At 36.4% G+C, this 58080-nt stretch overlaps 3 protein-coding genes across 4 annotated transcripts; 2 read left to right on the top strand and 1 right to left on the bottom strand.

The window, feature by feature from the left end:
• The first annotated feature begins 15556 nt into the window (after positions 1 to 15556).
• Positions 15557 to 36500, top strand: LOC144446552 (THO complex subunit 3-like). 2 transcript variants are annotated; one of them, XM_078136340.1, is made up of 6 exons: positions 15557 to 15687; positions 20349 to 20505; positions 25837 to 26041; positions 33457 to 33618; positions 34739 to 34839; positions 35414 to 36500. In XM_078136340.1, the coding sequence occupies exons 1-6, from the start codon at positions 15616 to 15618 to the stop codon at positions 35569 to 35571; spliced, it is 855 nt and encodes a 284-aa protein (XP_077992466.1). In that variant the 5' UTR covers positions 15557 to 15615; the 3' UTR covers positions 35572 to 36500. The 2 variants fall into 2 exon arrangements, with proteins under 2 accessions (XP_077992466.1, XP_077992465.1); XM_078136339.1 differs by lacking the exon at positions 15557 to 15687 and adding an exon at positions 19121 to 19297.
• Positions 36501 to 40233: 3733 nt separating this feature from the next.
• On the bottom strand, positions 40234 to 49314 carry LOC144446550 (wolframin-like). The gene is made up of 4 exons (XM_078136337.1): positions 49080 to 49314; positions 47004 to 47294; positions 45666 to 45817; positions 40234 to 42499 (listed from the first exon to the last, which is right to left on the bottom strand). The coding sequence occupies exons 1-4, from the start codon at positions 49252 to 49254 to the stop codon at positions 40682 to 40684; spliced, it is 2436 nt and encodes an 811-aa protein (XP_077992463.1). The 5' UTR covers positions 49255 to 49314; the 3' UTR covers positions 40234 to 40681.
• Positions 49315 to 50277: 963 nt separating this feature from the next.
• Positions 50278 to 57324, top strand: LOC144446746 (transmembrane protein 180-like). The gene is made up of 8 exons (XM_078136572.1): positions 50278 to 50542; positions 52368 to 52447; positions 52719 to 52943; positions 53553 to 53771; positions 54427 to 54550; positions 55141 to 55409; positions 56029 to 56222; positions 56937 to 57324. The coding sequence occupies exons 1-8, from the start codon at positions 50396 to 50398 to the stop codon at positions 57164 to 57166; spliced, it is 1488 nt and encodes a 495-aa protein (XP_077992698.1). The 5' UTR covers positions 50278 to 50395; the 3' UTR covers positions 57167 to 57324.
• The last annotated feature ends 756 nt before the right edge of the window (positions 57325 to 58080 follow it).

Raw genomic sequence — 58080 nt, 5'->3', positions numbered from 1 at the left:
TACTGAAATGTGGTAGCGGTAGGTAACGGCGGGTAGCGGAATATTTTTTCTAGCAAAAGTACTGAAATGTGGTAGCGAAGGTAGCGGTAGGTAATATAACGGAGGGTAGCGGAATATTTTTTCCAGCAAAAGTACTGAAATGTGGTAGCGGAGGGTAGCGAAATATTTTTTCCCAGCAAAAGTAATGAAATGTGGTAGCGGAGGGTAGCCGAATATTTTTTCCAGCAAAAGTACTGAAATGTGGTAGCGAAGGTAGCTGAGGGTAGCGGGAATATTTTTTCCAGCAAAGCACTGAGATGTGGTTGCGAAGGTAGCGGTAGGTAACGGAGGGGAGCGGAATATTTTTTCCAGCAAAAGCACTGAGATGTGGTAGCGAAGGTTGCGGTAGGTAACGGAGGGTAGCGATTTTTTTTTCCAGCAAAAGTACTGAAATGTGGTAGCGGAGGGTAGCGGAATAATTTTTCCAGCAAAAGCCCAGAGATGTGGTAGCGAAGGTAACGGAGGGTAGCGAATTTTTTTTCCAGCAAAAATAATGAAATGTGGTAGCGAAGGTAGCGGTAGGTAACGAAGGGTAGCGAATTTTCTTCCAGCAAAAGCACTCAAATGTGGTAGCGATAGGTAACGGAGGGTAGCGATTTTTTTCCCAGCAAAAGTAATGAAATGTGGTAGCGAAGGTAGCGGAATATTTTTTTTCCAGCAAAAGCACTGAGATGTGGTAGCGAAGGTAGCGATAGGTAACGGAGGGTAGCGAATTTTTTTTCCAGCAAAAGTAATGAAATGTGGTAGCGAAGGTAGCGTAACGGAGGGTAGCAAATTATTTTTTTACCCACCGAAAGTACACCAACACAGAATCAAAAAGCCTCCACCAAGATATGTGGTAAAGATATTAAAACTCGTCCTACAAAAATACATTTGAATTCAATGGAGAATTCTAGAAGTACATATCTATGGTTGTAGTATGGGTTCAGCGGTATCATGGTATAGCTGGCATTACATTCGATGAATTTAAGCAAAGAATACTCGAACTACACAATAAGAATATTATATTCTTGGACCTTTTCAGAGATGATATTGTTATGCTATTGGACGAAACAAAAGATAACCTTAAAGTTTGGGTCAAAATTAATAACGATTTACACCGAACTTTTAAATTTTCGTTTTAAAGCTCGTAAGGGGTGGACCATTTGATATCCTGGGGAGGGCATAAATGAATAAAAGAAAGAAAGAATGAAAACATAAATACTGACGAACATCAACAATAGAGTAATCACCAAACAGTATCAAGTGAGTGTATGTTTTCCCTACTTTGCATATACTAGAGGAAAACATATACTAATTCTTGATACTGTGAAACATTCCTTATTGTTGATACTGATTTGCGATTACTGTATTGTTGGATGTTTGTCAGTATTTATCTATTTATCTATTTATTTATTCATTCATGTGTTTTTGTTTGTTTTCGTAAACAAAATTAACAGCATGTGCACTGTGTTCCCTCCTGGTGCATGGTGCAACCCCTTCCTCTAAAATATGGCAGTCCCGTCCCTCGGGAGAAGCCCGCCCGCTACAGCCAAAACCACAGGATAAGGTCCGATCAGACCACTATAACTATAGCACCTCTGTATAGCACGTCTTGTATCTTTACTGAGACTCTCCTGGTCCTGATCATGACTACGACCACTTTCGAGTAATTGGGTGTGAAAGTTGAGACCCATAGCCGTATAGCTACATCTGGACGAAGATATTATCTGGATTGTACATAAACATGCTAACAGCAATTACTTGGGTAAGACTACTTTCGTTATTAAGGAAAAACACAAAACTGGCGCTGCAAGTGCTAGTGAAGTTCCGCGTCCGAGCCGACGTGATTTTTTTCCACGTGGTCATTTGGACACTCGGACTACTCTCGTAATCGAGACTGTGACGGGCGAAAATTCAGTTAACTTGTGAGTTTTTTTTATCCTTGACAAAGTTTTTGCGTCCGTCAAAGATGATTTAGGTAGTTTTGTTTAGTTTTACGTGCACTGTTTGGATTTGTGGTTAATAGTGTAACACTCCCACTGCACTGGTTGTGAAGTATTCCACTGAAAAATTCTGTAATTTTGATTTTGGTATCGTGGTTGCTAGACGACCGAATTCTACCGGAATTTCGTGCAAATTACAATTAGTGTTGGCCCAAAGAATTTCTAATTAACTCCCCGCTTGTTTCGATCCAAAAGTCCCCGTCCAAACTAGTAGGTTTTGAAGAAAAAAAATTACACGGACTTCCCTGAGCAGGTCATTGCAGGTGCCTTGCCCTTCGCCCATCTTTAAATTTCCCGCCCGTGTGGCGTGCACAAAAAGCTACTTCACAGGTTGAGTACAGAAGTTGTCGATCTTTGCTACCTACTCCAACTCGCCCAATGCACCCTGTTGAAACTTTATTTATTGATATTTTCTGCAGTTGCAGCAAAATTCAAGTAATTTTGACTGCAAATTCAGAAGGTTTGCTTTGTTCAGGGCAAAACATTCTTTGAATAAATTAGCACAACGCTGAATAAATTAAATACGCGGTCCCCTGTTGTAACTTTCAATATCATTTTTTCTTATTCGCTTGCCCCAAATTCTTTATTATCCCAAGTTTACCTATTAAAATAATTTTTATATATAAGAAGTTGTCATTGATTACTTAATGTTCCATTTTTAATGTTAATCTTTAATTTTTTTGTCCTTTCAGGTAAAAGGGTACCAATGAATGAACGAAAATCAATCAAGAAATTTCAAACATCTTTCACAACATTGACAGCAACCTGAAAGCAAATGAAGATTTAAGACAACCAAGATAAGTTTTGCTAATTGTTACATTTAGAATTCTCAAACATTAAAGCTTTGGTCTAGTCAGATTGCACATACACAAAATAGATTTAAGCTCACTAGATGTTAGAATTATCTGTTTGATATTTGCACATACACAAAATAGATTTAAGCTCACTAGATGTTAGAATTATCTGATTGATATGTACATGTAATGTTTATCAACTGGAGTTATGTCTTTACCATGACCTTCTGTTCAGGTCAAATACTAGTAACTTTTAGCTTTAAATATGGCAGTTGAAAGCTCTTACATTGTAAAGTATTTTTAGAATTCTCTTACATTAATTTGCTAAAAAGCACACGCAATGCCAATGGAACACAAGCCTATATTTCCAGCCTGTCAAATCTATAAAAAACAAAAAAGACAATAGACAATGTTTAAATTTCATATTTGGAAATTGTTGATATGCATATGTAATTATTATTCAGGTCAGTTTGCATTGTGTTGCACCTGGATGGGTGCATGCAATAAAGAATGAAAGAAATTTCAGCAAATGGCAGATTTACCTATCCTCTCTCCATTGCATTTTGACCGATACCTTTTACCTCACCCTGCAAAATCGAATTCCATTAAGAACAAATGAGCATGCAATTGGCCAGAAAGACAGTGAAAAAATGCAAATTTCACCAGTCATGTAGCATATTATTTTGAGTGTGTCAGATGAAAGTGAAAGGCATGAACATAGAGACAGATATACATTGGATGTAGGGCATTATTGGGACAATACTTTGATAATTGCCTTTGAAGACATATCGGAATAAGAAGACATATATGACAAACTCTTTCACACTGAATCATGCATATCACTTCAAAAATTCTTCCACAAATTCACCTGCATGGTCAAACCCTCAGTTTTTATGGCACAGCCTGAATGACAACATATATTATTTAATGCATCAGATATTGATCACATTGGGTAAACATTTTTGATGTAAGTGACTGAAGTGTACAGAAGAACCAAACATCACAAAGTCCAGTAAGAAAATGTAATGTGTTAATTCTGTTTTATCAATAAGTTCTGACAGACCCACAGGTTATATATAAACACATCACCCTCTGGTTTGTATTGTTGGTTGGTTGATGAGTTGGTTACTTTGTTAGTCAGATTTGTCATCATTTGGTTGGTTGTTGGTCGGGTGGTCAGTTGTTCGGTTGGTCGTTCGTTCGTTCGGTCGGTCGGTCGGTTGGTTAGTTGGTTGGTTAGTTAGTTGTCTGCATTAGTTGGTTTGTCTGTTGGTTTAAGTTATAGTTGTTTGGGAAGTTGGTTGATCCTTTGAGTTTGTTGGTTAGTTTGTCAAGTTCATTATTTGTAGGTTGGTTTGCTTGTCAAGTTTAATTATTTGTTGGCTGGTTTTGCGGGTCACAAATATTGTTGTACATCAATGATGCATTGAATTGGATTAGAGGGTGCTGTGACTATGTACATGTACACCATGGAATTTGTCAAAAATCATTGATAACACAGAATGTACAGTTGCATTTTCCTTTTTGGCCTCTGTGATGTGTGGTTCTTCTGTTCATTTCTACCAACTTCAATGAAAAAAAATATTTATTCAAACCCATCAAAATCTGATGCCTCAAAATATCCAGATATATTGTCAGTCAGGCCAGGCCATACAAATTGAGGGGGTAACCATACTGGTGAAGTTATAGAAGTGTTAAATGAATTGATGTGCCTGATTCAGTGTGAAAGAGTTTGTCACATTGCCATCTCTTTCTGATATGTCATCAATGCCAACTGTCAATGTATTGAAACAATAATGTCATATTTCCTATATACATCTGTCTCAATGGTCATGGCATGAACTTTCATCTGACACTCCCAAGATAACATGCTCCATGATCGGTGAAATTCATATTTATTTAACTATCTTTTTTTGTCAATTTCATGTTTATTTTTTGTCAATGCAATTAGATTTTACATCGAAAGGTGAAAAGTACTGGTCACAATGCAAAGGATGGAGTATGGATATATCAGCAACATTTGCAGCCATTTCTTTGTTCATTTAGCAATGCAGCCTTCCATGTGTTGCACCATGTGAACTGAAAGGAGTATTTCATTAACTGCTTCCTGTTGTCCAGCCACAGTTAATGATCAATCTCAAAGTATTGATCATAACATGCGCACTGCTCTTCAGACTTGTTTTTTATTTACAAACCACTGTGGAGTTTTTTGTTCCCAATTTGCAAAATGCTGTCTGCAAGGTGAGTAGTTTTCACTCTCTGTCCAGCGTTGCAAAGTGTTCATCTTGTGTCAATTGCCAGCTGGGCAGCATGATATTTAGAAGATATTGGATGATTAATCGGTGATTATACACAAGATTTATTATGTTCATCAGTTATAAATTAATGCCCAAGACAGAATGGTAATCTGCAGATAATCAATGTATTGATTAGAATCAATTTGTTTTTGCATGTACATTATGTATTTTTACCTAACGTTCTCTCTTTCTACTCAGACAACACAACAAAATCAAAATGTGCAATAGATGCCTGTGAGGATTCAAATGTGTTACAAACTATATGAAAAGGTATTTAGAGCTGATTGTTGTTTTACTTATTTTCTGATAGATCTCTTTCTTACTTTTAAAACCTGTGCTTGTCTTTGTCTAGTTTTATGTGATTAACACATGTTTCTATTAGAAACACCTGTTGTGCAATCTATCACAGTTGGTTTTTATTTGATTGTCAGATAGTATTCTTTACAGATTAAAAAACAATTAAAATGAGCTGTCAAATGACCAACCAGTCCTCAAATTAAAAATGCCTTCAGAGCACAAGGTCGCCATTACTTTTTTGTCATGTATCCTCAATCATGGCACACAGCTGCCAAAATTGGTGTCCACTGCCCTTCTTCTCCGAACATATCCCTCCTCAAGTTAATGAACACATTAATTTAGAATGCACATGGCTTGTTACATGCATGTCTTAATTTTTGCATTCATTGATATATAAGTGGTTATTTTTGAATCATAGGCTTCAACATCCATCTGACCAGAGCACCTCAAGTATGAACTACAAGTATGCCCAATATTAGCTACAGTTGCTGCAGAAATACAATCATAGACTTGGGTCCATCACCAAGAACAAGTCGCAGGGAAGAAGTCAAGCCTACAATGTACCATTATATCACCAAGAGTACTTGTCGCAATCCATCACAAGGTGTAAATATTGTGCAGGAAGAGGAAGAAATCAAGACTACCAGTTACATCACCAAGAACACTCTTCACAATCCGCCACAGTGTTAATGTTGTACAGGAAGAGGAAGAAGTCTACCAGTTACTTTCAGGGTTGGTCAGCTTGGCTTGGTAAGCTTGGCTTGGTAAGAATTAAGTTTTTAATGTCTCCAAGTCATTTGGAAGACTATGTAGCCTTTGCACCAACAATGACATGTATTAAATGAGTGACATAGAACATAGGGGTAGTCTTTGTAAGAACCAACAGCTGTAAAATGAATAACTTATATTTCATAATTATTGTTCATATTGTCAACTTTCATGTGAAGCATAGTATAGCTGCCCCATCCCTTCTCAAATAACATGTATTTGACAAACAAAAAAAAAGTGAAGATAATTACAGCTACTGAGGTTTCAATATTTAAGATTTAAAAGCCATACTGGTTTGGAGATTTTGTGGGTTATCTGGTATATGACACAGTAGGTGTTAAGGAATCATCGATTGTAAATTCTGAGAAATTTTATAATTTCACTGTTACTTAATTAGTGCCATCGTGTTATAGTCTAAAACTACTTTTAAAAACAAATGCCTTCTCACTCATTTGATTATGGAAAATATCTGCTGAGCATTTGCATATAAAATGTGAATTGCTAGTCCTAATTGAGAATTTGAATATTATCATTTCATTACAATTGAAGAATACCTAACCCATACAAATTTTCATTGTATTTATTTGGTAGACTCTGTTGCCCAGTCCCTTTGTGTATGCTTCAGTCACCTCTAGTTCTAGGCACCTCACCCTATACTAACTATTAACCATTAACCAAACTAATAAATTTAACTATAACCCTAACCATATCTGTAAAGACTAACAACAAACTTTTTGGGTGGTTGTTAAGCTTACGCAAAGAAAAAAAAGCAACTTGGTCTACCATTTTAAATATAATGATGATTTTTGGGATTAATTATTGTTGATATACATTTTGTATCATCATGTTATTTTAATTGTACTCCAAGATTTGATATAGATTAGAATCCTTATGGGTACCAGAATAATTATACCACCTTTATTGGGGGGGGAGGGGGGTAGCTATACCTATTTTATTTGGGGTAGTTATACAATGATTAAGCATAAAAAATAATTGTATGATTCTGATTACATTCAATTTTAGAATAGTTGGGTAGGTAGACTTTTTATTTTATTTTTTTAAATTATTTTTTTCCATATGTGAGTGGGTCTAGTTCAGGTAGTTATGTTTTCCGTTGTTTTCCATATGGTCTCTGTTGTTGGTTACTTTTCATTAGATGTACAGCCATTACAGATTGGAAGAACAGTTTTATCCTGTCTTTTTAAGTTGATGTCCGTTTCCTCATCCACTATTTGTTGCGAGATTTCATGATTTTATTTTCTCGAATACCGAAAAAATTGTTTTAGGGTCAGCATAAAAAACTAGGGGGGGTTGGGTAACCGGAACCAAACAAATTTTTTATTCGGCCTTAGAGGGAACAGCTATACTTGACTTTTCTGAGGAAACACCTGTACTACTTTCAGAACTATACTTTTATGAGAGACAACTACACTTTACTTTCATGGAGGAACAACTATACTAATTTTATGAGGGGGGGGGGATCAGTTATACTTTACTTTTGGGGGATTACTTTACTTTTAGACGGTTATCACTACTTTATGGGGAAACAGCTGTACTTTACTGTAATAAGGGAATAGCAATAGTTTACTATTATGATTGAACAGCTATACTATATTTACAGGGGGTAAGTTATACTTTACTTTGATTGAACAGATATTGTTATTGGGGAAACAGCTATGCTTTAATTTTATTGGGAGAACAGCTATACTTTAATTCTATAAGGGAACAGATTTACTACTGTTATGGGGGCAGTTATACTTAGGTTTATGAGGGGGACAACGTCACTTTCTTTTATAGAGAACAACTGTTATGGCAGGTGTAGTTATACTTTATTTTTACAGGTGGAACAGCTATACTTAGTGATACTTTAGTCTTATAGGGAACAGTTACACTACTTTCACTGGGAACAGACACATTTCACTTTGATTGGCGAACAGTTACACTTTTAAACTTTACTTTGTTTTGGGAACAGTTACACTTTACATTGATTGGGGAACAGTTATACTTTACTTTGATTGGGGAACAGTCACACTACTTTCATTGGGAACAGTTACACTTTGATGGGGGGGGGGGGGTTGAACTTTATTTTCATTGGAGAACAGGTACATTTTACTTTGTTTTGGGAACAGTTACACTTTTAAACTTTACTTTGTTTTAGGAACAGTTGCTTTGAGTGATTGTTTAGTCTTGTGGGGAACAGTTACTCTACTTTCATTGGGAACAGTTACACTTTACTTTGATTGGGGAACAGTTACACTTTACATCAATTAACATCTACACGTTATATACTTTGAGTCAGAAAAAGTTATACCTTACCTTACTTGAAGAACAGTGAAAGAGTTAAGCTTTGGGAAACATTTACACTTTACTTTCTTTGGAGATCTGTTAGACATTGGTTTGATTTCGGAAAAGTTGCACTTTACATTGATTGGGGAACAGTTACACTTTTTTTTGACGGGAGAACAGCTACAATTTACTTTGTCTTGGGAACAGTTACTTTGATGTTTAGTCTTGTGGGGAACAGTTACACTTTACTTTGATTGGGGAACAGTTACACTTTAGTTTGATTGGGGAACAGTTGCACCTTACTTTGATTGGGGAACAGTTGCACTTTACTTTGATTGGGGAACAGTTATCCTTCATTTTGATTGGGTAACAGTTACAGTTTAGTTTGATTGGGGAACAGTTACACTTTAGTTTGATTGGGGAACAGTTACACTTTAGTTTGATTGGGGAACAGTTACACTTTGGGAAACATTTACACTTTACTTTGGAGATCTGTCACACATTGCTTTGATTTCGGAAAAGTTCCACTTTACATTGATTGGGGAACATTTTACTTTGAGTGGGAAACAGTTACACTTTACTTTGATTGAGGAACAGTTACACTTCTAGATTGATTGGGGAAGAGTTACACTTTACTTTGATTGGGAAACAGTTACACTTTAGTTTGATTGGGGAACAGTTGCACCTTACTTTGATTGGGGAACAGTTGCACTTTACTTTGATTGGGGAACAGTTATCCTTCATTTTGATTGGGTAACAGTTACAGTTTAGTTTGATTGGGGAACAGTTACACTTTAGTTTGATTGGGGAACAGTTACACTTTAGTTTGATTGGGGAACTGTTACACTTTGGGAAACATTTACACTTTACTTTGGAGATCTGTCACACATTGCTTTGATTTCGGAAAAGTTGCACTTTACATTGATTGCGGAACATTTTACTTTGAGTGGGAAACAGTTGCACTTTATTTTGAATGGAGAACAGCTACAATTCACTTTGTCTTAGGAATTGTTACTTTGACTGATGTTTAGTCTTGTGGGGAACAGTTATACTACTTTCATTGGGAACAGTTACACTTTACTTTGATTGAGGAACAGTTACACTTTAGATTGATTGGGGAGCAGTTACACTTTAGTTTGATTGGGGAACAGTTACACTTTACTTTGATTGGGGAACAGTTACACTTTACTTTGATTGAGGAACAGTTACACTTTAGATTGATTGGGGAGCAGTTACACTTTAGTTTGATTGGGGAACAGTTACACTTTACTTTGATTGGGGAACAGTTACACTTTACTTTGATTGGGGAACAGTTACACTTTACTTTGATTGAGGAACAGTTACACTTTAGATTGATTGGGGAGCAGTTACACTTTACTTTGATTGGGGAACAGTTACACTTTACTTTGATTGAGGAACAGTTACACTTTAGATTGATTGGGGAGCAGTTACACTTTACTTTGATTGGGGAACAGTTACACTTTACTTTGATTGAGGAACAGTTACACTTTAGATTGATTGGGGAGCAGTTACACTTTAGTTTGATTGGGGAACAGTTACACTTTACTTTGATTGGGGAACGGTTACACTTTACTTTGATTGGGGAACAGTTACACTTTACTTTGATTGGGAAACAGTTACACTTTAGTTTGATTGGGGAACAGTTACGCTTTAGTTTGATTGGGGAACAGTTACACTTTACTTTGATTGGGGAACAGTTACACTTTAGTTTGATTGGGTAACAGTTACAGTTTAGTTTGATTGGGGAACAGTTACACTTTACTTTGATTGGGGAACAGTTATCCTTCATTTTGATTGGGTAACAGTTACACTTTAGTTTGATTGGGGAACAGTTACACTTTAGTTTGATTGGGGAACAGTTACACTTTACTTTGCTTGGGGAACAGGTACAATTTAGTTTGATTGGGGAACAGTTACACTTTACTTTGATTGGGGAACGGTTACACTTTACTTTGATTGGGGAACAGTTACACTTTACTTTGATTGGGAAACAGTTACACTTTAGTTTGATTGGGGAACAGTTACGCTTTAGTTTGATTGGGGAACAGTTACACTTTACTTTGATTGGGGAACAGTTACACTTTAGTTTGATTGGGTAACAGTTACAGTTTAGTTTGATTGGGGAACAGTTACACTTTACTTTGATTGGGGAACAGTTATCCTTCATTTTGATTGGGTAACAGTTACACTTTAGTTTGATTGGGGAACAGTTACACTTTAGTTTGATTGGGGAACAGTTACACTTTACTTTGCTTGGGGAACAGGTACAATTTAGTTTGATTGAGGAACAGTTACACTTTAGTTTGATTGGGGAACAGTTACACTTTACTTTGATTGGGTAACAGTTACACTTTACTTTGATTGGGGAACAGTTACACTCTAGTTTGATTGGGGAACAGTTACACTTTTAGTTTGATTGGGGAACAGTTACGCTTTAGTTTGATTGGGGAACAGTTACACATTTAGTTTGATTGGGGAACAGTTACGCTTTACTTTGCTCGGGGAACAGTTACACTTTAGTTTGATTGGGGAACAGTTACACTTTAGTTTGAATGGGGAACAGTTACACTTTACTTTGATAGGGGAACAGTTGCACTTTACTTTGAGGAATAGTTAACCTTCAGTTTGATTGGGTAATAGCTACAGTTTAGTTTGATTGGGGAGCAGTCACACTTTACTTTGCTTGGGGAACAGTTACACTTTAGTTTGATTGGGGAACAGTTACAGTTTAGTTTGATTGGGGAACAGTTACACTTTACTTTGCTTGGGGAACAGTTACACTTTACTTTGATTGGGGAACAGTTACGCTTTACTTTGATCGGGGAACAGTTACGCTTTACTTTGCTTGGGGAACAGTTACGCTTTACTTTGATTGGGGAACAGTTACACTTTACTTTGATTGGGGAACAGTTACACTTTTCTTTGATTGGGGAACAGTCACACTTGGCTTTGATTGGGGAACAGTCATACTTGGCTTTGATTGGGGAACAGTTGCACTTTAATTTGATTGGGGAACAGTTACACTTTCCTTTGCTTGGGGAAAAGTTACACTTTAATAGTTTGATTGGGGAACAGTTACACTTTAGTTTGATTGGGGAACAGTTATGCTTCATTTTGATTGGATAACAGTTACACTTTATTTTAATAAGGGAAATATGGCATTTTTTATATTTTTCTCCATTACATTGTTCATAATTGTTCCTGATGATGTACTTTGAATGAGCACTATATATTACCTTTGAATAAATGTTAATTTTGTGTCAAACAAACCAAAATGGTTTTAGCAGTGTATTACTACACTATACTGGCTACCATGGTAACTGAGCAACATTTGAGTAGGTCGTACCTCATGATTTTTTGTACAAATAACAACTGTTTGTGAAATAAAACAACTGTTTGTGATTTTCCCACTTATTTTCTGTTGTAAATATTTTAGTCTTGTTTCCATGGCAACCCATTTTTTTGTTATGCTTTTTCTGAATGTTGTTAGAGGATACCCAACTATATGTAACAGTTTGTATATATTGCCATTTTGTAATTATTTTCACTATTGATTTTTACCTTCCGTAAGGAAGATTCTATATTGGGGATTAAAAGTCTGTGTCTGTCTGTCTGTGTGTGAGTGTGTCTGTCTGGCTGTGTCACCATTCCTCAAAAAGATTGGCCCAATTCAAATGAAATTTGGTGTGCATATTCTTTAGGATAATGGCTAGAACCCATTTGGTAAACATGCCATGAATATTAATAATCTATTTACATAATTAAATGTGTTTTGGTGATTAGGCTATGCATGTATCTTAAGAGTGCAAGCTTCAAATTCAATATAATTTGGGACATGCATTGATAATAACAAAGTACATGTGTCATATAAAGTTTGATAACATCATATAGCTTTTAGTTTTAATGAGTAATTTGTATAATTAATGATGTTCAGTAAATAGGCTATACATGAAGAATTCAAGCTTCAAGTTCCATGTAATTTGGTATGTACATGTACATTCATGATAGCAGTGTGCAGATGTATGTGTGTGTGTGTGTATATATATATATATACACACACACACACACACTCACTAGTATACATGTATATGTTAATTATTAATATGAAAATGTTTCAACTTTATTTTATTTTTGAGAGGTAATACATTTTATGTAAATTTCAATAAAGCATTATTATACTCATTGTTATGACAGTTTCCATCCTTATTTGTTCCCACTTGGCAGAGCCAGGAGAGGGCTATGGGAATGACTAATATCTGTTATCAGTCCTATTCCTGATATGCATAAATCAAATTTAATTGGACCTGGCATACATTTTGTGTACTGTAGGCGCTGAATAACATTTAAAAGAAGCCCCCAATGGCAAAGGCCAAAGCCAAGAGGGAAGGGGCCCTACTCCATATGGTCCTGTCCGTCTCTGTCCACCTCCATCTCAAATACGCACAAGCCAATTTCAACCAAACTTTCAATAAACATCAAGTACTATGGTTGAATGGAATGCACGCTGTCATTGATCCAGCTATTAGGCGAAATTTTTTAATATCGTTATCAGTTTTCAGAATGTAATCAAGAGAAGTGGATATTAAGAGGGCAAACTATCTTGACTGCACATGTACAGTAAACGGGAGTACCTGACCAATCTATGAATAAATTGATATTATCACTAAACCACAAGCCTTTAAGGGAGGGAGCCTTCAGAAATTACTGAGGGGGGGGGGGGGGGGGCGATGATTTACAGCATCTCTGAGCTGTAAAATGTGACCCCTCCCCTCAATCTCTAAATGACAAATTCACTGATAGATGAATGGATGGAAATCATGTGGACAGATTAAAGGGACAGTAGCTGTAACTTTTGATGATTTTTAGTATGTTTTGTTTTGTATATCAAGTACAGTTTTTAGTTTCTTGTTCTACTCCATAACGCACATTGAAACACTCCTGTATTTGGCAAACGCTTGGAAACATGGCCTGTATATGTATAGGTATATGGGGCGTATACTTGGTAAATTTATTCAGAACTGAGGAAATTCAACAAGAAACCAGATGTCACGAACACTGTACTGTACACATGTACGGATCGACTGTCACTTCTGGGCACTGTACTCCTTACAGGTCTCTAGAGTATGCATTATTTTATGTGTGCGATGACGGAGTCAGGTGACATTATTCCACTGAATATTCACTGGATTGTCTATACGATTTTTCCCATCCACCGACCCATAAACCTTTGAATTTATCCAAATTTAATTTCATACCCGAAGCTGCATCAAAACACGAGCAAATCTTTAAAAAAAGTTACAAATAGACTTGCTTTCCGTAACAATAGCCGTGCTGTCATCAGCTACTGAAGCAGTTTATACTCAGTCGGGACATGCCCTGGTATATTTACGCCTTTGATAGAATCATCTGCCCTCACAGAGGCCGCAAAAGTCTTGATAAATAGAACATAAAGTAAAGGTGATAAGGGACAGCCTTGTCTAACCCCCGTGGAGGTCAAAAGGTTCTGACAGGTGTCCATTACAAATGACAGAATGTTTAATATCCGTGTACAAAATCTTTATCCATTGTCGAAAAACTGGTCAGAAATTCATTCTCTCCAAAACTCGGTGAAGAAAACCCCAATCTACCCGATCAAATGCTTTTGTTGATCGAACGAAATAATAGCTCCCGGAGTATTTCAAGCATTAGCAATACAGGAGAAATCACAAATGATTACCCGCCATTACCTACCGCTACAACATTTCAGTACTTTTGCTGGAAAAAATAATTCGCTACCTTTACCTTACGCTACCTCCACCATGCTATTTGACAAGATTTTGAGAGAAAATATTGCTTTAAATGTAACAGGTCACTTCATTAATAATGAAAACGTCACTTACTAACTGCTCAAGGTGCCATATGAATAACAATTATTCAAGTACACAAAACATGATATTTAAAGGATACCCCATGTAATTCATGTGTGCAAAAGTAGTTCTTACGACATCTATGGAGCATTAATATCCCAGGCCATGTTTTGGTAATTTGACAATCATTTACTTTGCGAAAAATAAAAACAATTCAACCCCAGATTGAGCACTATACCCGGAGCCTTTCTTGGAGAGGCCTAGGCCTGGACTGATTATTTTCAAACTTGGTACGGGGCAACATACTATGGCATACATATGCACGTCAATTTGTTTCATTATACGATCCAATATGGCCGCCTAACAGCCATTTTGTTTGCGAATCTTCCCTGTCCAAAGCCATAACTCAGACATGCTTGAACAGATTTCATTCAAAGTTGGTATTAGGACAATGTTCTATGACATACATGTGCATATTCATTGTTGTCATGATACGATCCAATATGGCTGCCTGGCAGCCATTTTGTTTGCGAATTTTCCATGTCCAAAGCCATAACTCATGCTTGAACAGGTCCGAGGCCTGCACCCGACCCATCCTTTATTGTTGAATGGTTTATTTCCATACCAATCCTCACCCTAAAAACAACCATATGAAGCCAAACAACATTAACCAGGTTGGAAGATGACGACATAAACTGCCAGTTCGAATCCTTAAAACCCAATCATAGCGGGGACTATGTCATTCTCAATAACTTGTCATTTCATAGAGTTGCATCATTCATGTACAATAGATATGAAACTATCAAAGATCAAACTACTATGAGGAAGTTGTACACATGACTGACGTTGAACAATGAAATCAGTGAATGTAAATTAGTATCCTTCATTAAATATCAACAACATAAGTTTGTTAAAAACCATTGACACACCTCTCAATAGTTTCGATCCTTATATTCACATATGAAGTGATATATTCAGGAACTTCCAATCACAGACAAGGAAGGATTAATTCTATCACTTCTGCCTATTTACAGTATATTCAGGAACACTTCTGAAACAAGACATTGTACGTACCTCTCGGTTACTCAAGACTCAGGAGCATTTCCTAAATCAAGACCTCACTTCCTCAATCTGTGTTTTTGACCAGCTTACAGGAGAAAGTCTTACTGCATAGCTATCCTGTGTGTGACTGACAACACTTGACTGGGGGCATTACTACAACTTCTTTGATCAACTTTTTTTGCTGTAAAGCTAAGCTGGTGAATCACGTTTCCTGGCGACAATGGCAGTTAGATTTTGGAAGATTATTTTACTCCTGATTTGTCAACTTCCAGTGACTGACACCAGACTATCGGTATGTAAAGTTTATAACTACACACACGTGGACTGCAAGTCTAGAGGACTGGCATCAATTCCAGACACTTTGCCAACATTTGCAACACATTTATCCTTGTATCAGAACTCTATCTCATTGTTACCATCAAGTGGCTTTGTTGGCCTTGGGAAATTACAGGTACTGAGTGTTGAAGACAATATCATCACAGAACTGAGTACTACCTGTCTGAAAGGACTTCATGAACTCAAGAAATTGAATATCTGCCACAACAGAGTTGTAACAGTTGATAGACACATTTTCAAGTATGTGCCTCGACTTGAAATATTGGATATTTCTAGCAACAAACTCACAACAATTTCAGGTCAAATGTTTTCTGCTCTCCGAAATTTACAGACACTGGACATCAGTTGGAATGAAATTATTTCTTTATCATCATCATCAGCATTTCAAGGACTAACCAATCTACAGACATTACTACTACGATTTAATCAAATCACTCACTTACCAGACAATATATTCCAAGACCTGAAACAACTGAAAATTCTAGATTTGACCTCAAATGAACCGTTTTGTTTTCCAAACAAACAAATTCAACAACTTACAAATATTGAGACTATCATCTTTGATGGACCCAAACTCAATTCAACATGTAGTGAAGTAAACCTGAAAAACTTGACAACACTCAAAAAAGTTGCACTCTTACGATACAATATTCAAGACCCTATGATAGAAAACATCAAATTGCCAGATTCTGGATTAGAAGAGTTGGATTTATCAGGAAACAGTTCATGTCCAAATCTGAGTGCAATGATGAAAAACATTTCAAAGCTACGCCTGGAATTTATCTATAAAGACCTGCAGTGCTTACAGGAAGTATTTGAAGATCTTCAATATTTTGCTGTCAAAGACCTCGGCCTTCAGTACATGCACAATCTATCCATGGTCAACATGACAGGTCTGCAAAATGCACAAGTAGAAAAGCTAGATTTGAGTGGAAATGGTCTTATAATATTTACAGACAATCTTTTTGAGTGGCTGCCATCTTTGAAAATATTGGATTTAAGTCTTAATGATTTTAAACAGCTGCCTTATAAAAATTTTGCTCATCTTAAATTTTTGAAAGAGTTGTATTTTTCACAAAACAAGATAACATCACTTGATACTATACATTTTATTTCCTTAACAAAACTTGAAGTTTTAGATTTATCCTATAATTTAATAACAAAACTTCCACATGCAGTCTTTGCTCCTCTCATAGCATTAAAGTCACTTCGCTTAGACAGTAATGCAATAAAAGCTAACAAATTTCATCATCCTTTCCAAAATTTACCCAATTTGAGGACATTATCTATATCTTGTAATAACATTAGACGTTTGCATTTAGCCGATGTTCCAAGTCTGCATCATTTGTCTATAGTTGGTTTAAAAGATGGCCTTCGTTTCACAACCACCCTATTTGATTCATCCATGAAAAATCTTTCACAACTAGAGGTCCTAGAGATTGAGCAAAGTCCAATTTGGTTTGTTAAAGATCTTCTTGAAAATCCATTTTCATCTGTAACTGTGTTATCATTAACTAATGTTTGGTTTTCTTTAAGTTTAACACCCTCACAATTTTTGGAATTATTTCCAAACGTCAGGACAATGTTGTTAAGTAGTATGAGCTCAATACAAAATATGGAAGACATTCCCGAATCTTTGATACACCTTGAAAGTTTGCGTCTTTATGACACAAAAATCTCACAAATTGACACAAAGCGCCATCTTCATGTTTATCCAAATCTCACTTCCCTTCATATTCTGAAGCACAGTCCATTTGATTGTTCAAAGTGTGGTGCAATGGCAGAATTAATCGAGTGGATGAGAATAGACAAAAAACTTCAACTATCAATCTCACCAAATCTTTGTTCATTACCGACTGAGATGAAAGGAGTTTCAATATTCACGTTGGAATACGGATTAGATTGTAATTTAGCTTTCATGGTTTCAGTTCCTCTAACTTCAATTTTTGTCTTTCTTGCTATCGGATTCTGTATAGGATTATGTTTTCATTTCCGTTGGTGTGTACGCTATGGTTGTTTTCTCATCAAACTAAAACGTGGTGGTTATCAACTCCAAGTCAATGCTGAGGAGCTGCCATTGAATATCAGATACGATGCATTTGTTTGTTACAATGAAAATGACAGAGATTGGGTCATGCAGCAATTACTTCCTCATTTGGAAAATATTGATCCACCAAATTTCAAACTCTGTTTACATGAACGTGATTTTATGCCAGGTATTGATATTTTTGACAACATTCTTGAAAGTATAGAGACTAGTCACAAAACTATGCTGATACTGTCACCTGGCTTTGCACAAAGTGAGTGGTGTTATTTTGAGATGAGAATGGCTCAAGATCATTTATTTCAACAAAAAAGAAATCTTCTCCTTCTTGTTAAGTTGCATGAGATTCCTGATAACATTATGCCTAGAATTTTGCGAAAGATGTTACTCACTCAGAAATATATGAAATGGCCTGAAAATGAAGTAGGAAGGAGACTGTTTTGGGAGAAATTGAAAGTTGCCCTGAAAACAGATAATAGGGTGAACAGAGTGGCAAATGTTTGACCTTTGACCTTTGACCTAACAGTAAATCTCCCAGTTTTAAGAAAATATTTCAATATTTTAAATTTCAGAGTTTAATTTTGGTCAGTTGTACGGATTCATTTTGACTTTAGACTATTACTTGGCATGTAATTCACTATTTGCGAGTTTATTAGCCTGCAACAGGCACAGCCTAGAAGAGGCCATAGGAATGAATCGGGTTCATCTGTCTGTCCATCCGTTGATAGCCATATCTCTGACACCCACAAGTAAATTTCAACCAAACATGGCACAAATGTCAGACACTATTTTCAATTTTGATCCACTAACTTAACATTCGAGTTTACTTGATCAAGTCACTATATCACATGGACACATGTGGTTATACATGTAGATTTGAATCCAAAGAAACACTTATTGCTATTTTTAGACAGTCAAATTTGCAAAAACTTGTATCACACAGTCACCAGTACCTTTTTTTAAAAGTGGCAGTCAAATAATCATCAAATCTGTGGACTTCCTAATTACATTGCTTGGGGGAACAGTAGACATTCAGACAAAAATATTCACTGTGTTTATGACATGCTGATGCCATGATGTATGTTCTTCATTTTTGTGAAATTAATAAAGAATATTCTGTGTATATTTCTGTGAGCTGTCTATCTGTCAAAAAATTACAAATATTACATTTTCAAATATCCACAAATATCAGTCGATTATATATGACATTATAATTAAGTGTGTATTTCCATCATAATATGTATTTAAGACTTTAGAGGGCGCTGTCACTAAATTTCTTTGTCGTCCCTGTTGTTTTGATAACACCCCTTGTAACAAATGGACTAAACCATACACACTTTCCAAAATGGCGACTTACAGTGAAGACATGCGGAAATATTTCCAAAACTTTGGTCGAACAGATGAGTTTCGAGCTCACTCTTCGAAAGTTCATTCAGTTGCATGGAGTTGCGATGGTCGTAAACTCGCCTCCGGTTCATTTGACAAGACCGTCAGTGTGTTTGTTTTAGAGAAAGATAGAATGGTAAGTTCATAGCAATATTCAATAACGCTTAGGTCAGGATATCAACAAAGCCAAAGGCAGTAAATTAATGATATTACATGTACCGTACGTCACATTGCCTTATTCTAATTCAGAAGAGAAACACATGCACAAGAAAAGTACAGTGGTGGCAACTCGTGCATTGCAGAAAATACAAATCAGGCTAATGCTAGGGAGTCTAACCGTATTCCTTACCCAACCCTCACTCCCTAGCTGGAATAAGATGTATAATCTGGCAGTCCCACTGTTCTTCTGCCACCCAGTTCTACTTTCGTGCCTTCTATCAGTCTGTATGTATGCACTGTCCATGGTTATTCCACCATCATTGTGTGTCCTGTTTTCACCCACTTTCACACTTTATCACGAGAGTTGAATTGAGACATTAAATGTTGTCTGTCCATGGATGTATCAGACCCCTAATACATCCATCGTTTAACCATGATCAGTGTTCTCCCCAGGTTAGTGCATGCAAGGATGGTGGGTAATTTGCATATTACTTTACATATAAATAACATGGTAATTTGCATATTTGTTTGCATATATATGATCAGCATATGATATTTTAACACCTACAAATGTACATTGAGGATCAGCCATTTCTCTTCATGTGAAAGTATTATTTGATATGATTTTGTCATTCAAAGATTACATGTACCAAAGCTCAAGGATGGTACAAAAACATGTAGAACACTTTTGAAGCACAGTAGAAACCTGCCAGGCAAAGTGGCCTAGATTGCAAGGAGGGTGTTTGCAGTGCACCATGCTTTCTCTGTAGTGGGGAGAACACTGATGATTTAACCTATGTCCTGCTTGTGGTAAGTTGGGACTCGATTCTGACAATGTCTCTCTCCTTCCCCTAGTCAGTATGCCGTCTGCAAGCAGGACCAGGTTTAACCATAATTGTTTTACCAGATATAATAATCACTGGAACACCTTGGAGTACAAACTTTAGAGTCTCATTCAAATCATGACAGGGGCAAGCACGCTATTCTGATACATATTCATTTATTTGTATAAAACATGATATCCACAGGGTCGGGACCATGTGTATCGAGGACATGGGGACAGTGTAGATCAACTGTGTTGGCATCCATCCAACCCAGATCTTTTTGTCACAGCATCTGGAGATAAAAGCATAAGGATATGGGATGCAAGATCTAATAAATGTTCTGCAAATGTAAACACAAAAGGTAAGGTAACTACATTTGTATTCCTTCAGCTACATGTAAATCAGTATATCACAGTTTGTAATGATCTTTTTTTTGTAGTTTTGATGTTTGAATGGCTATTCACCAGGTAGAAATCTCCAAATTGCCAGTTCAAGCCTCACTGACGCCATTGTTTCTAAATAGCCACATTACATTTTGTTACTTTGGCAAGATTTGAACCGCTGTTTGCTCCGTTCAACCAAACTGAACTGTTTAAATGGGGACCTGGTAGGACAGGGCATTGCTGCATTTTAGATGTGAATGTTTCAATCCAAATTTGGCCCAATGCACTTATGACAGCTCTGCTACAATGCAATAGTAGATACTAGTAGCACGGTCCCCAGAGAGTTAAAGTACAAAATGTATAATACAGGTACAATGTATATGGCTGTCATACTGTTGTAGGTTGCAGCTAGGAGTGCTAATTGTAGCATAATTTGAGCAGTGTGGAAAAACAGTGCACTATATAAAAACTAACATTATTGGGGTGACCCTATTGTATTTATGTTTCCCATTACTTTTTCAGAACATCTGTTGGTCAGTCAGTCAATTTAAAAAGAAAGAAAAAGTTTTTAAAAAAATCAAAAAATCATCTTCATGTTTTCCTGCCTCTCCTTTTCCTCCTTTTTATTGGATTCCCGATAACAAGCCCTTTCCCAGCTTCTCCTCACAATTGGCATGTTCTCAGCCCCACTTCTTGAATAACTTCCGTCATAAAAGAAATGATTTGTTTGTGAACAAGTGTCATGACTGTAGATGATGTCGACAGTTCAGACATTTGCTTATTCTTGTCACAGAGGGCGCTGTTCAACAAAATATTAAGGACGAGTGAAATTTTTTTTATGTCCACTTTCGGAGCTAAAAATTTGGGTTGGTTAGGTACTGAGAAACAGAAAAATGGTCGCCCTTACTATTATTAGGAGTGGAAGTATAGAATATTACAAAGTATAGAAAAGAAAATTACTGCATCAGATAAAGGCAACATTGCTGTCTGCCTCAAAAGAGAATATCACAGAAAATATTTTAATACATAGATATTTTCAAGAAGGGCCTGATTTTGAAATCATAGAAAGAAAGTTACACAAGACAAATTTTTCTTAGTTAAAAAATAATGCATCATGTTTACAGGCTGCAGAGATCACAACACCTCAATAATTGCAGCACATATGTATGTCACATACAAATGTTACCATATGTAAATATGAATAATTGAACACATGTGTATGTGCGCGCAACTGGCATGATTGTCAGACTCCAAAGATTACATGCTCTGGAATTTTAACTATGTGTATCATTACATGTAATTGTTAAAATACAAATTATACATTGATCAAAATTCAAATGATTGACTGTGAAAGAAAAGTTTCCAGTGTAACTAAGAATTCTTTGATGTGTAGTGGCTTCTTTTATCACTCAAAGTTTTCTTGGCAGAATTAATAAATTGTTGATAGGCGAAGGAAAAAGTGTTCTCTATCTTGTCCCCACACATATCAGAGCTTTTCTTGTATATAATGTCCAAACCTGTGAATAGCAGTACACGTACCATGGCAGGAAAGTGATTTCTGTATCACAAATGTGACAGTGACGATCAGTGCGTAAACTTATGTCCTGTGATGTGTTCACAATGCTCACTTTCCAGACAATGTATATCAGATGGAAACAAGAGAGGGTGACCCTTTGACCTTGTAGAAATGGATCATGTCACACTTGTGAAGGACTAGGTTTATGAGTACCGGAATAAATGCATGTAACTCATTTGCATACCTGTGATACTCATTTGCATACAGGTACCCTTTGACCTTGTAGCAATGTATCATGTCACACTTGTAAGGGACTAGGGTTGTGATAGACTGTCGACAGTCGTTCATGCCTTTTTGCTACATTTTATCTAAAATTAAAGTTGTTGCCTCGCTCCGATCCAGAGCAATACTATAACCACATACATGTACTGATCAGCGAGTGCCGAAGTTTGTGCCTTCGGCAATCGCAGTTCCTATCAGCATGCATTAGTATTCAGTGCTACGGAGCAAGGCGACAACTTTGATTTAGATGAAAAGTAGCAAAAAAGGCCTGAACGATTGTCGACAGTCTAGGGTTATGAGTACCAGAATAAATACATTTAGCTCATTTGCATACCTGTGATACTCATTTGCATACAGGTACACTTTGACCATGTAGCAATGGATGTCACTTGTAAGGGACTGGGGTTATGATAGACTGTAAGATACGTCATGACGTTTCGCCCTCACACATGGTAGAGGTTGGCCGATGTGTGAGGGTGCCCCGTCACGGCATACCTTACAGACTAGGGTTATGTGTAAATACATTTAGCTCATTGGCATACCTGTGACTCATTTGCATACAGGTACATATGTACATATACATGTATACATGTATGCAGTCACATTTTTCATTATAGCACTGCAGTGCAACTACTATGCTGATTATGCATGCACAGTGTAATGGAAGCAATCACAGGCAGTATGTAAAAATGGCTATAATCGCCCAGCTGGACTTTGCAGCATGTGTCCCTCTTTGAAGGTCTTCATTAAGCACAGCCTTGTCATTTTATAGTCTTTGTATCGCATTTGCCTAGTTAGAATGCTACGCATTGCAGATTTAAAGTTGGCAACAGGAATGAGTATGTAAGGTGTATCCTCAGACTCTGATACTTCCAGAACTATGATAGATGTCAGAATACTGGAAAGATCATGTCCACGGAATATTGGTTCTGTGAAACCATATCCTATGTCACCATATTCTTTTTGAATGGCCCATGCAACAGGTGTTCTGTGCTCATCATAAACTGCAAAATGTTTATGGTGTTGTAAAGTCTTGGAGTAGTTCGGTGTGAATGGGAGTTTGATTTTCTCCTCCAACAACTTTGCATGTGTTGTTGGTAGTGGTCCCAGAGTACATCCTTGTGGTAGTGACATTGCAGCACATTGCTGTAAAATCTCCAAATGTTTATCAAAGGAAAACATGTAGTAAGTCTCTTCAAAAATGGGTTTAAAGTCCATTTGGTCGTAGGCCAGTTCTTTGATGGTTTCTACCAAACAAGTAGGAATGAGTTCAAATGTTGTATGCATGTCTGTTCGGTCCATAACACCATCCTGTTGAAGTAACATCTTTAAACTGCTGCTGTCGGTAGAGTAAGCAAAGTATGCTGTGTTGTATGGAGGTTTGTAGAAGTTATTGGCTTTGCAGACTACAGCAGTACAATATTGGAACTGTTCAGTGTCTGTATAGATGTCTAGATGTGGCCAAGTATTATTAGTTTGGTGACTGTTCTTTATCATAAAGTACAAAGGATTACATTCAGGCAGCCATCTTGATATGTACCTCAACAATTCAGGTACTCTAGCCCATGTCACGCTATGAGCCATTGAACCTGTCAATCACAAAAAAAAGGAATAGATTGGTTACTATGGAAACCACTTGGTCACTCGAAAAAAAAATGTAACAGTAATTTGGATAAACAGATTGCTTCGTTCATGGTCTGACTTTTCTGTTATAACATCTCACTGGTATTGATAAGTGTATACTCAATGATACTCATGGATGGATAGAGGGAAAGTTAGTTTTCTGTACGAGTCGGCATACACAATACAAATGTACATACAACTCCCAGTACCTGCATTAGCATTTTACCTCAGGCTGAAGTGTCTAACTAGAACAAGGTCAACTTATTCTCATGTGTGCCTGTCGTAATGCATGTGAAGGTGTCAACCAAGAAATAAAATGTATGTTCTATTTTGGGTACTGAGAATTATGTCGTCTTCGTGTGACCTACATGTAGCTCTAAGACTACATGTGACCTTTACAGTCAAGTATTTTCATCTACTTTGATACAGGATAATTAGTAACACATGCAGAAGAACATTTCTTATTGTGTTTATTCCTATACTGGTTTCATTGTGACATAGGTATCGACTTATGGCAGATAAGTTTGATATACACAGTTTTTGGTGTGCCTGTGACTGAAGTGTTAGTGGCAGACATTTTGTTTTGTGAAAATCTTTCTGTCAACTACATGTTCATGTACTTATTAAGTGTTGCTTGATAAAAGAGTACATAGCAACAATGTAAAGTACCCCTTACCTGGTGGCAGCAGTTTTGTAACTTAAAAAATTATCTGACCATAAAAATGAGTGGCTCAATCATGTGTACATGTAAGGAGTGTATGCACAGACGCATGTACAAAGAAACTACCATGTCAATGGTGTGAATGTAACCTTTGACCCTATGTACTGCTGACTGCAGGTCACCAACATTAGTTGTAAATCATTTGATTCAAAGTATTGACCCCATAGATAGCATCCCCTCTCCTGTATCTCGTTCATATACGGTTACAATTTACACCTCCACATGGTTTAGTTAGAGACCACATTGACATCCAGACTACCCCACTCTTCACTATAACAAATGCCTGTGTTACAATGACAGTATGTGTATTTGTTACAAAGAAAACACAAGATATTGTCAGTATATCATGATGATGTATGTAGTTAGCTGTATCAAGGTCATTTGGTGACCGATGTATCAGTCATGTGACATTGTATCCATGGATACATGATAAGAAATCTAAATCGTTTTACATGATGTTTAAAGTATTTTTTACATAATATTGATTATTGTATTAATATGACTGAACGTGGTGTTGAAATAATACTTTTTAAAAAAAAATACTTTTTAATAAATTAACTAAAATGAAGTTCAGAACCCATCCCTATCCTTTTGTGAACTAGCTAGGGTAACTAAGTCCTGAACTTCAGTGATTATTTCAAATATCAGTTTAAAAAATTAAACTGGCCGTATGATATGGAATCAAAGAGAAATGGGTATTTATTTTGGATTTTTAATTAATAAAGCAACTTTTTTGGAATTTTTTTTGTACCCAGTTATTTGCAAATCACTTCCTTTCACTTCCAACAAATAACAAACTCTTTACACATTTTAAAATGTTCTGTAATTTATGGGGTTAAAAACACAAACTTACATATCATTTCACATGTTTTATGTTCGTAAATTTAACTTCATTTTGCACTGGGTCAAGAAATAACCCAACCAAAACTTTCACTGGGTATCCACCATGGCTTTATCAGTATTTTCTGAAGTCACAATAGACTGAACGTTTGCACAAATGAGCTGTTCTCATATTTTTTCTAAATAGAAAAACCTAGTAAAGTTGTTTTACTGATTAAAAAATCACAAAATAAATTCTTCTTCTCATCCATAATATGACCATTTCTGGATTGAATATTTTTCCCTGTGACTACAAAAAAAAAATTATTAATAATTCTTTCATAACAGGTGAAAACATCAATATATGCTGGAGTCCTGATGGTCATACTATCGCCGTTGGCAACAAAGAAGATTTGGTGACCTTCATTGATTCAAGGTCACACAGGACGAAAGCAGAAGAGCAGTTTAAATATGAAGTCAATGAGATATCTTGGAATAATGATACAGATTTGTTCTTTCTGACCAATGGCCATGGTTGTATCAATATCCTCAGGTAGTGTAGGATACTTTCATTTTTGAAAGGGTGCAAAAGAAATTCACACATTTTGGAGAGGGGGGGGGGTGGGGGAGAGATTAGGTGGTTTGTTTTGCAACCACCAATATCCTCAGATATTATACTTTCATTTTTGAAAGGGTACAAGAGAAATTTACACATTTTGGAAGGGGGGGGGGGTAGTTTTTTTGCGACATGGTTGCATCAATATCCTCAAGTATTATGATTTAATTGTTGAAGGTTATAACCCAGGGGAAAGCTGCGGCATGTAGTTGATTGATTAAATAATCAATAAATCAATCAATTGATCGATCAATCAATCAGTTACATGCATGCTTTCCCCCGTGGTTATATAAGCTAAGTTTGTTCATTTTAGGAGGTATTTTTTGCATTTTAAATAGTATCTGTAGTGTTTCCCATTCTGAAGCACTTTGCTGGTGACAAAAACTCAAACATGATATTCAGGCAGTTGATACATTTGTACTAGCCTAGCATCTTCATGTTGGCAGATTTCAACTACTGTACCACCACAGACACTTAGCCTTGTTGTTTGACATTAATTACGTATCGAAACAGGCACAAATTCTTCACATTTGTAAATCTACCCGCTTTGTTAGATGACATCAGTGGTATCACCACTTGATCAGAATCAATGAGGAGGATGCAGCTGTGTAACGTAATCTCTATCAGAAAACAGTTAGCCAATCACAAAGGGATAGATTTCATGGTGGACTTGGATGTATAACACGTTGTAGTTGGGTATAAAGTCTTTATTCTCACACACAAGTACGTCAAATAATATTACACTTCAATAGTTTGAACGGGGCGCCTCCGCCAACGTAATACACCAAAACAACAGTTAGTTCACGTCTGTCTACGGGGTTTCCCCGTCTGCGCATGTCTGTTAATGTTCAGTCAGGCCTAGCGCCCCTAACGTCATACAGTGATTAACCTTTTGTTTGCTACATCACTCCCCACCAAAAGAGTGTTCTCCTGGACACTAAACTTTAGAACTTCATATGACTGTTCATTTCATCAAGGTGAATAAACATACTTCGCTAGATATAATAATAAGGACTCTACATTTTTCATTTTTTTCATTTTTTTTTTTTTTTTTTATTTTTTTTTTTATATATATATTTACGACTTGACAAGTATTCTGGTCAATCAGTTTCTCTTATTCTTTAGAGTAAGTTCTGCATTGTTCAAAAGTTACCCGTATGTTCAAATACATGATCGGAGTACATCCAGTACATACAGACTAGCGTATAGAAAGTTTTATTATAATCAAACATGTGTGCACAAATCACAATAAATCCAAGGACAGCAGCATGCACCATAATCCAGCAAACTGTACACAATTAACAATAAATCCATGGACAGCATCAGGTAAGGTAAACCAGTAATTACACATTGATATCCTATTATTGGTAGTACAAATTATTATCCGCACAATGTCCAAGTGGCAATGTCCTGGTAGGGGTCCGTCAAAACACACAATATTGACTTTAGTCACAGTCTGGATATTGTCCTTGATAACACATTCAAAGTACACATTTTATCATATTGTTTTCCTCTTCTACTCTGTGTACCTTGCTGGTACTCTGGTTACCCGTCCTGATCTTGTCACCTGAGGGCGCAACACATGTTCATTCTCCCCTGGATCCAATATATTTTCTTCCAATTCTGGCACATTATTTTCTACTTCTGGCACATTATTTTCTACTACTGGCACATCTCTCATCTCCCCAGTATGTTGGTTTTCAGCTACATTCAGTCTCTCATTTACATCCTCATCCTCCCCATTTTCAATCTGCTGCCTTCCAGGAATAATCACATAGCCACCAGGAGCAGGAATTGAACTCTCAATTTCTATTTCCCTCTGACTCTCCTTATCCCCTTGTCTCTGTAAACTTACTGAAGGTGGTGAATGTGGGTCATCTCGTTGTAAGCCTATACATGGTTTCAGTCTATTGTGATGTACCACTAATCGCCTACGGTGGGGTCCTTCCTGTTGTATGCGGTATACCACACCTGGCTCTCCATCTGGACCCAATATTCTCTTCTTTACTATAAATGGACCAACCCATGGCAATCTAAGTTTCTGACATCTACCCCTTCTGGTCTTTGGGTCATGTAGCCACACTTTATCTCCAACGTCATATGGTTGATGGTGAGCCCATATATCATACCCAACCTTCTGTCTTCTTTGCGATCTACCCAATGTTTCACGTACCTGTTGAAAGACAGTTTTCAAGTTGGTGACAACACGCCTTGCATGTGTACTAGGAGCCGCAACTGCCTCATCTGGAGTACTTCCATACAGTATATCTATTGGTAGTCTAGCTTCTCTCCCATGATTGAGAAAATATGGAGTTTGTCCTGTGCTTTCATGAACACTTGTATTATAAGCTAGTGCAATCTTCGATATATGATCGTCCCACTCATCACCATACTGTGCAACACATTTTGCCAACATCTCCGCCAAAGTCCGGTTGAACCTTTCGACCATCCCGTCCGACTGCGGGTGATATGGAGTAGTGCGTGATTTATATATTTGTAGTAGTGCACAGAGTTCTGTCATCACCTGGGACTCAAAATTACGTCCCTGATCTGAGTGAAATCTTTCAAATACTCCATGTTCTGCAATATATTCTCCAAATATCTTTCTGGCTACAGTAGTTGCCTTTTGGTTAGGTACAGCATAAATGTTGACATATTTAGTGAAGTAGTCCATCACAACCAGAGCATAGCGATTTCCCATTTTAGACATGGGTAACTCATTCAAGTCTGCTGCAACCATCTCAAATGGGCGGGTTACTGATATATTTTGCATAGGTGCCCTTGCCCTTGGTACTGGTGATTTCCTTCTTTGGCACAGCTGACAGCTTTGAACCCATCTCCTAACATCTTGACTCATTCCAGGCCAATAGAATCGCTGTCTACATCTTTCTACTGTTCTCTTTACTCCCATGTGACCAGACATGGCACCATCATGCAGTTCTTTCAATACAGTGTTGACCATTGCATCCGGAACAAGGTGCAAATGTCTTACTCTTTGACCATCATATATACTCCATTTTTTGCATATTACTCCCTTCACCACTTGCAAACTGTCCACTTTATGCCATAACGCTTTCAATCTCCAGTTCTTCCCTTTCAGGTACTGTTTTGATGGTTTCTTTCCTGTCTGTAACCATGATAAAACTTCTTGTAATACTGCATCTTCTTGCTGTCCCCTTTTAAAGTCCAACAGAGTATTACCACCAGTTAACTTTGAGTATGATGCTTCATTAGTTACCTGTGTACTCTGAATTTGGTGAACTTCAGAGTTATTGTTACCATGAGTTGACAAGACTGGACAACACCATTCCTGCTCAAGTGACATTTCTTCGTCAGTGCCCTCTTTGAAGTTTAATCTAGACATGGCGTCAGCGTTTGAGTGATATTTCCCACCTCTATGTTTTACGGTGAAGTCATACATACTCAGTTCTATAGCCCATCTCTCTCTACGTCCTGTGGGATCATTACCAGCTTTAATATCCCGTAATCCTACCAGAGGTTTGTGGTCCGTTACAACATGAAACTGTGCTCCGCATAAGTAAGGGCGGAAATGTCTTATTCCCCACACAATAGCAAAAAGTTCCTTATCATATGTGGCCCACCTTCTCTCCACCTTGTTAAGGGCATGGCTTGCATATGCTATTACTTTCTCTCCCCCTTCATGTCTCTGTGCTAAAACAACTCCTACTGCAGAATGTGAGGCATCAGCGTGAAGGTAGAAAGTCTTGGTAAAGTCTGGGTATGCAAGTATTGGTGGACTGACAAGGGCAGTTTTAAGTACTTGAAAGGCATGACTACAATCTTCGGACCACTCAAATTTTACTTCCTTCTCTGATAGGTGGTGTAAGGGTGTTGCAATCAGTGCAAAGTTCTTTACAAACCTCCTATAATATGATGCTAAGCCTAAGAAGCGGCAAACGTCTGCTACACATGTTGGAGTAGGATAGGACCGTATACGTTCTGTTATGTCAGGGTCCGGAGATATACCTTCTGCTGAGACCTTATGTCCCAAAAACACAACACTGCCTTGAAACAGTTTGCACTTTTCTGGCTTCAATTTCAAACCAGCAGCCCCCATCCTTTTGAACACCTCCTCAAGGCTCTGTATGTGTTCCTCAAAGTCCTTGCTGAATATAATAATGTCATCCAGGTACACTAAACATGTACGCCAATCCAAACCAGCCAACACTAATTCCATCAATCTCTGAAAAGTTGGTGGTGCGTTTGTTAATCCAAATGGCATGACCTTGAAATTATAAAGGCCAACTCCTGTGGTAAATGCAGTCTTGTCTCTATCGTCTGGGTGCACTTCAACCTGCCAATATCCTGAACAAAGATCTACAACTGAATAAAGGCTAGATCCTGACAAAGCATCCAAGGTATCATCAATTCTTGGTAAAGGATGAGCATCTCTTTCTGTAACTGAGTTCACTTTGCGGTAATCGACACAGAAGCGGATGGACATGTCTTTCTTCCTTGCTAATACTACTGGAGAAGCCCATGGTGAATTGCTCTCTTCTATGACATCATTTTCCAACATGGTTTTCACTTGTCGTTGTATCTCTGCCTGTAGATGCACTGGTACACGCCGAGGCCGTTGTTTTATAGGGGTAGCATTCCCTGTCCGTATATGATGTTGGACTAGATGGGTCCGACCTCTATCCATCGAGTTCTTACTAAATACATGAGAATACTCCTTCAATAAATTCCCCACTCTCCTTTTCTGAGGTTCTGTTATTGCTGTATCATTAAGTGAAATCTTGGCTATACCACTATCCATTTCTGATGAGTTCTTACTGATTTCCACATGTGATACCGTTGCTGTTGGCTTCTTTGTTTCACATAGTTCATATATATATACTCTTGACACTGTATAGCTTTCCTCGTCAGTCTTAGTAGCTACAAAAGATCCTAAAGGCGTGTCCTCATGCAAGTCTACAGGCCATTCTGTGATGTTCATAACTTGTACAAGCGCAACACCATTGGTAACTCTGGAAACAGTTCGGGCAACAGCTAAACCCCTATCATCTCGAAAGGATTCATCAGGGTCTAAAATACCTGTGTAACCATGAGGTGGCGGTTCTCCCATAGTTGCAGATTGAAGGCGAACAGTTACGGGCATCTCACTACGTGGTGGTATTGTAACTGTCTGATTTGCCACAGCACTGCATATCTCTGGAACCAACTGACTTTTCCTCAAAAATGGGACTGGCTGGCCATTAATCCATAACATACAATGCTCTGTATCTACCTGTCCTCCATGTTGCAGAAAGAAATCCCAACCAAGTATAACAGGATTGACCATGTCTCTTACCACGAACATTGTATGAAAGAGTTCATTACTGCCAATTCTCACTCTGGTTTGAATTGACCCCAGTATATCTAACTTCTGTCCTAGTAGTGATGTTGCTAGCAAGTTGACATGAGGATTTAAGTGTTTCTTACGAAGAGCATGACACTTCATTCTAAATTCTTCACTTATAAGAGAGATACCAGCTCCTGTATCCACCACTGCTTTCACATCTGTGTCACCAACAACAATCATTACCATATTTGTAAAATCTGTAGGATTTTCTTTATTCTGTTCCAAGTATTGGCTTGTATTGGCCCCATCCTCTGCTGCTAATGGCTGGCCCCTAACATCAGCAGCTAGTAGTTTTCCTGTTGTCTGAATTGAGTAGACTGTGGTTGTTGCTGAAATTGTCTCTTACTAGTCTGACTCTCATACTGTGCATAGGTGGCACGATCTGGACACTGACTACTTCGGTGCCCATAAACACCACACGAATAACAGTTACCCTGGAATCCTGGTGCAAATTGTGTACGAGGAATGGAACCTCTATTACTCTGAGTTCTTGCATTTGTGGATCTACGAAAATCACCTCTTTGATTCTGCCTCGCATACAAAGTCTCATTTGTCACTGTCATCTCTTCTAACTTCTGTAAAATTCTATGTTCTAATTCCTTGAATTTCTTATCAATAATAGAGTTCACACTGTCTGCTGTAACATGAGCTACTTGTTCACTTCTATGTTGTTGTGGTGCAGCTGACATTTTGGTAACTGCTTTGGTAGCTGCCTCAGTTTTACGAACAAGTAACACAATTTCATCCAATGTCTTTTTATCTGCATTTAAAATCTTTTCTTGTAATGAGCTGTCCTGAAGACCACAAATAAACTGATCCATTACCATATCTTGTTTGACTACACTGTCTAAAGTTGGATAGGCAATGTCTGCTAGTCGTATAAGCTCCGTCTGATACTCGTCTGGGGGCTCCCCAGTCTGACGTGTTCGCTCCCTAAATTGGAGACGATACAAGCTAACATGTTCTTTACCACTGAATTTCCCGGCTAGGGCTGTTTTCAATTTATCATAATCACCTTTATCATCTTCTTGTAATTGTTCATATACTTGAAAAGCGTGGCCATCCAATAAAGCAGGTAATAACCCAAGTTTGGCATCCTTTGTGGTTAAATCCTTCGTCGCTTTCGTTGCAACTTCAAACTTGCGAACCCATATATTAAAGTTTTCATTTTCCTTACCGCAAAATTTATTTGGTAGTTGAACGTACGCCGAAGCCATACTGCACAAAGTGTCGTTTAGGCCAAGTAGCTGGAGTAGTTGATAAACCCACTGGTTTCCTATAATATTGAGCTTCGTCACCGCTGCCACCAGTATAACACGTTGTAGTTGGGTATAAAGTCTTTATTCTCACACACAAGTACGTCAAATAATATTACACTTCAATAGTTTGAACGGGGCGCCTCCGCCAACGTAATACACCAAAACAACAGTTAGTTCACGTCTGTCTACGGGGTTTCCCCGTCTGCGCATGTCTGTTAATGTTCAGTCAGGCCTAGCGCCCCTAACGTCATACAGTGATTAACCTTTTGTTTGCTACAGATGTTTATCTAGACTAAGTGAGGTTGAACTTTCACTGTGTTCAAATCATAATCTAATTTTAGGTTTACATACAAAAAAAGGTGGCACAAGGCTAAGCATCTATGGAGTGACGTAATAGTCAAAGTCCGCTACCATGAATTTGTGTAAAGATATAGTTTAGTTGATATATGCTGAAATGTCAAGGAAACTCATATTATGTTACTTACTGTGCTATCAGTGCCCGACGGCGATTTTTAATGCCTGGAAATTATATAAGGAGTTGAGAAAGGGATGGGAAGAATATCAATAGAAATTGATACTTGTCTCCAATAGATGTTGTAAGTAGAAATAAAATTACCTTTTTGGTCAAACGGAGGAAAGCTACAGTCTCTTCAAATCAGATTTTTAAAAAAAAATAACTTCATCTATACTACCATGATCATTTTGTGTTCTCTTTATTTTTTGTACAGCTATCCAGAATTGAAACCATTACAGACATTAAATGCTCACCCAGCAAACTGTATTTGTATAGAGTTTGACCCCAAAGGTCGCTACTTTGCTACAGGAAGTGCTGATGCACTAGTCAGTTTATGGGATGTTGAAGAACTTGTATGTGTTAGAACATTCTCAAGGTATGTACGCAGACTTCACTTATTTGTTCATTGTGTATTAAAAACGTGTTCAGTAAGCAATGTTTCCCAAGTCATTTTTCGTACAAGAAATTATCAAATGTGGTCTTGATAAACCAGTATAGAATCCATGTCATTCTATTTTAAAGGCCTCGGTTAGTTGAGGATTAAGTTTGTGTGAAAATTTCACTTGCTTTCACTCTTTATCATGGTGAGTTACTTATGAATTAGCAATGTTTCCCAAATCACTTTCCCAACGAAAGAAATTATCAAATGTTATCTGGACAAACCAGCATGGAAATCTGGACAAACCAGCATGGAAATTAATAGTCTAGGTGCTAGACCCCCTGGTAATTCTGCTAACTTAAAAAAGTGACCAGATGTTTCATAGCACCAAAGCTGCTGTTGAGGGCTTGTGCACCATTCGCACTGTCATCCTCTGCTTGTTTTCAGCAACCTTTGAAATACAGATCCAAGGTCTTGTTACAAAACAAGGAAACCACTTCACTCTATTTGAAAGGCCCAGTTTGCATGAAGATTGCAGACTTATAGATAAACTTGGTCCAGAACAAAAGAATAATCCTATGTAATCCTTATGGCTTCACTGATAAGATAACACTAATGCGAAACCTGGGATGGAATCCCTTGCATTTAAGCTCATGAAAAATATGTACAATGTCCCTCTGTGTGCAGAGTTCAAAAGAAATATATCCATACATAAGTCACTCTGCTGTCACAATTGCTTGATTCATTGGCTAGTCAGAACATTCAGTTTTAGTCAGTCGTGATGGTAAATTATTAGTTTTTCTTGGAGAATATATTGTTCATGGTTCCAAGAATCAATAGGACAGTACAATATAGTTACTTTGGAATGATAAATTGGAATTGAATGCAACGTTTTGATCCGTCTACTACAGACCTTGATCACACAATTATTTAATTATTCAGCATTAACGTTTCTCTCTGAACTGGCAGAATAATATGTCCGTAAATTGATGGTACAGTGGTTGGTATCCTTGGTCCCCAATCATGATGGGGGCTTCTCTGTCTGATCATAGACCGACCGACCCTACATGAAATTTTGTGTAGGGTCTATGGTCTGATTAGTTTTTCTTAATTTCAGACTTGATTGGCCAGTCAGAACACTTAGTTTTAGTCATGATGGTAAAATGTTAGCATCAGCATCTGAAGATCTTGTCATAGACATTGCAGAGGTTGAAACAGGTAAGAGAACATGTATAAATTCTTTATAGAATGTAATTATATGTCTAAGCATTTCATCTCTACCCATATTATATGTATGTACAGTACTGTATGACTTAGAAGTTCTTACTGGGGTATTACCTTCAAATAAAGTATGAATATTTGAATTCTGCTAGTGCATTTGCATGACTGCTAATTCCCATAAGACAATGTGTGTCCACTGAACAACGAATGAGGAGCGAGTTTCAATTGGTGTTTCTCTGCAATCACGTTTAATGTACATTATGTAAAATCACGGAGTGAATCACCAGAACCCAAAGTTAACAAAAGTGCCTCTATTTCCTGCAGTGGGTTTCTCCTTTAATTCAAGTGTCTAACCCAATATTATCAGATATGTCCTTTCTGAGCTGCTAGTACTTTTACATTTGACCAGGACTTTGTGTTTTTTAATTGAAATTTCGAAATAACTTCAACTTCGTCCTATAATCAAACAGAAGTAAAGTAATTAGGGTGTGTGGTAGTGGGGCGGGGGCTCTATATTTACTGTATCTGTAAACTGTGATCGTAAACCTCTTCTTGTTTTGTTTTTACTCAGGAGAGAAGATAGCAGAAGTTCAGTGTGAGTCACCAACATTCACAGTTGCTTGGCATCCCAAGAGACATCTACTAGCGTTTGCTTGTGACGACAAAGACAAGTATGAAAGAGACAGAGACGCTGGTACTGTCAAACTATTTGGACTACCTTCAGAATGATTCAAAGTCATTCAAATGTTTTTACTTGTATATAGACCAAAAGTGACTATTTTGTTCTACATTAAGTGGTGTGTTGATATCTTTACAAAACCTGGTAATAACTGGTCATGCCTATATGTACCAGTGAAAGACTTGTGAACTCCCAAAGTTGTTTCACAAGGAGGCATTTTTGGAAAGACAGTGTCAGTGGCCATCTGTGTATAACATCTGTTCATTGCAACTACCCCCGAGTCAATTAATACATATTACACATATCACATATCAGGCTGTTTCATGGGTAGATATATTCTGGCATTATAGTTATATCCACAAGTAAACAAAGGAAAAACACTGCCATGGAAATAGATGATACCATCATAAGACAACTAACATTAATTTGTTAGCTTCTTTCTACTGATTGGGTCACAGTGTAAATTTGAAATTTAGAGAACTTGTGATTAGTGGTTGTCATCGATGCAACTTCAGAAAAGAAAGTAGACTAAGTGCTGTGTATACCAAAGTAAAATGATAGGGGAATTTGTGTAACTTATGTACATGTAGGTTGGCGTTAACTGAAAGGTACTCAAGGGAAATACAGGATTAAAGGAGGGATTGGATACAGCAACAAACAAGATTTGTTTATGGGTCACAAAACTGTTGTCTAGAATTAAAAGTTTTGCCTGTTACCAAGTGTACTAGTAAGCCAAGGAACAGCAAACATATATAACCTGGCTGTAAAACTTGTTTAGAATCTTGTGAACACAGACTTGTTGCCGAAGAAACATGGTCATTAGTGTATCCATTGGTACAAGCTAGCAATTATCAAATCAAATACATGTAGTTTGTTACTTTTTCTATTACACACATATTCTGACTGGGCACCAACATAGTAAAATAGAGTTTCAACTTCTTCCATTTCCAAGTGAAATAGGTGAAAGATCTTTTTCAGGACAGCTTATCAAATGACGATAAATATTTGGAAAGCATTGCAGTATCTACCTATTACATGTACCATGTACACTATCATTATATGAAAGTCTTCGTTGTAGTAAAGATTCAGTATTTGTTCCTATCTTTTGAAAAGAAGTGAATTACGACAGTACATGATGTACATTTAGTAAAGGAGTCTTTGATATCCTATTGTACCATGCCATTGTGAGGTGTCTTGAATTGTATAGTTGTGTGTGTGTGTGTGTGTGTGTGTGTATTTGAGACTGAAATATCCAACATTGTTTCTGGCTATGTAATTTACTCCAACTGGGTCAGTGAGTGGTTACATCAAGGGAATCAATAACAGACCCAGTCTCTGTGTGTTTGAGTTGAGAATGCTCTGATTGAGCACATAATAACATGCACTGGCCAGATTCAACAAAAAATATGGAATGTATACTCTGGTCGTTCTACGTCACAACAACACGTGTCTGTGTCATTGGTTCTACTGTGTTCAAAATATGAGTCAAAACATTCAAAACTACCATTACTCTCTGTTTCCCCACTTTTTCTTTGATATTACTGGAGCTGGTATAATTATGTCATTATCCAATATTTTTTTCATTCAGCTGGAAAATACTCATAAACTAAGGGTTGTCATTACGAGTTGCTGGATGAGTGACCTAATGGGTCTTTGTCACTATGTCATATGAGTCTAGCGACTTGTAGTGACAAAGAACTCTTATGTCACTTGGCTGCTGAACGAAGAAAAATATTGGGGAATTATTGACAGCCATTTGAGAAATAGACATCTACTAGTGCCCTTATAGCCAGGCAATAAGTGTATATTATTACCCCAAGTATACTTCCACAACCTGCCATCTTGGCTTAAAAAACATGTATATGAAATCCTTCATATAGCCACCTCTGTCCTACCAGGTCCCTCCTAGTCCAGCTGGGTTGACTGGAGTTAAATCATGGTTCTAATCTTGCTCAAGGACTTCAGCATTGTTCAGAATCAAATGATAATACATACCCAAGTTATACATATGCACGAGCCATTTAGAACAAAACATTATGGAATATATACTCTGGTCATTCTACGTCATGACAACACGCGTCTATGTCACGTCAACTTATGTCTACCTCACTGGTTCTGACGTGTTCGAAAAATGAGTAAAAACATTCAAAATTACCATTACTTTCCCTAATTTTTCTTTGATATTACTGGCGCTAGTATAATTATGTTATTCTCCAATATTTTTCTTCATTCAGCTGGAAAATACTCATGACCAAAGGGTTGTCAATACGAGCCTACTGCATTGACAATGACCCTTTAGGTCACTTGTATTTTCCTTGGCTGAACAAAGAAAAATATTGGGGAATAAAATCTAATTATGACCTGTGCCCTTACCAAGGATTTGATACCATTCAAAGATTCACACTGGATTCTGGTAGGCTGCAGTATGCTGAACATTTATTATCAAATCAAAATACAAAATTTTTTAAATAATCATCTCTAAAAGTAGCCATACATCTTGTATGTCATTCTCATAATAGGCATAAATGCTATACATGTATATATGAAGTGAGACACATATACTACAGCAAACAAGGTTGACAATTTTTTTGAATAGACCTCACAACAGGCGTAATTTTGTTTTCCAATCCATGGCTCAGTGACAGAATCATGTGTGTTTTAAAGAATACATTCAATATATCCACATTTTCAGTGTACTTAAAACGGTCATTTAAAAAAAAAGAAAAAAAAAGTTCATTCACTGTCAGTGGGATTCTACGGGCACAAGCTGAGTTAATAAACTTTTCGCCCATGTGAAAATACTCGCATCCACCCTTGATTACACTTTTCTAGTATACTTTTATGACGAAGCATGCCTTCTATCACATTGCAATTGACTTCTGGCATTGTTTGATCAGTTGATTACGTAGTAGGGAGTTGCTGTACATATTTCATATGTATGATAAATTGCATCACCGGATCATTTATAAATTATAACTTAATACCAGGTTTGAGTTCAGTCACAATTGCAAGCAATAGTAAATATGCTTTAGTATGTAGAATACTTCAAATCCACAAAAATTTCACGCCAAAATGTATAAACTCATCTTGTGCACTGTATTGTACGATTCCATGCTGTAAATATCATTATTTATCTTATGTACATTAAAACAACTAATATTGCATTTAAAACAAAAATACATAACCACAGTATGCAAATAAATATTCATGTACTCAAAGTTCATGTTTATGAATGAAAAATTTCTACTCAAACAGTCGGAACAATGCCTGACAACAAATCTCAAATCTCAGTTGATGTCTCATCAGCAATCATATGAGTTTGCTCAACACCTTCATCAAATTTTGGATCATTCTGTCAGATCCAGTTTAGACACTCGCAGGGCAAGTGATTTGTTTGAAACATGTCTGTTTCCCAATCAGAAGTGGATGAAGAGAACTTGGGCGAGTTTTGGATAAAAATCCGGTAGCTAGAAGGTCCACGTTGCTGGTGCTGTTATTGCACTAGCTCTTATCAACTTCTACTACTTTTGTTCTGAATCAGAATGTTTAGTGTGTGCATTATAGTGCTTCCATAATGAATATACATAGTGTTATTGCAAGAGATGTACTATAACTCTAACTATTTGAGTAGGAATTTCACATAATATACATATATAAACATACAGTTCAAATAAGCTGGTGTTTTTGATCAGTGTGTTTTCATTTATATATTAAACATGAAATAATCATAAATATTCTAAAAATGACATGTTTCTTGTTTCTTGTGAATTGTAAAATATATCATGCAGATTCACCTGACACGCATGTACAAATTACACGTACCATGTAAAAAATTAAACTTGACTCCTCATTTACCAGTTTCTCGCATTCTCTGTGTAGGTGATGGTGAAGCTGGGCTTTAAACAGAATCTTTTTAAAAAAGAAAAACCAAAAGCACTGGGCCCTTGCCTGAGTGAGGGCGCTAACATGTCACAGTACGGTAATACAGTATCATAATCAGTAAATAATATGCATATGAATGGAAGAACAAAACATGCTCATTTTTTGGAAGAAAATAGTTCGTCACAAGTCAAGATACATTGCATAGATATTTGTCATTTTTATTTTAGACTCAAAATAGATATAAATTCCGATTAATCATGATTTTCATTTATTAAAGCTAGTATTAGTACAGGAAATATATATGGCCTGATACACAGTGTAATGGTTTAAACACAGATACAGTAATCTGTGTAAGCTTCTGTGCAGTCAGCTGCTGTGTTTGGGTGCCCTCATCAATTGAATACCCCTCTCAAAAGAGAAGGCCGATATGGGCATAAGTATATGCCATATCTTACAGCGGAGTTTTTGTTGTTTTTACCACTTACTATAAATAAGTCAACTTCTTAAGTTACTAAGTGAATGTTTGGTCAAAGTTTAGAAATAATATGTTGTAACAAGATTATATTTCAAAACTTGACTGCCATTTCTTATAATTACCATTGTGAATTAATGACCTTATTCAATAGTAGCATACACTATTGGAATAAGGTCTATTGTGAACTGTTCCCAAGAAATAATTGTTAGTAATTTGTAAGTGTGCTGAAACAATGACAAAAGCTTAAAAATAAACTCTGTCAAATTAAGGATATGCAAATATATAATCAAATGTTGTCATTTGATTTTCAGTGCAGGATTTATTTATAATTATATATATATAATGATATCTCTATATTCAGTTGTTAGGAAACATGTCACACAACAGTTGCGCTAATATAATATGGTAATGAGTCAAACAGATAAGCTATTTATAAGTTGTGCTTATTTACCCTTTGCAACTTCCGTCAAATTCAAGTGTGCCTGAAATTGCCATTGTGCCAAATTCAACAACAGTTAAACTGAATATGATGAGTCAACTGGATAAGCTCTTTACAACTAACTACCCTAATGTCTACTTGCTGTTTGTAACTTAAAGTGTGCCTGATATGTCCTAAATTTGCCATTCTGTCAAATTTTTCATGCACCAAAATAAATACATTTATAGGCATTTCATATGTTCTATGTGTTCATCTCAGTAGTGCAGCCAGTAATAGAGAAGAGAAGAAATTAACTAAGCATCCAAAGCATGTATCACCTGTTGTGTAATATATGTTATTAGTGACACAAGGATGTGAAAATAGTTTATTCCATATGTTCCATGTGTTCATCTGTAGCTGCCAGTATTGGTGAAAAGAAAAAATTAAACGAGAAACCCACTGCTTGTATCATCTGTTGTGCAATGGTGTGAGTATGTTGATGGAACACTTCACCTTCTTTGAAACTCTTTACTTCACTCTTCATCAGAGATGTAAGGGAATGAAGAGTAAGAAACATTTTGGGTTCACCAAGGTTAGAGGTCAACATTGCCTCAAACTCAATGAGGTCACCTGCCACCAGTGTCTGTGCAGAATCTTTGAATGCATGGCCAGCTGTCAGGTGTATGACATTGGACTTGCTGCCGGGTGACATCATTTTGACACTGATTTGGAAAGACAGAGTATCAAATTGAGTCATGTGGCAGTCATAGCCTGTCAAAACTTTCATTTCACATAAGATTTGATCAGTCTGTGTCACATTTTCTAGCGAACTACAATCAGGGTAAGGGTCGCCATAGATACAGCGTAACCAATTGCTAAGCATATGGGGAAGAATATAGAAGGCCGATTCTGCCTTGTTGTCGACACTTGCTATTTTGATACTTGTCACATTGCCTTGCCATGTAACCCACTGACCGTACAGATGTTTGCACATTACCTGAGGTCTGATCATGTTACCTTGATTGATAGCACTGGGTCCACACAGCCGATCGTAATCCTGCCAAGTCAGTGCAGAGGTTGTGGTACTTTGGGCATGTTTCAAGGTCAAGAACAAGGCTGGGAAGAGGGACAAGATACCTGCAATGATAAGAACCACTTTGATGACATTCTTACTGGCTGAGAAAGGTAGTTTGAGACCCTGACTGAGGTACACAGGCAGACCAAGAACAACGCCAAGAAGTACGGTTGAAATCAAGATCTTCAGAGCTGAACCTGTGATGAAGATTACCTTAATAAACCAGATAATCATTCCCAGAAGGGTGAATAGGACCATCAGTGGAGCTAAGAAAACCATCATCCACCAACCAAACAAACCTCGCATCAAACCCCAAGTTGACGAATCAGAGAAGCATGTGACGGCAACTTGTAACCACATTACGCATACTACATGAGGCAACAAAACTTGATAGACTCCACTCCAGGACTTTTTCATAGCAATCTGAATCATGAGTATTGGCACCACCAGGTGTAGAATGCTAGAAAGACCGATAGTCAGCTGAAAACCCTCTGCTAAAGTAACAGTCATGGAGCAGGCCTCCAACAGGCTGAAAAGAAAACTAAGCGGACCGTATCCACTCATATCTGAGCTCTTAAAACCTGCTTGCACAGCACTAAACACTTGTAATATTAGAGAATACAGAGTGATATGATCTTCAGAATCGTCTAATCCGAAAAAACATGTGACAGTGAAAAACAGTGATATAATTGTAAATTCAGAATAAGGTACCCAATCTGAATCAACGAAGGAAAATGTGAAAACAAATAAGAGTAGCGCTGTTGTGAAGCCTAAATATGGTTTCAGAGTCGGTCTCTCAAACTGAGATTCTGTTTTCTTAGTTTCCACAGTATCGAACTGCTCTTTTAGCATCTCGGCCCACGCTTTCAGATTTAGGCTCTTTTTCTTGCCCTGGAACATCTGCAGTGTGACGATAATCAAGGAAAAGAAAGATACATACTGGATAAATAAAGGAATAACAAAGATAATGGTGTCTGCCGTACAAACGCTGTACAGGAAAATTAGCAGGAGAGTCTGGATCTGTTGTATTGGTACCATCGCTTTCAACCATGATAGACCTTTATCCGATACTGTATCGACAACTGTGGTGACTGCAGTCTTGACGGTGTAACCAGGGTATTTTAAGATCTGAAATAAAATAATGAAGAAATAATAAAGTGTGTATAATTAATGAATCGGTTAAAGAAAATCTGAAAACTTTTTCAGCAATAATATTATGGATTTGTGTGACTTTTACCATCATTTTTTTGTGAACTTTATCATTTTAGGCACGTACTTTAATTTAATTGCTATCATTTTACCTCCCTTACTTTGTAATGTTTAACATTTTAGCCACATAAATTGTTGAAATAAAATGAGATTTTATTGGTGTATGTACATTTTTAGCAATGTAAGGAGCACTGAGAAGTAGTACTAGTTTAGTGCAGTGCACTTTTTAAAGAAATTAAATGATCGTTAATTATTAAAGTTAGTTCATCAATTTCGTGTTTAACAGCTAGTCCTATTAATCATGTTCTAGAAAGTGATCAAATTAATTTCCATTTTGTTGTTATGCCAGTCTTTACAGTTGGTAGCCAAGGGAGAATATCAATATAGCCAATCATCTTTATTTCTAAACACAGAAGTTTCATATTTTGTCATTTCTGACTGAAAAATGAAATATCACGATTTAGCAAAGTTTTAATATTACATTCAAAAGTTAATTTGTAGATGATATTGTTTGTTAAATAAATATGCATATATCCTGCCAAATATTCCAATGGACATCAATTTGTATGTTATTGATCCAAAAACACCAAATGTTACAGCTAGAAATAATTGCATATGTTATATACTTTGTAGTCAATGTTATGTACTTTTAAATTTGGCTGTACTTTGACAAAATTCTTGGTACCCGCAATAACATTTTACCTCATGCTTATAGGGTCAAACACAAATGTTGATTTATTCTCACGTTAGCCTTAGCATCTGTATGCCCTCTAATGATAGCCAATTTGAAAGTCAAAATATGAAAAACTGGCATATCTTGTGAGTCACCACATCGTAAGAGATAGGGGAACACCAATTTTTTGTGCATCACTAGAAATTGTGTGCATCAGTGGCATGTTAAATTGGAGGGTACATTGCTTAGTATGTGTATAGTAATGCATGTGTAGTGTGTGGAGTAAAAAACATGTAGATGCCAACCAAAACGCTGAATGATTGTTATTTTTATGGTGTGCCTAGGGAGTAATATTCTATTTTATGTAACAAGAACTGGTAGACAAATTCCAAGCCCTGGTTGATGGTTTATGAAAATGAAGATTAATAAATTACCTTACATGGAGTAAAAATTGATGTAAAACAAACAAAGAATGTTTGTCAAATATTGAATGACAACTGAGAAATAACATTTAACACTCAAAGACATTTTAGGTGACTTTTCCCAATTCATACTAGAACTGTGACATGCCTGAGGCTATCCTTATATGCTAAAACTCATTGAAAGTCAATTAAGCTGAGTTTTGCAAACATGACATGTTTAACACCTGGAGCTATGAGACAAAATTAATTATAAATTCCCCCTGTGTATTTGTTTCTTTATCTCTGCGATCTAATCTATACATCATTCACTGAAGGGTGACAATTCTGTGTATAATATTTATAGACTTTAATTACCCTGGTAGTTGAAACTTTCGGTTTTCTAAGACAGACACAAACTACAACTATTGTCGTAACATGTTGATACAACAGTGAGTGATAAGCTATTGAATGGATGTTGGTTTAATTACAGTTTCAGTAGAGCGGCATCTATGAAAACTAGATTACTTAGAGTTCCATAAACTTGCAGTACTGTTTTGGGACTTCCAATGTTTACACTATCTTGATCACAGGGTGATTAGAATCACACAACAGAGGAACCGCTATCACCCACTTGTATAATCTACCACATTCAAGAACAATAGAATTTAGTTTGCATCTAATGTTTACACTAACTTGATCACAGGCTGATTAGAATCACACAACAGGGGAAAAGCTATCACCCACTTGTGTGATCTACCATATTGAAGAACAACAGACTTAGTTTACGCCTATCTTAGTAAACTGAAGGCGAGATTACCCAGTGTAGTATATTATGTCTGGTATTAAATTGCTCTAGGCTACTGACATTAAAGCAAGCATGCAGAAACTTAACTACATGGTAGTCTTACTTATATTACAACAGTTATTTTTAATAACAATAAGTCTTAAATTCCAAGATTTTTCAAATGCAAACATTCTTTGACAATTTCTGTCTTGAAGGAGAGAAAAATAGAATAACAGTTTGAGAAAGAAGTCACAACAAATAATAGTAAAACCTTCAAAGACAATAATAGTACAACAAATAATAAAGTGATAATGAAATTTGGATTTTTATTTTCGACTTTTAGTTGATAAATCAACTCTACTTTGTTTTTCTACTTGAAAAAAACAATGTGAAACAACATATACCAAGTCCTTGTTTGTAACTCAAAAAATTCCAAAACATTAAAAATTGTGTAAAATATTTGTTATTGTATGTACAATAACAAACCTTTTACACTTTTTTAGCTTCTAGTAATTTATTGAGTTACAAACACATACTTGGTATGTGTTATTGCATATTGTTTTTTCAAGTCGAAAACATATAGTAAAGTTGTTTTATAAATTACAAATTTAAAATAAATATCCAATTCTCATCCATATGGCCACTTTAAAGCTTTGAAAGATTTAAAACAACTAAAAAGGTATTAAATTAAATGCAAGCATGTAGGTTATAATTTAAATTTCAAAGTTGAAACAACAAGATGGTAAGTAAGTGTACTACTATTTGTCTTCTTCTGAATACCTTGAGCCAATTTACCTCAAATTAAATAATAATAATAAAGTGAATTTATATTATACTGTGTCTGTCCTCTGGAGAGCTCCAGGTGCTATTGATTATTACCCCTGGCACGGATTTATAGCATCACAAAAACCCTTTATACTTCCTCAACTCCCGAGGCAGCATACAATCCATTGCAACCTTTATAACTGTGTAGGATTAAAGCATTCACATTGCAACCTCTATCCTACCAGGTCCCAAAGTATACAGCCGGGTTGACTGAGGCACAGTCGTGGTTCAAATCTTGCCCAAGGACTTTAGCCATTCAGAAACAAATGGCAGCAATGCAGCTCAAACCTGCAACCTGCAACCTGCAGATTCCAAGCCGGCCACTTTAACCGTTTGCCATCATGACACGAGTCCAAATAAAATACATTATACATGTACTGTAGTATGGAGTATTTTTCTTACTTTCTGTACAGGTGTTGCCTTCTCATATTCCTCCAGGTTTATATCTGTATCAAGATTTCCCATATCAGCAAGTCCTGCCAACTCTTGCGGTAGAATCCCTTCCGCTATATTCACAGCTTTGTTTATGAACTCATCTTCACTGAGAGCTTCACCTATATCAGGAAATTTAAAAAGTGTTGTATAACGCATTTCAAGTTACCATTCTCCAACTATGTAGAAACCAATAACAAACTGTAAATACTACACTTTAAGATAGCAAGACTGAAAGAATACAGTTTTCAGCAACATTTTGTCTAAATGAACAAAAGTGCCACCATCATGCAGACATCAAATTCAGACTGCCTGCATGTCTACATCTACATGTAGTTGCAGTATATTTAAAAAGTTTATTTCATATTAGACAAAATGTAGCAAGAATTGCAATTTTACCATCTTAGTGTAGATTATAAGCAGTTTCATATTGGTTTATGCATGGTTGCACCAACAGTAGCTTGAAACAGGCTGTAGAATAGTTGCAGTGTGTACAAGACAATTTAAAATTTGGATTGCAACAAAATCCAATGAATACAGCCACACCATTATGATATAATTAAATGGCTTAAGAGATTATTTCACTTTTCAACTACTCGACATATCTGCCTTAATACAAAGTTTGTATTTGCAGCACTTTCACTCTCTTTGCTTGTAGAAGTATGCCTATGGTACTGAGAATACTGCAAACAATTTAATAACCCCCCCCACCACCACCACCCCCACCACACACACACACACAAATGTATGCCTCGCTAACACTCATGGGTCATGTGGTATATATATATGCTTTGACCAACAGCACAGTATGACTAAATGTTCTCAGACCAAAAACTCAAAAGAATGTGCCAAAAGTTCAAACTACAGGGACTGATCTGATATTGTAGGTTTACATAATTCAAATGGTGTAATGAGAGACTTTAGTTATTTAGTATGTATAAGAGACACTCCATTATACCATGTGTATTACAGACAGACCCTCGAGATATGTACATTTATATATTATATATAGCCATTACATTAGTTACAAGTTGACATGATGTATATTTTACAGCCTACATTCAATGTATTCCAATTGTATACACAGTCTGTCATCACTGTCCACAATCCTTGTAATAAATTCTCTATGAATTAAAACTCTCTGGAGATATTACAACCCAGGTTTAAATCACATACAATAACCATAAACCAAGTATGTCCTATGTGACTTGGATATTTACCAGGTGCAGGAGTGAATTCATCTCCAGTGCTTCTCAGCATTTTCAAACTAATACCAGCTGTTATTTGTGAGTGTGACAACATACTTACTTTGCACTAGTAGTTTTTCCATCACTTTTACTTGTTTCATTTTCTGTGCTGACATGGCTGCACCATCTAATGCTTTACGCAATGCATCCTGGGTAAGCACAGTTTGGTTCTCTGGTAGCAACGAATGGAAGAAGGACTTAGCAGCATCTGATATACTCTTCTCACCCTCAGGAGAAACAGTCTCACTCTTTTCTTCAACAGGCTCGTCTCTCTCAGACACATCTTCTCTTGTTAGAGGAACAGTCTCTGTCTTTTGTTCTTCAGGCTTGTCTATGTCAGACATATTTTCTTCTGTCAAAGAAAATGAAAAATAAGTCATCCACGCCAACTCTGAATACACAGAAATTAGAGGAAAGTACTCTAAATTACTATTAGAAATGACTACATCCCATGTACATAAATAAACTTAGATAAGAACACTAGAAAAAAAAGTTTAAATACATACAGTTGTCAGTATGCAAATTGTGAAATTTACTTTAAGTGCAATCCAACTATACAGAGATAAGTTCTTGGAAACTTAGAATTTCTTGAAATTTATGCTTGAAAACAGTGCACTTTTGCAGGGCCAATTTTATGCTGCCAAATTCTACTGTGATGACACAACTTTTTCTCAAGCTAGGAAGTCAGAATTAAAGATAAAGGGGCTGACACTTTACTTCCACATAAACTAAATTCATATTACTACATGTATAACTCTGAGAGGTCTATTTTATCATGATTTTGTGAATGGTGGTCACTTTTATACAAACAATCAAATACACCTATAATTATACACAACAGAAACCCACAAATATGAAATATGGTAAATAAAATATATAAAAATAATTTCTTCATCAAATTTTCATTCGATGTAGTTTTAAAAACATACACTTCACCAAACAAAGATAAATATTTGACTGGAAATGAATTGGTTGGCAACACGATATTTGGTGAATTAAAAAAAAAAAAAACTAACAGAAGCCTTCAAGGGGAGGGTATTTGGACTAAAATTATCAATACTGTGGTCTATAATTACACAATTATTACACGGAAATGTAATATTTACAGAGAAAACTGCTTAAAAAGACAATTATATGAATATAACTGTACCAGGTACATGAACTGGTAGGTAGATGCTATATCGCTAGCTTAGTGATACCAGGTAACTGGGCACCACACCTTACTTTGTTCATAATTAACATATTATCATGATCATAAGAATGGCACTGCAGAACGAAATATTCCTGACTTTACTGGTTAACTTTCTGACATACAAAAAAAAATTATTGTAAAAAAAAATCATTTTTTTACTGCCAAGAATTGCAACTACTATTTAAAAATGATATCACATCTGATATACTGGTCAAATACTGAGATATGCATAAAGCATATATTCTATTTTGATTAAATTGCTCCTTTAAAATGAATAAAATTTACATTAACTTTTTTCTTCTTTTTTTAAGTAATTACAATTTTCATTCCTTAGATAACAAAAGTAAATTTTTACATATTTTGTCTGCCTATGATAAACTTTCTCTTGGAAACTTTCTTGTTAATGTAAAAAATATAGCAGTTGGCTAAATGATTGTATTTTATTTACTTATTTTTGTATGCTTTACCATGCTTGCTAAAGCATGATGTTATGCAATAAAGAATTGAATTGAATTATAAATTTTGCCAAGCAAAACAAAACAAAACAAAACAAAACAAAACAAAACAAAACAAAACAAAACAAAACAAAACAAAACAAAACAAAACAAAACAAAACAAAACAAAACACGAAACACGAAACAGGAAGAGAAAATGGCTTTATCTTTACACAATGTGAATGTATTGGTAACTTTTATTTTCAATAATTGATAGCCATTCCCCCAAAGCCAATGTCAATATTCGACTACCCTGGTTCAGCCTCGTTGGTGGTCCGAGTTCATATGCGAATTGACTCAATCATGGAGGTATAAATTACATGTCCCCCTTTATACCTCCGATCCATGACTCACTTTGATTAGATAAAACCCCTTAACAAGAGCCCTTTCGATTTGCTATTATTTACGGTAGTGGGTCAAATGAAAATGATGACGGAAGTATTTACTATACCTTTCTCTGTCACCCCTGCTGCAATGTCTTCTTTTGGACTGTTGACAGAGTCGTCATGTTGTTTGTGAACGCCTTGGTCGTCACTTTCTCCAGGGCGTTCCCGGTCACTGGGTTCTGTATCTTGACTCTCGCAACTGTCATGTGCAGAGACTGTTTCTTTTTCGACTTCCTCCATTCTCGAGGTCTGAACAGCTACTGCAGCAGTTTACATTCTCAAAATATCTGCGAGGTATTGCCGTGACTATGAATACTATTTATAGACAGCTTAACCCCATATAACCCTGGAATATGCAAATACTAATAAGTAATACGCAAACACGAACTCGAGAATGACAAGCGCCGCCAAAGGTTAGAGTTTATTATCAAACTCTAGGGAAATTTTCGATGTAATATCACCATTTTGTGGTGTCGAATGGACGCGTGGTTGAATTTTCCGATATGGAACTTTACATTATTTAAAAATGAACATTTCTGTTTAGCAGGTATTCATCTAAAATATCTATGTATCAACAAATACCAAATAATCTTAATCATTTTAGTACTTCTTTTGTTTTTCTAAGATTGTGAGGAAAGAAACACAGACACTCATACACATTATGCATTAAAAGCAATCATATTTTTGGCGCTCTTCTTTTACATAACTTAAATACATGTGGTCCCTCTTGTCGCATCATTGGCTTCATCGTGTAATAGAACGGTATAAGGTACAACATGTTCATATATGGATGTAGTTTCAAGAAAATAAACAGTATTGTGACCTGTGTCAAGTGAGGTCAAACCATGGTGGCGCTGTCCAGGAAATGACCGCATCTATATATAAATGGAAAAAAACTTGCGGGTAGGCATCTGTGAAAACAGCTGTTTAAATAATTGTCTCCCACAGTATGTTTTCTTCGTAAAATCAACGTTGCGGAGCGGTATTTAGGAGTGTGTCCGCGTGATTTATGTTTGAGAATCCCTCATATTATCTACTATAGCACTAGAATCAACGACGAAGAGGGGGAGTCTCTCGACTTCTAGGAATCTACTAGTACTAGTGATCATATAACCATTCAGCTTACGCACAACAGGTCACAGTACACTATAGTACACTACCTTTGGACCAATCTGTTTGCTATTCTGTATTTTGATTGCATTCGTTCATTTTCTGCCAAATTTGATTTCCTGACGATCGAAGACAAACACACCGTTGAAAACTTGAAAGTGAAAATTTCAATCATGGACTTCATTTAAAACGATCTACGGTTTACTTCATCTTCTTCAAATCACCATCTGGATATTTGAAGTGGAGTTGTCCCCAGACTGTGGTCATCATCATGACAACGAAGGCATCATCTTTAGGGAAATACTATGGTTCTCTGGCATTATTCCTGTCAATAAGTCACAATGTGTTTCTTATATACTACGTTGATATGTTTGTATCCATCTATAAGATAGACAAAGTATCATTCTGGGTTGGTGAGGTAAGTTTGTTTAATTTCTGAAACATTTAGCTTGTGATGCTGTGGGTAACTAATAGTAAAAGGGCATGTCCATACTACAAGTTCCTAAATTATTATGCTGGTAATATGACAGGAAGCTAAAACAAGAACTGGGGACAGTTTATAACCTCTCCTGTTATAGTTCTTGTTCTTTACTAGGCCAAATAGAAAAAAAATTGTGTGGTTCCGGTAAGCGGACCCAACCATTTTTTTTTACTTCCCACCCTAAACTTTTTTTAAGGTAATTTGAAAAAAAAAGTTATCAAGAAATTATTTGAAGATGTCATCGCCTTGTGCATCGTGTGACCCATAATACAAAGACTATGGAAGGACTCTAGATAAACAACAGAAAACATAACCTGAACCGGACCAAAAGCGAGTTATGAATACAAATTCTACCTATACCCTCCCTATTTTGAAATTGGGCATTATCAGAATCACACAGTTTTTGGCCTTAGGGTAAACGTTTGAAACTTGTGATAGAACATCAACAAGCTATGTATGGCATTTGCTCTGTAGAGACACTGTCACAGTTTATGTCTACTCGAACAAAGAAATATTAGTTGTGTCAATTGTTTTAATAACACCACATCGTATATTCATGCCTAATTTACTTGGAATTTAGAATGTACTGATTTTTTAAGGGGTGTAAATTATTGCCTTGTGAAAGGCTGTGTGGTTATCACCAAAGATGTTAGATTCTGACTTCCTGGTTGTCTAAGAATGGGGGGTGGGGGCATACAAGTACGGGATTGATTTAATCCCTTACTCTGAACCAATGTTGGAGTTAAATTGTATTTTTGCCAGAATAAGGAGGACATGAGGAAAATAATCCCATACACCAATGATCTAACTCTTGTTGGGGATTGTGTGCCACACTCGGCTGTGTGCTTGTATGAGACAAAAATTCTCCAACTTGTGAGATTTTCCATCGCAACCCATTGGGGTGTGGGATACTATTAATCTCAATAGGATACTCACCAGTGTGCCCTCTAATGATAGCCAAATTTTGTTGTTGTGAGTCAAAAAGAGTAAAAACTAGGATTTCTTGTGTGTCACCACATAGTAAGAGATAGGGGAACACCAAATTTTGGTGTATCACTAGAAATTGTGTGTGTCAATGGCGCATCAAATCGGCTTAGAGGGCACACTGATACTCACCACAATCAACACTAATCATTGAAGCAACTATGGTTTCTTTGTTTATGTAGACATACATGTAAATCATGCATATTTATTTGATATGTGAATAGTCATGCAAATTAATTCAATTCAATTCAATTCAAAACCTTTATTGTCCATTAAATTAAAACATATATAAATTATAATGAAAAATTTCCTTTTAGCATCTCAGAAATCCCAATATACAAATAAAAACGCTATCACAGACAACATACAACCAAACAGACAAATGTACAACAATACTATGTAGATCTATAAAAAAAAAAAATATATGCAAGACTAAATTCCTATCACAGTTATTACAATTCAGTGAATCCATAGTCTAAAATGGAAATGGCTGATAGAATGAAAGACTTTTTGTAGCAAATTTTCCTTGCGAGGGAACTTTAGCCTCTGTCCTTACAATCTATCCCTAAAACTGCAAAGACTTGAATACACAATAGATAATCATAACTGTATTCCTGACATGAACAATTCAGCAGCTTAATAACACAGTTGATAAATGCAAAGCAATAACATACATCATTGTACAGAGTCTGTATCACAGTTGCTTTACTTGTATGTTACAGGTTGTAATTGTTTAAAATACATGCAATATGATAATTATAAACTGTTTTCTTCACAGACCATTTTTCTGGTGTGGAACTCTCTGAATGATCCATTGTTTGGTTGGTTTAGTGATAAGAATCTCCTTTCAGCAGAAGGGTATGTTGTTGTTTTTTATTTGATTACATTTTCATGACATCTGCCACCCCCATGTCAGTAGATATTCTTTTAGAAGTTAGAAGCAAATTCCAGAATTCTGACTCACATAAAAATCATATTAATTGTAAATATATATGTGATGGTTGAAAGAATCCATGCTAACTGATGGGTTTTTGAGAGACAGTATCAAACATGGCAGTATTGAATCCATGCTACATACTACAGGGCATTCAATTTTCTAAAACATAATGTTTTTTTGTTTTTTTGGCAGTGAAAGCAAGTCTATTAGTAGTCCTACCGTTGTTCTGAAAAGACTCCGAGCATTATCCATCAATGGTCCGTTGTTTGGACTGTCGTTCATCTTACTATGGATACCCTGGGCTAATCCTACTGTACAGTTTATTGTCTGTTTATGTCTGTACGACGGTTTCCTCACTATGTTAGATCTACATCACACTGCTTTGCTGGCAGACTTGTCTCTTGATGGAGATGAAAGGTAAGTACTTGTCAATACTTGTATTGGTCACCTCATAGAATAGTGTGTAAGAGTCACGCACCATGTTAGGGCACAGCTCACCCCTCTCAGCATCTAACTATCTCTTTTTCTTGAAGAGAACGCCTATGGCAAAATGACATGATGTATCTTTAATACAGTCTAATCAGATCACTGCAGAACATCCTTCATGGCTGTGGCAGGAAATTCAAAATGGAATAAATAATTTGTTGACTGATTGGTTGATTGATTGTTTGATTGATTCAATCATTCACTTTCATTCATTCATTCATTCATTCATTCATTCATTGATCAATGACAATGGATTGATTGAATGAATGAGTGAATGAATGAATGAATGAATGAATGAATGAATGAATGAATGAATGAATGAATGAATGAATGAATGAATGAAAAACAATTGTTGTTTTAAAAAGACAGTCACAATACAAGCAATTAATTAATGACCACCCTAAGCAACTAGAGTGTACTTGACCAATGCATTTACTAAAGTGTGTGAGTAGTCATGGGAAATGTTGTAATAATCATGACATGTACCTGTTTTGTACAATGATAATAACCAGATCTTCTTGAATCTTGTTCATATTTCAGGACCAGACTCAATGGTTATTGTTCTATCTTCAGTGCTTTTGGCTCTATCTCAGTGTTTTTATCCTACCTGTTTTGGGACAAAGAAAATGTCCTCTCATTTCAATTATTTTGTGTAGTGTTAGCAGTATTTTCAATAATTGGTTATTATGTTGGCGCTAGAGTTTTAAAACAACAGTATCTAAAGATTTACAACAAAGAAGACTCTATTCAACTCAAAGGGTAAGTCATTTTATTTGCAGTGTTATTTTGTAAGATAGCTTGAGCCTCTCTAGGAGGTGGAGTTCAGGTTAACCAACTAGCCTTCTACAGAGGCTATTAGTAAGATAGTATACATGTAGTTTCTGGTGACCAAGTTCCGATTTTACACTACGTTATCTTCACACATTACGTCTAGTCAATGTCGTTACTCTTGCACAGAATTCTGTGCTCCCCCCTACAGTGTTCATATAAACATGATGATGTTGTCACGTCCCCACATGATTTAAGTTTCAACAGACTGGCGGTGGAGTTCGGTGTTTTACGTTTTTACAGTTCACAGCTGTACCAAATGAATATTAATGAGCGATGACGATAGCCTGTCAATCTGTGATGGATTACTACTGACATGTTTGCGCTTTGCCCAGCATGGGGTTTGACCACAATTAACGCCTAGAGTAATGACTGGATGTAATGTGTGAAGATAACTTAGTGTAAAATCAGAACATGGTCATCAGGAACTAGGTTATTAGTAAGAGTGCTGTGTCTTTAAATGTGTTACCAATGATTCATTCCACAAAATGATATGATTATTAGTAGGAAATATATGATGAAATCTACAATTTGTTGTCGTTCACTCTATCGTATTTTCATATGATGGGATGTCTCTGTCTTTCAGTTTACAGGTAGAAAAGTATGACAAGCCTCACAGTAAAAAGGAAGAGATGACAATGAAACAATATGCACAGGAAGTGAAAAGTCACAAAAATTTTATGTGGTTCACAGGAATGAATTTAGTACAGGTAAGATATTGAAGGAGGTCAAGCTAGGTCTTTCTATGATCATAGTGTTATACCAAGGTCAGTGTGTCCTTTAAGCCTATATATTTGACACCCAAATGGCACACAGCAATTTCTTGTGACTTGCTCATAAAGAAACATTGTTTTTGAACAACTGAACTGAGAGGTTCAGTAGTGCTTCAGGCATGGTGAAGTCTCTGTCTCTGTCTGTCTGTCTGTCTGTCTGTCTGTCTGTCTGTCTGTGTATGTGTATATGTGTGTGTCACTGCATGTGTGTGTGTGTGTGTGTGTGTGAATGAACTACTTAAAGTCAAGAACCACCAGACCGATTAATACATAGAGACTCCATTCAAGTGTCTATCCCCATATTATTAGGTGTATACGTTCTTTTCAGATGTTGACCTTTGACCTTCAGGGTCAATTTTTGAAATCCAGCCATTTCATGCATATCACAGACACTTTTTAGTATTTATTTGTTGTCACTAACTTCTATAAACCACTTCACCATTCAGTCACATAGAAGTAAAGTATATGAGGGTCAGCCTGATTGCTGAGTACGCCTCTTACCAAGTTTCTCTTTTTTCCCTGTGTAGGTCTTCCACTGCCACTTCAACAGCAATTTTTTTCCGATATTTTTGGAGAACTTACTCGGTAATCACATCAGTCCAACCACAGGGTCTCTACTACTGGGTACATCATTTATTGTGCCACATATAAACAACCTGTTCTTCTTATCGGTTTGTCGGAAATATGGCGTGTACAGTGTCATCAAAGGACTGTTTATGGTCAAATTGTTACTAAGTGTATTCATGTTGTCAACGGGACCAGGACATGTGGTACTTTTATGCCTTTTTATTGCAAGGTAAGCAGCATTTGATTCAAAATGATGTGATTCATGTCGGATCGGATCGCTTAGTAGTTGGTGAGATATGCAGTGTTGTGGTGCCATCATCACCCTTACTGCTTTCACAAAAGAGATCACATATCTTACAGTGTAGTTCATGTCTACAGATTGAACTTCCTACAATTACAATTTACATGCTTTCATACTGTTATTTCAAGTTCAACTGCGTATAAGTACCATAATAGGGGATCTCATATCCTTAAATACATTCATCAGGTCTTCTCAGTAGATCATAGGTTGTGTTACAAAAACCTAGAGTTCAGATTATTTATTAGTAACATGTTGTTTGCTCAGGTCAACAGGTTTTGTTAAACTGTGTGTTTGGTGACGTTACAGCTTGGCTAAAAACAGCAAATGGTCCGTTTGACAAAGCTTGTCAGCTTGAACAGGTGAAATGTGACTAGCGGGCAATTAGAACTTGTGTAACAAGAACTATTCATTTATATTCAAATGTTAAGAAATATTCTTGTGAGTGTTAGTTAAAGTCTCCCTTTTAAAGTTGGTTATCCCATTGCTGTTGACTTTTATCTTCAATAAAGACATAATGCTAACTTTACCCGATTCTTGTTATTGGCAGTAATCGTGTCTTCACTGAAGGAACTTGTAAACTTCTCAACCTTGTTGTCAGTGACTTAGTAGATGAAGACTGTGTTATACATCACCGTAAACAGGCCGTATCAGCCTTAGTGTTTGGTACATCAGCACTGCTCTCTAAACCTGGACAGACGTTTGCTCCTCTTGTTGGAACATGGCTGCTGTCATTACAAACAGGTATGCATAATGGTCCTGGTCATATCATCAACAAGGCCGCAAATCTCTTATGTATCTAATAATGTTGGTTTCTATATAGCACTTTCAAATCGTGCCCAAGGACTTTAGCCAATCATGAAACAAATGGCAGCGACAGGGCTTGAACCTGCAACCTGCAGACTCAAAGCTGGCCACTCTAACCATTCACCCATCATGACTCCATTGATTAAATATACCACTGTTGAGTGTTGTTGTCCTGACACACGTGCATTTCTAAGTCAAGTTGTTCACAGGGCATTGCATCATAAATTGGAATGAAATGTGTAGCCACATGTCTTTACATAGTCTTTAAAGTGGCTTACTGTAATCATTACATTGCCACTGCTGCCATTTGTGTTGTACATGTTCAAACAGAAAATATGGAATTTATACCCAGGTCATTCTACATCATGACAACGTGTGTCTATGTCATTGGTTCTGTGGTGCTCAAAATAGAGTCAAAAATTTTAGAATCATTTATGTTCTGATTTCTTTTCTCCTAAAAGTAAGCTTGTGTATTTAAGTGTAATTATATTTTTCTCCACTGAGCCACAAAAATACTTGTGACCTAACGGTTTTGTCACTTCAAGTCAAACAAGGCCCCCTGTTAGGTCACTCATATTTTCAGTGACACTGACTGAACAGAGAAAAATATTGGGGAATAAAAACTTCGTTCTGTTTTATCTCCTCACACAGGTCATGATGTTTTCCAGTCTGGTCATGACGGCGGATCCATACGACTAGCCCAGAATGTGAACAGTGAGGAGAAGGCAATGGTAGAATGGGGATGTTTTCAATGTCTTGTCATTGTGCCAATTGTTTGTGCTATTTTACAACTCATAGCCTGGTCACAGTTTACTCTCCATGGCAAAAGACTCAAGTGGGTGAAATCTGTCCGAGCTGGTTCTGCCTTTTCAAATGTATGAAGTATTTACAGTATGTATTCTGTGTACATGCATGTATGAAACTTGTAATGCATGGACAGGAACTGTGAGGACTGCATCCAGCCAGATTCCTGCCAGTTCAAATATTTTACTGCTTAAAAACTTAAATACAAAATTTCCACATTTTCATAAAGATTTTATTCCAATACGACTTTTTTATATTTTTTTGCCAAAAAAAAGATTTTAAAGTTTTATTAAAACTGTTCATATCATATCATGTTTGATGTACAAAAAAACAAAAAGTTGAAGTTATGGCAGCTTCAAAAAATTGAAAGGATTGGTGTATTTTCTCACAGCTCTATAAATCAGAAAACTGACAATATTACTGTAAAAGTGATAAAGCATGTATTACAGGGATATGTAAGGTTCTATCAGAAGTAAAATGTAAGCTGTCAGTGTGTATTTTAAAGCGGTATGGATGACGACTTCATATTTATTTTGGATTTTTTAAATTATAAAATAATTTTATCATGGTTTCTATTTGAAAAAAATCATTGATGAAGTGTGTGTTTGTAACTCAATACATTGCAAAAAGCTAAAAAAAAAAAATGTGTAAAAAGTTTGTTATTGTACGTACAATAACAAACATTTTACACTTTTATTAATCTTTTGCCATTTATTGAGTTACAAACAAGGACTTGGTATATGTTGTTTCATATTGATTTTTCAAGTAGGAAGCCATGATAAATTGTTTTATAAATTATAAATCCAAAATAAATACCCAATCCTCACTGTCTCAGTTTGTGACATAAACTTCGGAAAGTTCAGAAAGCATAAATTGGTTCATTAGTTTGGGAGGTTTACCATGTTTAATACGCCATATTCTTATACCCACCTTGCAGTTGTTTGTAAAATAAGTGACACAAGAGGGCATCCCACAGGGGGAAATGTTAGGT

The sequence above is a fragment of the Glandiceps talaboti genome, chromosome 15 (genome assembly GCF_964340395.1).
Source record: "Glandiceps talaboti chromosome 15, keGlaTala1.1, whole genome shotgun sequence".
Taxonomy (NCBI): domain Eukaryota; kingdom Metazoa; phylum Hemichordata; class Enteropneusta; family Spengelidae; genus Glandiceps; species Glandiceps talaboti.
The sequence above is the reverse complement of the archived record's forward strand: the minus strand, read 5'-3'. Positions and strand labels throughout refer to the sequence as shown.

What these genes read in the sequence shown, in the direction of transcription:
- LOC144446552 (XM_078136339.1), top strand. Translation starts at nt 19,121, where the DNA reads ATGGCGACTTACAGTGAAGACATGCGGAAATATTTCCAAAACTTTGGT. An exon ending in TTTTAGAGAAAGATAGAATG is followed by an intron (nt 19,298 to 20,348) that starts GTAAGTTCATAG and finishes TGATATCCACAG; the next exon opens with GGTCGGGACCATGTGTATCG. An exon ending in GGTTGTATCAATATCCTCAG is followed by an intron (nt 26,042 to 33,456) that starts GTAGTGTAGGAT and finishes TTTTTTGTACAG; the next exon opens with CTATCCAGAATTGAAACCAT.
- LOC144446550 (XM_078136337.1), bottom strand. Translation starts at nt 49,254, where the DNA reads ATGGAGGAAGTCGAAAAAGAAACAGTCTCTGCACATGACAGTTGCGAG. An exon ending in AGCAGGGGTGACAGAGAAAG is followed by an intron (nt 47,295 to 49,079) that starts GTATAGTAAATA and finishes TTTCTTTGACAG; the next exon opens with AAGAAAATATGTCTGACATA. An exon ending in AGGCAACACCTGTACAGAAA is followed by an intron (nt 42,500 to 45,665) that starts GTAAGAAAAATA and finishes ATTTTATTTCAG; the next exon opens with ATCTTAAAATACCCTGGTTA.
- LOC144446746 (XM_078136572.1), top strand. Translation starts at nt 50,396, where the DNA reads ATGACAACGAAGGCATCATCTTTAGGGAAATACTATGGTTCTCTGGCA. An exon ending in TATCATTCTGGGTTGGTGAG is followed by an intron (nt 50,543 to 52,367) that starts GTAAGTTTGTTT and finishes TTTTCTTCACAG; the next exon opens with ACCATTTTTCTGGTGTGGAA. An exon ending in TTATGCCTTTTTATTGCAAG is followed by an intron (nt 55,410 to 56,028) that starts GTAAGCAGCATT and finishes TGTTATTGGCAG; the next exon opens with TAATCGTGTCTTCACTGAAG.